General features: G+C 45.9%; 1 protein-coding gene across 2 annotated transcripts; it reads right to left on the bottom strand.

Annotated features, from left to right (window-relative positions):
- Positions 1–19,800: 19,800 nt before the first annotated feature.
- FGF16 (fibroblast growth factor 16) lies at positions 19,801–62,704 on the bottom strand. Of its 2 annotated transcripts, none has more exons than XM_069211049.1 (3): positions 62,128–62,704; positions 33,060–33,163; positions 19,801–20,794 (listed from the first exon to the last, which is right to left on the bottom strand). In XM_069211049.1, exons 1-3 carry the CDS (start codon positions 62,399–62,401, stop codon positions 20,552–20,554), a joined length of 621 nt encoding a protein of 206 aa, XP_069067150.1. In that variant the 5' UTR covers positions 62,402–62,704; the 3' UTR covers positions 19,801–20,551. The 2 variants fall into 2 exon arrangements, with proteins under 2 accessions (XP_069067150.1, XP_069067141.1); XM_069211040.1 differs by having other exon boundaries at positions 19,801–20,797; positions 62,128–62,703.
- Positions 62,705–72,089: the final 9,385 nt, after the last annotated feature.

The raw sequence follows: 72,089 nt of genomic DNA, 5'->3' as shown, positions 1-72,089 counted from the left end.
CCATCTTGGATTCCCCTAGGTCTCTAGTTTTCAAACATGCATAGGAATGGTAGGTTTCCCTAGGTGCCAGCTGAGCTAGAGGCCAAAATCTACAGGTAGGCACTTTGCAAAAAACACCTCTGTTTTCTTCAGAAAAATGTGATGTGTCCACGTTGTGTTTTGGGGCATTTCCTGTCGTGGGTGCTAGGCCTACCCACACAAGTGAGGTATCATTTTTATCGGGAGACTTGGGGGAACGCTGGGTGGAAGGAAATTTGTGGCTGCTCTCAGATTCCAGAACTTTCTGTCACCGAAATGTGAGGAAAATGTGTTTTTTAGCCAAATTTTGAAGTTTGCAAAGGATTCTGGGTAACAGAACCTAGTGAGAGCCCCACAAGTCACCCCATCTTGGATTCCCCTAGGTCTCTAGTTTTCAAACATGCATAGGAATGGTAGGTTTCCCTAGGTGCCAGCTGAGCTAGAGGCCAAAATCTACAGGTAGGCACTTTGCAAAAAACACCTCTGTTTTCTTCAGAAAAATGTGATGTGTCCACGTTGTGTTTTGGGGCATTTCCTGTCGTGGGTGCTAGGCCTACCCACACAAGTGAGGTATCATTTTTATCGGGAGACTTGGGGGAACGCTGGGTGGAAGGATATTTGTGGCTGCTCTCAGATTCCAGAACTTTCTGTCACCGAAATGTGAGGAAAACTAGTTTTTTTAGCCACATTTTGAGGTTTGCAAAGGATTCTGGGTAACAGAACCTAGTGAGAGCCCCACAGGTCACCCTATCTTGGATTCCCCTAGGTCTCTAGTTTTAAAAAATGCACAGATTTGGTAGGTTTTCCTAGGTGCAGGCTGAGCTAGAGGCCAAAATCTACAGGTAGGCACTTTGCAAAAAACACCTCTGTTTTCTGTAGAAAAATATGATGTGTCCATGTTGTGTTTTGGGGCATTTCCTGTTGCGGGCGCTAGGCCTACCCACACAAGTGAGGTATCATTTTTCTCGGAGACTTGGGGGTACGCTGGGTGGAAGGAAATTTGTGGCTGCTCTCAGATTCCAGAACTTTCTGTCACCGAAATGTGAGGAAAACGTGTTTTTTTTAGCCACATTTTGAGGTATGCAAAGGATTCTGGGTAACAGAACCTAGTGAGAGCCCCACAAGTCACCCCATATTGGATTCCCCTAGGTCTCTAGTTTTAAAAAATGCACAGGTTTGGTAGGTCTCCCTAGGTGCCGGCTGAGCTAGAGGCCAAAATCTACAGGTAGGCACTTTGCAAAAAACACCTCTGTTTTCTGTAGAAAAATGTGATGTGTCCACGTTGTGTTTTGGGGAATTTTCTGTCGCGGGCGCTAGGCCTACCCACAGAAGTGAGGTATCATTTTTACCGGGAGACTTGGGGGAACGCTTGGTGGAAGGAAATTTGTGGCTGCTATCAGATTCCAGAACTTTCTGTCACCGAAATATGAGGAAAATGTGTTTTTTAGCCAAATTTTGAGGTTTGCAAAGGATTCTGGGTAACAGAACCTAGTGAGAGCCCCACAAGTCACCCCATCTTGGATTCCCCTAGGTCTCTAGTTTTCAGAAATGCATAGGTTCGGTAGGTTTCCCTAGGTGCCGGCTGAGCTAGAAGCCAAAATCTACAGGGAGGCACTTTGCAAAAAACACCTCTGTTTTCTGTAGAAAAATGTGATGTGCCCACGTTGTGTTTTGGGGCATTTCCTGTTGTGGGTGCTAGGCCTACCCATGCAAGTGAGGTATTGTTTTTATCGGGAGACTTGGGGGAACGCTGGGTGGAAGACAATTTGTGGCTCCTCTCAGATTCCAGAACTTTCTGTCACCGAAATGTGAGGAAAACGTGTTTTTTAGCCAAAGTTTGAAGTTTGCAAAGGATTCTGGGTAACAGAACCTAGTGAGAGCCCCACAAGTCACTCCATCTTTGATTCCCCTAGGTCTCTAGTTTAAAAAAATGCACAGGTTTGGTAGGTGTCCCTAGGTGCCGGCTGAGCTAGAGGCCAAAATCTACAGGTAGGCACTTTGCAAAAAACACCTCTGTTTTCTTCAGAAAAATGTGATGTGTCCACGTTGTGTTTTGGGGCATTTCCTGTCGTGGGTGCTAGGCCTACCCACACAAGTGAGGTATCATTTTTATCGGGAGACTTGGGGGAACGCTGGGTGGAAGGATATTTGTGGCTGCTCTCAGATTCCAGAACTTTCTGTCACAGAAATGTGATGAAAATGTGTTTTATACCCAAATTTTGAGGTTTGCAAAGGATTCTGGGTAACAAAACCTAGTGAGAGCCCCACAAGTCACCCCATCTTGGATTCCCCTAGGTCTCTAGTTTTAAAAAATGCACAGGTTTGGTAGGTTTCCCTAGGTGCCGGCTCAGCTAGAAGCCAAAATCTACAGGTAGGCACTTTGCAAAAAACACCTCTGTTTTCTGTAGAAAAATGTGATGTGTCCACGTTGTGTTTTAGGGCATTTCCTGTCGTGGGTGCTAGGCCTACCCATTCAAGTGAGGTATTGTTTTTATCGGGAGACTTGGGGGTACGCTGGGTGGAAGGAAATTTGTGGCTGCTCTCAAATTCCAGAACTTTCTGTCACCGAAATGTGAGGAAAACTAGTTTTTTTAGCCACATTTTGAGGTTTGCAAAGGATTCTGGGTAACAGAACCTAGTGAGAGCCCCACAGGTCACCCTATCTTGGATTCCCCTAGGTCTCTAGTTTTAAAAAATGCACAGATTTGGTAGGTTTTCCTAGGTGCAGGCTGAGCTAGAGGCCAAAATCTACAGGTAGGCACTTTGCAAAAAACACCTCTGTTTTCTGTAGAAAAATATGATGTGTCCATGTTGTGTTTTGGGGCATTTCCTGTTGCGGGCGCTAGGCCTACCCACACAAGTGAGGTATCATTTTTCTCGGAGACTTGGGGGTACGCTGGGTGGAAGGAAATTTGTGGCTGCTCTCAAATTCCAGAACTTTCTGTCACCGAAATAGGAGGAAAACTTGTTTTTTTAGCCACATTTTGAGGTTTGCAAAGGATTCTGGGTAACAGAACCTAGTGAAAGCCCCACAAGTCACCCCATCTTGGATTCCCCTAAGTCTCTAGTTTTAAAAAATGCAGAGGTTTGGTAGGTTTCCCTAGGTGCCGACTGAGCCAGAGGCCAAAATCTGCAGGTAGGCACTTTGCAAAAAACACCTCTGTTTTCTGTAGAAAAATGTGATGTCTCCTTGTAGTGTTTTGGAGAATTTCCTGTTGCGGGCGCTAGGCCTACCCACACAAGTGAGGTATCATTTTTCTCGGGAGACTTGTGGGTACGCTGGGTGGAAGGAAATTTGTGGCTGCTCTCAGATTCCAGAACTTTCTGTCACCGAAATGTGAGGAAAACGTGTTTTTTTAGCCACATTTTGAGGTATGCAAAGGATTCTGGGTAACAGAACCTAGTGAGAGCCCCACAAGTCACCCCATATTGGATTCCCCTAGGTCTCTAGTTTTAAAAAATGCACAGGTTTGGTAGGTCTCCCTAGGTGCCGGCTGAGCTAGAGGCCAAAATCTACAGGTAGGCACTTTGCAAAAAACACCTCTGTTTTCTGTAGAAAAATGTGATGTGTCCACGTTGTGTTTTGGGGAATTTTCTGTCGCGGGCGCTAGGCCTACCCACAGAAGTGAGGTATCATTTTTACCGGGAGACTTGGGGGAACGCTTGGTGGAAGGAAATTTGTGGCTGCTATCAGATTCCAGAACTTTCTGTCACCGAAATATGAGGAAAATGTGTTTTTTAGCCAAATTTTGAGGTTTGCAAAGGATTCTGGGTAACAGAACCTAGTGAGAGCCCCACAAGTCACCCCATCTTGGATTCCCCTAGGTCTCTAGTTTTCAGAAATGCATAGGTTCGGTAGGTTTCCCTAGGTGCCAGCTGAGCTAGAAGCCAAAATCTACAGGGAGGCACTTTGCAAAAAACACCTCTGTTTTCTGTAGAAAAATGTGATGTGCCCACGTTGTGTTTTGGGGCATTTCCTGTTGTGGGTGCTAGGCCTACCCATGCAAGTGAGGTATTGTTTTTATCGGGAGACTTGGGGGAACGCTGGGTGGAAGACAATTTGTGGCTCCTCTCAGATTCCAGAACTTTCTGTCACCGAAATGTGAGGAAAACGTGTTTTTTAGCCAAAGTTTGAAGTTTGCAAAGGATTCTGGGTAACAGAACCTAGTGAGAGCCCCACAAGTCACTCCATCTTTGATTCCCCTAGGTCTCTAGTTTAAAAAAATGCACAGGTTTGGTAGGTGTCCCTAGGTGCCGGCTGAGCTAGAGGCCAAAATCTACAGGTAGGCACTTTGCAAAAAACACCTCTGTTTTCTTCAGAAAAATGTGATGTGTCCACGTTGTGTTTTGGGGCATTTCCTGTCGTGGGTGCTAGGCCTACCCACACAAGTGAGGTATCATTTTTATCGGGAGACTTGGGGGAACGCTGGGTGGAAGGATATTTGTGGCTGCTCTCAGATTCCAGAACTTTCTGTCACAGAAATGTGATGAAAATGTGTTTTATACCCAAATTTTGAGGTTTGCAAAGGATTCTGGGTAACAAAACCTAGTGAGAGCCCCACAAGTCACCCCATCTTGGATTCCCCTAGGTCTCTAGTTTTAAAAAATGCACAGGTTTGGTAGGTTTCCCTAGGTGCCGGCTGAGCTAGAAGCCAAAATCTACAGGTAGGCACTTTGCAAAAAACACCTCTGTTTTCTGTAGAAAAATGTGATGTGTCCACGTTGTGTTTTGGGGCATTTCCTGTCGTGGGTGCTAGGCCTACCCATTCAAGTGAGGTATTGTTTTTATCGGGAGACTTGGGGGTACGCTGGGTGGAAGGAAATTTGTGGCTGCTCTCAGATTCCAGAACTTTCTGTCACCGAAATGTGAGGAAAACTTGTTTTTTTAGCCACATTTTGAGGTTTGCAAAGGATTCTGGGTAACAGAACCTAGTGAGAGCCCCACAGGTCACCCTATCTTGGATTCCCCTAGGTCTCTAGTTTTAAAAAATGCACAGATTTGGTAGGTTTTCCTAGGTGCAGGCTGAGCCAGAGGCCAAAATCTACAGGTAGGCACTTTGCAAAAAACACCTCTGTTTTCTGTAGAAAAATATGATGTGTCCATGTTGTGTTTTGGGGCATTTCCTGTCGCGGGCGCTAGGCCTACCCACACAAGTGAGGTATCATTTTTCTCGGAGACTTGGGGGTACGCTGGGTGGAAGGAAATTTGTGGCTGCTCTCAAATTCCAGAACTTTCTGTCACCGAAATAGGAGGAAAACTTGTTTTTTTAGCCACATTTTGAGGTTTGCAAAGGATTCTGGGTAACAGAACGTAGTGAAAGCCCCACAAGTCACCCCATCTTGGATTCCCCTAAGTCTCTAGTTTTAAAAAATGCAGAGGTTTGGTAGGTTTCCCTAGGTGCCGACTGAGCCAGAGGCCAAAATCTGCAGGTAGGCACTTTGCAAAAAACACCTCTGTTTTCTGTAGAAAAATGTGATGTCTCCATGTAGTGTTTTGGGGTATTTCCTGTTGCGGGCGCTAGGCCTACCCACACAAGTGAGGTATCATTTTTCTCGGGAGACTTGTGGGTACGCTGGGTGGAAGGAAATTTGTGGCTGCTATCAGATTCCAGAACTTTCTGTCACCGAAATGTGAGGAAAATGTGTTTTTTAGCCAAATTTTGAGGTTTGCAAAGGATTCTGGGTAACAGAACCTAGTGAGAGCCCCACAAGTCACCCCATCTTGGATTCCCCTAGGTCTCTAGTTTTCAAAAATGCATAGGTTCGGTAGGTTTCCCTAGGTGCCGGCTGAGCTAGAAGCCAAAATCTACAGGGAGGCACTTTGCAAAAAACACCTCTGTTTTCTGTAGAAAAATGTGATGTGCCCACGTTGTGTTTTGGGGCATTTCCTGTTGTGGGTGCTAGGCCTACCCATGCAAGTGAGGTATTGTTTTTATCGGGAGACTTGGGGGAACGCTGGGTGGAAGACAATTTGTGGCTCCTCTCAGATTCCAGAACTTTCTGTCACCGAAATGTGAGGAAAACGTGTTTTTTAGCCAAAGTTTGAAGTTTGCAAAGGATTCTGGGTAACAGAACCTAGTGAGAGCCCCACAAGTCACTCCATCTTTGATTCCCCTAGGTCTCTAGTTTTAAAAAATGCACAGGTTTGGTAGGTGTCCCTAGGTGCCGGCTGAGCTAGAGGCCAAAATCTACAGGTAGGCCCTTTGCAAAAAACACCTCTGTTTTCTGTAGAAAAATGTGATGTGTCCACGTTGTGTTTTGGGGCATTTCCTGTCGTGGGTGCTAGGCCTACCCACGCAAGTGAGGTATCGTTTTTATCGGGAGACTTGGGGGAACGCTGGGTGGAAGGAAATTTGTGGCTGCTCTCAGATTCCAGAACTTTCTGTCACCGAAATGTGAGGAAAATGTGTTTTTTAGCCAAATTTTGAAGTTTGCAAAGGATTCTGGGTAACAGAACCTAGTGAGAGCCCCACAAGTCACCCCATCTTGGATTCCCCTAGGTCTCTAGTTTTCAAACATGCATAGGAATGGTAGGTTTCCCTAGGTGCCAGCTGAGCTAGAGGCCAAAATCTACAGGTAGGCACTTTGCAAAAAACACCTCTGTTTTCTTCAGAAAAATGTGATGTGTCCACGTTGTGTTTTGGGGCATTTCCTGTCGTGGGTGCTAGGCCTACCCACACAAGTGAGGTATCATTTTTATCGGGAGACTTGGGGGAACGCTGGGTGGAAGGATATTTGTGGCTGCTCTCAGATTCCAGAACTTTCTGTCACTGAAATGTGAGGAAAATGTGTTTTATAGCCAAATTTTGAGGTTTGCAAAGGATTCTGGGTAACAAAACCTAGTGAGAGCCCCACAAGTCACCCCATCTTGGATTCCCCTAGGTCTCTAGTTTTAAAAAATGCACAGGTTTGGTAGGTTTCCCTAGGTGCCGGCTGAGCTAGAAGCCAAAATCTACAGGTAGGCACTTTGCAAAAAACACCTCTGTTTTCTGTAGAAAAATATGATGTGTCCACGTTGTGTTTTGGGGCATTTCCTGTCGTGGGTGCTAGGCCTACCCATTCAAGTGAGGTATTGTTTTTATCGGGAGACTTGGGGGTACGCTGGGTGGAAGGAAATTTGTGGCTGCTCTCAGATTCCAGAACTTTCTGTCACCGAAATGTGAGGAAAACTTGTTTTTTTAGCCACATTTTGAGGTTTGCAAAGGATTCTGGGTAATAGAACCTAGTGAGAGCCCCACAGGTCACCCTACCTTGGATTCCCCTAGGTCTCTAGTTTTAAAAAATGCACAGATTTGGTAGGTTTCCCTAGGTGCAGGCTGAGCTAGAGGCCAAAATCTACAGGTAGGCACTTTGCAAAAAACACCTCTGTTTTCTGTAGAAAAATATGATGTGTCCATGTTGTGTTTTGGGGCATTTCCTGTCGCGGGCGCTAGGCCTACCCACATAAGTGAGGTATCATTTTTCTCGGAGACTTGGGGGTATGCTGCGTGGAAGGAAATTTGTGGCTGCTCTCAAATTCCAGAACTTTCTGTCACCGAAATAGGAGGAAAACTTGTTTTTTTAGCCACATTTTGAGGTTTGCAAAGGATTCTGGGTAACAGAACCTAGTGAAAGCCCCACAAGTCACCCCATCTTGGATTCCCCTAAGTCTCTAGTTTTAAAAAATGCAGAGGTTTGGTAGGTTTCCCTAGGTGCCGACTGAGCCAGAGGCCAAAATCTGCAGGTAGGCACTTTGCAAAAAACACCTCTGTTTTCTGTAGAAAAATGTGATGTCTCCACGTAGTGTTTTGGGGTATTTCCTGTCGCGGGCGCTAGGCCTACCCACACAAGTGAGGTATCATTTTTCTCGGGAGACTTGTGGGTACGCTGGGTGGAAGGAAATTTGTAGCTGCTCTCAGATTCCAGAACTTTCTGTCACCGAAATGTGAGGAAAACGTGTTTTTTTAGCCACATTTTGAGGTTTGCAAAGGATTCTGGGTAACAGAACCTAGTGAGAGCCCCACAAGTCACCCCATATTGGATTCCCCTAGGTCTCTAGTTTTAAAAAATGCACAGGTTTGGTAGGTCTCCCTAGGTGCCGGCTGAGCTAGAGGCCAAAATCTACAGGTAAGCACTTTGCAAAAAACACCTCTGTTTTCTGTAGAAAAATGTGATGTGTCCACGTTGTGTTTTGGGGAATTTTCTGTCGCGGGCGCTAGTCCTACCCACAGAAGTGAGGTATCATTTTTACCGGGAGACTTGGGGGAACGCTTGGTGGAAAGAAATTTGTGGCTGCTATCAGATTCCAGAACTTTCTGTCACCGAAATGTGAGGAAAATGTGTTTTTTAGCCACATTTTGAGGTTTGCAAAGGATTCTGGGTAACCGAACCTAGTGAGAGCCCCACAAGTCACCCCATCTTGGATTCCCCTAGGTCTCTAGTTTTCAAAAATGCATAGGTTTGGTAGGTTTCCCTAGGTGTCGGCTGAGCTAGAAGCCAAAATCTACAGGTAGGCACTTTGCAAAAAACACCTCTGTTTTCTGTAGAAAAATGTGATGTGCCCACGTTGTGTTTTGGGGCATTTCCTGTTGTGGGTGCTAGGCCTCCCCATGCAAGTGAGGTATTGTTTTTATCGGGAGACTTGGGGGAACGCTGGGTGGAAGACAATTTGTGGCTCCTCTCAGATTCCAGAACTTTCTGTCACCGAAATGTGAGGAAAACGTGTTTTTTAGCCAAAGTTTGAAGTTTGCAAAGGATTCTGGGTAACAGAACCTAGTGAGAGCCCCACAAGTCACTCCATCTATGATTCCCCTAGGTCTCTAGTTTTAAAAAATGCACAGGTTTGGTAGGTGTCCCTAGGTGCCGGCTGAGCTAGAGGCCAAAATCTACAGGTAGGCACTTTGCAAAAAACACCTCTGTTTTCTGTAGAAAAATGTGATGTGTCCACGTTGTGTTTTGGGGCATTTCCTGTCGTGGGTGCTAGGCCTACCCACGCAAGTGAGGTATCGTTTTTATCGGGAGACTTGGGGGAACGCTGGGTGGAAGGAAATTTGTGGCTGCTCTCAGATTCCAGAACTTTCTGTCACCGAAATGTGAGGAAAATGTGTTTTTTAGCCAAATTTTGAAGTTTGCAAAGGATTCTGGGTAACAGAACCTAGTGAGAGCCCCACAAGTCACCCCATCTTGGATTCCCCTAGGTCTCTAGTTTTCAAAAATGCATAGGTTTGGTAGGTTTCCCTAGGTGCCGGCTGAGCTAGAAGCCAAAATCTACAGGTAGGCACTTTGCAAAAAACACCTCTGTTTTCTGTAGAAAAATGTGATGTGCCCACGTTGTGTTTTGGGGCATTTCCTGTTGTGGGTGCTAGGCCTCCCCATGCAAGTGAGGTATTGTTTTTATCGGGAGACTTGGGGGAACGCTGGGTGGAAGACAATTTGTGGCTCCTCTCAGATTCCAGAACTTTCTGTCACCGAAATGTGAGGAAAACGTGTTTTTTAGCCAAAGTTTGAAGTTTGCAAAGGATTCTGGGTAACAGAACCTAGTGAGAGCCCCACAAGTCACTCCATCTATGATTCCCCTAGGTCTCTAGTTTTAAAAAATGCACAGGTTTGGTAGGTGTCCCTAGGTGCTGGCTGAGCTAGAGGCCAAAATCTACAGGTAGGCACTTTGCAAAAAACACCTCTGTTTTCTGTAGAAAAATGTGATGTGTCCACGTTGTGTTTTGGGGCATTTCCTGTCGTGGGTGCTAGGCCTACCCACGCAAGTGAGGTATCGTTTTTATCGGGAGACTTGTGGGAACGCTGGGTGGAAGGAAATTTGTGGCTGCTCTCAGATTCCAGAACTTTCTGTCACCGAAATGTGAGGAAAATGTGTTTTTTAGCCAAATTTTGAAGTTTGCAAAGGATTCTGGGTAACAGAACCTAGTGAGAGCCCCACAAGTCACCCCATCTTGGATTCCCCTAGGTCTCTAGTTTTCAAACATGCATAGGAATGGTAGGTTTCCCTAGGTGTCAGCTGAGCTAGAGGCCAAAATCTACAGGTAGGCACTTTGCAAAAAACACCTCTGTTTTCTTCAGAAAAATGTGATGTGTCCACGTTGTGTTTTGGGGCATTTCCTGTCGTGGGTGCTAGGCCTACCCACACAAGTGAGGTATCATTTTTATCGGGAGACTTGGGGGAACGCTGGGTGGAAGGATATTTGTGGCTGCTCTCAGATTCCAGAACTTTCTGTCACTGAAATGTGAGGAAAATGTGTTTTATAGCCACATTTTGAGGTTTGCAAAGGATTCTGGGTAACAAAACCTAATGAGAGCCCCACAAGTCACCCCATCTTGGATTCCCCTAGGTCTCTAGTTTTAAAAAATGCACAGGTTTGGTAGGTTTCCCTAGGTGCCGGCTGAGCTAGAAGCCAAAACCTACAGGTAGGCACTTTGCAAAAAACACCTCTGTTTTCTGTAGAAAAATGTGATGTGTCCACGTTGTGTTTTGGGGCATTTCCTGTCGTGGGTGCTAGGCCTACCCATGCAAGTGAGGTATTGTTTTTATCGGGAGACTTGGGGGTACGCTGGGTGGAAGGAAATTTGTGGCTGCTCTCAGATTCCAGAACATTCTGTCACCGAAATGTGAGGAAAACTTGTTTTTTTAGCCACATTTTGAGGTTTGCAAAGGATTCTGGGTAACAGAACCTAGTGAGAGCCCCACAGGTCACCCTATCTTGGATTCCCCTAGGTCTCTAGTTTTAAAAAATGCACAGATTTGGTAGGTTTCCCTAGGTGCAGGCTGAGCTAGAGGCCAAAATCTACAGGTAGGCACTTTGCAAAAAACACCTCTGTTTTCTGTAGAAAAATATGATGTGTCCATGTTGTGTTTTGGGGCATTTCCTGTCGCGGGCACTAGGCCTACCCACACAAGTGAGGTATCATTTTTCTCGGGAGACTTGGGGGTACGCTGGGTGGAAGGAAATTTGTGGCTGCTCTCAAATTCCAGAACTTTCTGTCACCGAAATAGGAGGAAAACGTGTTTTTTTAGCCACATTTTGAGGTTTGCAAAGGATTCTGGTTAACAGAACCTAGTGAGAGCCCCACAAGTCACCCCATCTTGGATTCCCCTAGGTCTCTAGTTTTAAAAAATGCAGAGGTTTGGTAGGTTTCCCTAGGTGCCGACTGAGCCAGAGGCCAAAATCTACAGGTAGGCCCTTTGCAAAAAACACCTCTGTTTTCTGTAGAAAAATGTGATGTCTCCACCTAGTGTTTTGGGGTATTTCCTGTCGCGGGCGCTAGGCCTACCCACACAAGTGAGGTATCATTTTTCTCGGGAGACTTGGGGGTACGCTGGGTGGAAGGAAATTTGTGGCTGCTCTCAGATTCCAGAACTTTCTGTCACCGAAATGTGAGGAAAACGTGTTTTTTTAGCCACATTTTGAGGTTTGCAAAGGATTCTGGGTAACCGAACCTAGTGAGAGCCCCACAAGTCACCCCATATTGGATTCCCCTAGGTCTCTAGTTTTAAAAAATGCAATGATTGTAATAAAGCTTTGAAATCTTTCACAGATTGGAATTTTGTTTCCATGGCCACATTTGTCATGGTGTTTAAATTTATTGTTGTATTGACTGAGAATGGAATGATTGTATAAGGCTAACCACGCTCCTCACTGGATCGAAAGATCCCATCGACCTTCGGGAAAGCATTTTTTAATCCTGACCGGGAGGAGAAAATGCGTTAGCAAGGTCTGTGTCGCACCTTACAAGATGATCATAGCTGCCAAATTGCCCATGTCCAGGTTTTTTCCTTTAAAATCTGGGACTTGTAGTTCTATTTTATAATGAAATGAACAAGACTACAAATCCCAGAATTAAAAGAGATACCTGGTCTGGAGCTGCACATCATGCATGGACCTGGGAAACCTGGCAGGGCTGGATGATTAATCTTGCAAGTTGTCCTCGAGGGAGGCACAGGTCACCGAGGTAGGCTGGCTCCAAAGATCAACTGCTGCTAATTACCATGAGTCTGAAATATCAAATGCACTAGCAGAGGTGCTTATGGACATGTGCACCACAGGGCTGGTGAGGCTTCCTTTTATGTTGTTGGGCAGGTCACCCATTAATTTCCCTCTTAAGATGCATTAATGTTGCACCTCAGTATCATTGCCAATAAGGTGTTGGTTAGTGTAGCTGTCTTGAACTGTTGGAATCTCACAATCAATAGGTACCACAATAAATACTGGTATATGGTCCACATCCCTCTCACTGGAGGGCCTTGCAGGTGAACTTGCTATACGAACTGTTGGAGTTACTTCATTCTCTTTTCATTAAACAGCTGCAGGGCTCCTTGCTAGATCAGGTCTCTCAGGCATGTTACTTGTTCTGATCCATTCGTGGCACTTCCTCTTCTCTGCACTTGTGCCCTAAGCTGCTTTTACATGTTGTATGCCTTGGGGGTGATTAAAACCTTGCTGGAGATCATAGTCAATACCTAACTCTATGAGACCTACAAACTGGACTTCACTTTAAACTCCTACTCTTCATTTGTTTGAACAAATATTGTTCAACATCTAGATCAGTGGTTGTCAACCTTTTGATTCCTGAGGACCCCCACTGAGTTATTACTGAAAGTCGGGAACCAGCAAGCAACTTGTACAATTTAAACTTCAAACATTAAAACAGTAATTTGCAAACAAAATACACAAACAAGTGCACACCAAACAAATGCTCTAATTACTAATGATATAATTATTTTATATTGGAAAAATATGCAATATTTAACCATTTTAATGGGAGGGTTGGCACTGCATCCCAGCGACTAACTTCTCAATATTTAGTTTTACTTAGGAAAGCTGAATCCTCAGTTCAGATTCAACATTTCCCAAGCGATTCCTGTTTTTATCTTTAGGTATATAGATCTGAGAAAGTTTTCTCACATAAATATGTGGTGGGGAAAGGAAGTACAATCATAAGGGCCTCCCATCTCTCCATAGCCTCTCTATCACATGCAATTAATTTGCTTTATTGCACCTCTCATACCAGTGTAGTGAGTCAGAGCACTTTACAGGGGAAAACAAGGTGTAGGATTCACGTCATCCACTTTACAGGGGAAAACAAAGTGTAGGATTCACGTCATCCACACTGGTAGGCATTTTCTAAGAGTGCTTAGTTTGGAGAAGCACAAACTCAGGATTCAGAACACAGCACAGTGGTTAGCATTGACGTTAATATTAAGAATGTATTTCTATGCAAGCAAACTTTATTTAGCAGCGCAAGGAAAATGAAAGTCTAGGGAAACAAATAACTTTCCAATTTGTGCCTTGCAGTTTGCATGCAGCTCCTTAATGACAGTTCATAGCTCACTGTGCTAGATTATGGTTGTGACTTATGTACTGCACAGTAAGAAAAGAAACAAAAGCAGTAACCCACTGTGCTATGCACATAAAATGCTGTTCTTTGCCTGATACAGGTTCTTTGCAGCAGGCATATTAACCATCTGTGCTACCTTTGAGTCAAAATTGCCACTAGACAAAACTCTGTCTCTCTCTCCATCAGGGACATTAATCACTAGAGTAATCTTGACGCTTTTGTTCGAAAGCTGGATGTACGAGGAAGTTTGCAGTGCTTTTAAAACTGTTCAAGGGAAGCAATAAATATTTAAAAAATGCAAGTGTTTGTCAGAGGAGAATTGCCTTACTCCCGACCCAGGTCTGCGGACCCCCTGGGAATGTGTCACGGACCCCGGGGGGTCCACGGACCACAGGTTGGGAACCACTGATCTAGATCACAGCTTGTTACAGCTTTAGAAAAGGAAAAAAGAAACAGGTTTGGTAGTCTGTGTTCAGGATTCTAGTATTTTCTCAGCTCACTGCTTACTTTACCACTTTGAAGAAAACTCCTGGGAAGGTAGGGGGTAAGAAAATTAGCCACTGTCTATAGAAAGACATTTGTTCTCACATTTGCTTTACATTTACAAGTATTTACATAAAAGCACTACAATCTGCTGCTTACCTGATGTATACTCTTCATATATATCTACACCCTCCAATGCTGCCAATGTCCTTCATCATTAGAGGACTTTCTAGCAGCAGGGATGGACGCCCCTCTGTAATCCAGCTTTCACTCCACCGTCCACACCTCAGCTGTACACAAGTCCTCTAGTATCTTCCCCTTGGGTGGTGCATCATATAAATCCTTTTTACCTATTTTGCCATCACATTTTGCTGCCCCCACTTCTTTTGCTTTATTGATAATTTTCCAATATTTCTTCACAGCATACAATGAGGTGTTATTGACACTTGGGCCCATATTTATACTTGTTTTGCGCCGCATTTGTGTCACTTTTTTACGCAAAGCGACGCAAACTTACAAAATACAATTATATTTTGTAAGTTTGTGCCGCTTTTGCATCAAAAAGTGACGCAAATGCGGCACAAAAAAAGTATAAATGCCTACTTTGGTCTATAAAGATTTCTTTAACCCATTGGGTGCCGAGGACGAGGTGGTTACGTCTTCTGCTGTGGCGCTCAGGTGCCAGGGACGTAACCACCTCGTCCTGGACCCGGCCCACACATCGCTTTCCATTCCACCCCAACCCCCTCCAGTGACGTCTGATGACGTCAGTGCACAATCGCTCGCTGACCTCATCAGAGGTCGCCTCCCATCACGCTGGAAGCATGCTTCCAGCGCGATCAGAGGAGGAACAGATTAGTTTCTCCTTGGTACGGGGGCAGGGGAGGCACAGAGGCATGAAAAAGGAAGGAAAGTCTTTTCCTTCCCTTTTCATGTCTCTCTGAACATTCCTGCAGCACGATTGCATAGCGATCGTGCTGCAGAAATACCCACTAGACACCAGGGATTTTGGTTACTTTGTGTAAACAAAGAAGGGGAGCAGTCCCTTGGGCAAGGGTTGCTCCGCAGGGGGCAATTTCATTATTAGGCCTTTTTTGCCCCCCTGGGGACAGATTGGCCTATATTAATTAGGCCGAGCTGCCCCCGGGGGAAGGCAGAAGCCACTAGACACCAGGGATTATTTTTTTAATGAAATTGGCATAAGGGGAGCAACCCCTTTGGCAAGGGTCACTCCCCAGGGGGCACTTTTTTAATTAGGCCTTTTCTGTCTCCCCCGGGCCCTATTTTAGTTAGGACGCTCTGCCCTCAAGGGGGGCAGAAACCTCTAGGCACCAGGGATTTCTTTTTTTTTTTCCACAGATGGGGAGCGACCCCTTAGGCAAGGGTCATTCCCCTGGGGGGGGGGGAATTTATTTTAGGCCATTTCTGCCCTCCCTGGGGGGCAGATCAGCCTATTTTAATTAGGCTGATCTTCCCCCAAGGGGGGAGAAACCACTATACACCAGGGATTTTTTTGTCCCAATTTCATGCAAGGGGAGCTACCCCTTAGGCAAGAAACCCCACCAGACACCAGGGAAGATTTTTTTTTTTTAAAAGAGGGTGGGGGGTATGGTCATACCCGACCCCATTTAGTTGTTCTAGAAAGCCTACTAGATGCCGGGGAATTTAAAAAAAAAATAGTGGGTTGGTGGCTACCAACCAGTATGCGCATGGTTATGCCCCACCCCAACTGAAAGGGGTAACAGTCTTTCAGCTGTCCCCCCCCCGCACACTAAAACATCTTATCCCACGGCAAGCAAGAGGACATTTGATTATTTTGGATTTTGGTTTTACATTTGGGCCATGAGAGCTTGTCTAACTCTCAAAATCGTCCGACTTGGAATGGTGAGGGCTGCACATTTTGGACTTTGTAACGCTGCCATGTAGAAAAATCCACAAGACACAGACACATCTGAAAACTAAACATCTGGGTTATTCCCGGGTGGTGTACTTCACATGCACCCGACACCATTTTTCTTACCCACAATGCCCTACAAACCTCCAACTTTACTGGAAATCACACATTTTCCTCACATTTTTGTTATGGAACGTTCCAGAATCTGTAGGAATCCACAGAATTTCTGCCACCCAGCATTGTCGCATCTATACCGATAAAAAGTCTGCCCCACTTGTCAGCCTAAAAATGTTTTTTTTCAAACTGCCGTTTTGGACCTGCTTTGGTTTCCCCCTCAGTTTCAACATGTTTCTGGCTCTTCCCTGTCACAGGCACTTGGCCCACCTACAGAAGTGATGTATCATTTTTACCGGGAGACTAAGGGGAATGTTGGTTGGTAGGAAATTTGTCCAGGTGCGGTGATCCCGCACAGAAATGTGGGAAAGATTTGATTTTTTTTGTGCTAAATTTGAGAAAACACTGGGGGATCCACGCAAGTCACATCTCCCTGGACTCCCTTGGGTGTCTAGTTTTCATGAATGTTTGGGTTTGGTAGGTTTCCCTATATGGGTGCTGAGCCCAGGACCAAAAATGCAGGTACCCCCCGCAAAAACAGATAGTTTTGTATTTGATAATTTTGATATCTCCACATAGTGTTTTGTGACATTTCCTGTTGCAGGCACTAGCCTACCCACACAAGTGAGGTACCATTTTTATCAGAAAACTTGGGGGAAGGCTGGGTGGGAGAAAATTTGTGGCTACTCTCTAATTTTCAGAACTTTCTGACACCGAAATGTTAGGAAAAAGTGTTTTTTTGGACAAATTCTGAATTCTGAGGTTTGCACAGGACTCGGGGTAACAGAACCTGGTGAGAGCCCCCCAAGTCATCCTATCCTGGATTCCCCTAGGTGTCTAGTTTTTAAAAATGCACAGGTTTGGTAAGTTTCCCTAGGTGCCAGCTGAGTTAGAGGCCAAAATCCACAGCTAGGCACTTTTCAATTTCAATGTAAAAATGTGATGTGTCCATGCTGCATTTCCTGTCGCAGGCACTAGGCCTACCCACACAAGTGAGGTACCATTTTTATCGGGAGACTTGGGGGAACAGAGAATAGCTGAACAAGTGTTATTGCCCCTTGTCTTTCTCAACATTGTTTCCTTACAAATGTAAGACTGTGTGTAAAAAGACGTCTATTTGAGAAATGTACTGGAATTCACATGCTAATATGGGGACCCCGGAGTTCAGATGCGTGCAAATAACCACTGTTTCTCAACACCTTATCTTATGCCCATTTTGGAAATACAAAGGTTTCCTTGATACCTATTTTTCACTCTTTATATTTAAGCAAATGAATTTCTGTATACCTGGTATAGAATGAAAACCCATTGCAAGGTACAGCTCATTTATTGGCTCTGGGTACCTAGGGTTCTTGATGGACCTACCAGCCCTATATATCCCCACAACCAGAAATGTCCAGAAGATATAATGGGATATTGTCTATAGGAAAACTTTGAGGGATCGACACAAATGACCCCTTGGTGAATTTAGAATTTTGTCTACTTTTCAGAAATTTTTAGCTTTCCGGGATCCAGCATTGGTTTCTTACCCATTTCTGTCACTAACTGGAAGGAGGCTAAAAGCACACACAAATAGTAAAAATGGGGTATGTTCCAGTAAAATGCCACAATTGTGTTGAAAAATGTGGTTTTCTGATTCAGGTCTGTCTGTTCCTGAAAGCTGGGAGGATGGCGATTTTAGCACCCCAAAACCTTTGTTGATGCCATTTTCAGGAGAAAAAAGCCACAAGCCTTCTTCTGCAGCCGTTCTTTCCCATTTTTCTAAAGAAATAACATTTTTGCTGTATTTTGGCTAATTTCTTAGTGTCCTCCAGGGGAACCCAGAAACTCTGGGTACCTCTAGAATCCCTAGGATGTTGGTTAAAAAAAAGGATGCAAATTTGACGTGGGTAGCTTATGTGAACAAAAAGTTATGAGGGCCTAAGTGCGAACTGCACCAAATAGCCATAAAAAGGCCTGGCACCTGAGGGGGAAAAGGCCTGGCAGCGAACAAAATTCTCTCAACGTCTTACTTTCTTACAATCAGAAAGCATAGGTGACCAAAAGGAAGGGGTACTACAAACATCTATTGAAAGATATATCAGAGTAGATTGAGATAGTTGAAATCATCTTACACCAAAAACAAAGAAAAGTGCAACAAATTAAAATTGGCACATTAAAAGTAAACGTAAAGCCTGTGTAGGTAATATAATAATATTCCTATTTTATACCTACTTTATAGTTTAAGATAGTTTAAGATACCAAACCCAAAAACTCATAAGTATATGAAAATACAGTTAATAAAAACACTTTGTAACAACACAAGTACAGCGTAAAATTAAAGTGAAGTTCAATAATGTAATATAGCAGCATTGCTTTTTATATCTATTTTATACTTGAAGAAGGTTTAAGAAAATGTACCCTACTGAAATAAAGATAAGCATGTGAAAGTAAAAAAAATAGTAATTGTGCCTTTATAGTAAAACCGTACATTTAAATATAGTAATCCAGCAATATATCAGTTACTCGTTCACATATGTTAGTGTGAAGTCCACAAACAAAATATGACAGTGACTGCACTGTCTCTCTGGTAGAGGTGTGTTGAATTCTGCACCCCTGAGGCTTGAAGAACTGAAGAGACTGATTGATGCATTTACAAATACTTTGAGTTAAAGATTAACTTTTTGATTCATGTATTTTTTTTTATACAAGTTGCATAATAATATATGTTATGTTTACTGTTGTTTTTTTGTTTTTTTTTGGGCTACTTTACAGTACTACGACCGTAGCTGAAAAATTGCCTGACATTGTTTCATCCGAAACACACCGCGGTAAATTGAGGGATAATTTCTAAGCTACATCACTATGTGAAAAGCATTAGCATTTCATACACACCATGATGCCTGCATTGTAAAATGATTGATTACAGTTGCAATCATTGCATGAATTTGTTTTCCAATAAAGTATCAGCCCACATATTGGTGACCACTGATGAACTGGAAGAGATTCCATCCGTGGCAGTGTACAGTGAGATATGGTGCTTGAATTCAGCTGCGCAGTCCCGGGGAGCTATAGTCCCCAACTCGAGGACAGTCGCTGCAGGGTGCAGAGAACTCTTTGAAATTCAAGAACATTCACTTCACATGTGAGTGATCTTCCAAAAGGGATGCCCCATTGAATGCTTTAATAACTTGTAACAAAACCAGCAAGTTACTTCATGCACAAGCACCCAGCTCCTTCATACATTTTATCTCGCTGGCTTGGTACCTCGAAATAAATGTGCAAATATGTATCCATAAGTAGAACTGAAACTGCAACAAATGTGAGTGCAAATGCTTAAATCCGCTAAATGTGAAAACTGAACATGAACACAAAAGCCTCTCATAAATAAAAAATATTTTAACTCTATGCCAAATGGCCAGAAGCAGACTTATCGTAAAACACCCACTTTTGTAAATGAAATGGGAGAAAACGCAAACATTAGAAAAGACCTGACAAACCCTAAATCCGAACCTAAAACTTTTCAGAGTGGTTGATCACAGTGATTCCAATTGGATGCTGCAGACATGGCCAATGAGTGTGAATTAAATCTGCTTGGAGCACTGATGGAGATTTATTAATCTCCTGTCACCTTCTTGCAGACCTTGAAAAAGCTGAAAACATCTTCTGGCTTCCCAGTGATTTTGTTGTGGGACAGTATGCAAACTTACCTGTGGATACATGCATAGTTGGAATAAGTAGGGACAAACAATTTTAGGGAGCCATTAATCATTATTGGGTGCCCTGGTTCAGTGAGATTTGGGTCACACAACTGAGGAAAAACATTAGTGTTTGTTAATTCCTGAGAAGTGTTAATTTCATAAGCTAAACTGTTGGAAGTTGAAAGTTCGGCAATCACGTCTTCTTCAGTCTATTCACTGCATGTGCAAGAATACACACTGATCGATCACGGTGAGCAAATGAACAACAAGAAATTTAAAAAGTAGTCCACAATATAAAGACAATTTTATTGCCAGCAAGCTTTTAAAGTCAAAATTATTATTTTGTCTCCTTTATCAGTAGGACCTTTTTTTCTCCCTGTCGAAAAAAAATCCGGTCATAACATCTCTCATTAAAAATAAAGTTATTTTGAAATAAATAAATATATAAAATAAATATACTATACATTTTTTTTTATATAAATAGGGTTTTGTCCTTATGCACAGTATCCATGCCTGTATCTTAATAACGTTCCCCACAGCAGGAACATCACACGTCGGGATCAATCCATGAGCCCACACAAAACCAAAAAACCTCTTCTTCAGCAGGGTACCATCCATAGTTTTTTTTCCTTAGCATATATCAGTTCCAAGCTTATCAGCAGCATCTGTGTCAGTCTGTGGTGCCTCGTTCCCTGTTGCATCCATTAGTTGGGGGGGGACTTGTTTGCTTATTTCTTTTCTCTTTTTGAGTGTGATATTCCACATTATTTCTTTGAATAGACGTATGGACCAGAAAGTGAAGACCAGAAGTTATATGCAGTGATCCCAGGCCTTCTGGCACCACCCTCCCCGACAGAAATAGCCCAGATATACATTTAAGATGGCAAGGAGCGGTAGTGTGTAGAAGTCAATGTAAGTGCTTTTCTACGTTACCTAAGTAGTTTATAGGAATGACTATGGAAAGAGAGCTTCAGCGAGAAGACGGGGACCCAGATCCTGTATGTACATCACACCGAGAGCCATCACCTAGAAAACGTCACCTATAGTGGAAGAGATCTCTGTACATGACAGGGATTTTGGCCGTTTCCACAGGCCGCGGCAGGAAGTGGGTGAATTTCTGGTGTCTTTTAGTCCTGTATCCCTCGCGTGGGGAGCCATCTTTGTTTAAGGCCACATAGTACTGTCTCTCAGAATCCGCGTGCTTGTAGAGCGTGGACGCGTAGGTGTTGTACCAGTTCTCTTCAAACTGCTCACGAAAAACGCATTCCCTTGTTAACTTCTTCTGTGAAACAAAAAAAGCACTGAATTAAGATATGCTTTGCTTGAAGAATTTAGCAAGCTTCTGCATTTCCAGCCCAAGTCAACATCATATTTGTGAAAAGGCAGCATAACTGATGTAGTTCCAAATTGACTGAGGTTTGGTCTTTCATTAAATGTAACTTCCCCATCAACAATATAATCATGCATGTTGTAAATTTTATGTGGGGCCCGGGACAATAAAATGAAGCTAGTTCCACAAAAGACAAAGATCCATTTCAAATCTACAAATGGCCCTGCGCTCAGCCCGGCTCTCTCTCGCAGAAGTACCCCGCATCCGGAAAACCAGAACAGGAGGACGCTCCTTCTCCTACCTCGCAGCCACCGCCTGAAACGCCCTACCCCTCCACATCAGACTAACCAACTCCCTCCTCAGCTTCCCGAAGGAACTGAAGACAAGGTTTTTTTAAACCACCTCTCCGGTATGCGCTACACTCCCCCCCCCCAGCACCTTGAGACCCTAGCAGGTGAGTAGCTGCGCTTTACAAGCGCTGATTGATTGATTGATTGATTGATCTATCCATCTCAACTTTCTCTTCTAGAATTTTTAACAGTTCTACGATTTATTGGAACACATCATAATTGGTGTGTGTGTGGCAGAGAACAACTTCTTTTTCAATAATGTTCTGTCTTTCAGAGCTAGTGGTGCTGTCCCTGGGTAAGCAAGGACTTCTACACAGAGGGCAGGGTTTGTTTTTGAAAGGTACAGAGAACTGACAGTACCAATGACAGCTGACAGGAAGGTCGAAATTATGCTCTCTTTCGCAGCCCTGTACATCTAGAGGACAGTTACATTTCAGAAACACAAAGGTATCCATTGCTGAATGATAACCATTAACTGTCTAATTTGCAGGTGGTGTATATATATCATGTAAGCGTATAGTGTATGTAGAAGTAATTCATTTAGGACGTGTCAATGACTTCTGGCTATTTTGGAATGTTTGGGCACATTACTTTTTTCCTAACATGTCTTGTTTTATTGAATTTTTATAAAGATGAATTTATTTATTACATATTGATAAACTTTTCATCTCACCAGCTGCCCTATTACCACAGCTTAGGCACCACAGAGTGGCCTGATAACGAAAAAATATGTCTCACATATTTCTCATATTCAGTGGGTGCAAATGGAATTATGGGCTGCAAAGTCTAGATTATTCACAGAGTTGACTCTTCTCACTTCATGTGTCCTGGAAATGTATGCTACAGGCTTTCTGTCAATGCAGGCTTCTCCAACATGTAGCTCATGAGCTACTGGTAGCTCTCCAACTACCTGCAAGTAGCTCTTTCATGTACAGCCCAGACTGCAAAATTAGAAGCTTTTGCTTAGTTGAATTAATCTACACGTATACCAAGATTGAAAGGTATGTATTAGAGTAAAAATAGTGTGTATTTTAAGAACTTAGAAGCTGTTTGGAGAGAAATGTATTTAAAGGTGATATTTGAGTGATAAATCATATGGCGTTCAGGGGACTTATTAGTACTATTACCCTGGTGCCAAGGGCACTGCATCTATGATTGTTATGTATTACCCATTTAGAGGCATTCCATTTTGACAAAGCCTTTTTACAGTACTACTCTGAACCCTGCCTGATGTGCTGAGATGATCACTGATAGTAATCCTGCATATGGTGGCCACCAATGTAATCTTGTCTGTTGTGGTCACTATTATAACACTAATAATATTAGTAGCTCTGTATGATTTTCACTGAAAGTAAGTAGGTTCTGTTACAGAAAAGGTTGGAGACCCCTATTTTAATGCTCTTAAGGCTCTGAGACAATTCAATATTGGTTCTACCTTTGCCAAGAATGCAAGCAATTGTTGCCATGCCGAGGTGTACCCTTGGTATATGCCATTTATTATGGTAGACGATTGTTATGAGTAGGTGACCCAACTCTAAACTTTACCACAATCTAAGTCTCCAGGTATTATTGGTTAGAACTTCTACTCCATTTTAACAAAAAGAGAACAGCCCCAGGCAGCATGCACCCTGTAGTATTCATGTAGCTGTGTTTTTGTTTCTATACCATAACTAACAAGGTGATTGTAGGCAGCTTCGACCCAGGTATGAAGTGCACAAAAATCCTGCTAAAGAATATGGATTATGGAATTTTCTCTGTTTCTATTTTTATTCTATTATTTTTAGTTTATTGTTTTTATTTCTAATTTTTACATATTTATTTCATTTTTCAAAATACCAAGACTAAAAAAACGAAGTACTTATGCTTTGATTAAAACTGCACAATGCTCAGGTAGGTGGGCGTGGTCCATGCTCTTAAATAAAAAAGACTGCAAAACGTAAGTACAAATGCATAGTGTTGAATAAGACATAACATGGATGGAATAAAAGAACACAGAGGTACACATAGGTACACACACAAGAACTGGAACACCCTCCCCATCCACCTCAGGCAGTCCCCCACCCTGTCGCAGTTCAGGAAGGACTTCAAGACCTGGCTCTTTGACTGATCCTCAGTACCCCCGCCCCCACCTATCCCAGCGCCTTGAGACCCTCACGGGTGAGTAGCCGCGCTTTACAAATCCCTGATTGATTGACACAATACTAAAAAAGCCACATCATTCTTTTTACGCCCATGGTATATGCAAATCTCCTCTCACCGACAGCATGTCCCCTAGAGGAAGTAGATGCCAAGCAGGATTTATAATGTGTGTATCAATGTTTAACATTTTGATCAGCAGTACTGTATAAATGTTGTGTCAGGAACAGTCCAGTTGACTTCTTCAGGGCTAATTTACAAAACCCAGGCTATAGGGTAGTTCGTATATACCGACATCGTGAAGGTGCTCAGATGACTTACATAAGTGGGTCTGACACACAAAACGTTTGCCACGACCAGGCATGGCTTACACATGTGAAAGGTTGTAACTTCCTCATGCAAAGCTCACTGGTCAGTCATAAATCTATCTTTCCTGTGCAAGTGCCATTTGCACATGAATATTTTCTACAGAGAACAGGGTTAGGCAACATTTCCTTTTTCATTCTGTGGTAAGGCGAAGTAGACCATAGGACAAATTTGCGAACTTTCTTTGATTTGTTTACCCCCTGCTTCAGATGAAAAAAAGGCGGAAAGCTGCCAACAAGTTGCCCAGGAACTGCAAATTGCCAGGTTTTGTGGACTGTACTGCTTGTTCATGGCAGATAGGTCTTGCTTTTGCCACATAGTGGCTTTGCCAATTATTTTTTTTAGCCATGCTGTACAGCATCACCAATGCTGTGTAGCACGGCTAAAGAAAACAAACAAAAAAGGTACTCTGACTTGGCGGCTGCTGCACCCACCATACATCATGTGCACACATACAAACTTATAGATTTTTTTAATTGAATTGAAGAGAAAAATAACTAAAAAGTACATGGGGCAAAAGTGTTTTTTTTAAGCTGGGTTGAGCAATACAGAGGATGGGGAGGGAAGAAGCATCACAAAGGATGCACGTGGGAGAAACAACACAGAGGGAGCGGGTGGGAGGAAGCAACATGGAAGGAGCGAGTGTGGATAGCAACACAGAGGGTGGCAGTGGGGGAGAGAAGCAATGAGCAAGAGAGAGCAATATGGAGCAAAAGGAGAGGAGCACACAGAGAAAGCAATGCGGGGCAAAGGTACATGAGGGCAAGCACAACGTGCAGGGGGTGGGGGAAGAAGCACACGTGCAACAGAGAGCAACACAGAGTGCGGCTTAGGGAGAGAAGCACACACAGGAGACAACCAAAAAATACATGCACTTTCATGTAGTGCTTAACCCAAAAGAAGAAAGTAGTTCTTGAAAAACAAGCAGTGGAAGAAAACTAGCAATGAGTCTATGCTTTTAGGGAGGGACAAACACCAGAAGAGGAATGAAAGCACACATAAGCTAACAAATGAAAGTGACAGTAAAGGAAACCAGTGGTATACAATGGGCAGACTATAAGCCCACTGTGAGGTGACAAAATCTTTTCTCCAACAGATAGCTTGCACTGTGTGATAGGAGAGACCTGAAAAGGGCAATGTGGTCCATTTCGCAATTCATGAATTTTACCCTGAGCCCAACTCATTACACTTTGTTATACAGAAGTAAGAATTTGCAGAATAGTTTCTGCAGAGCTGTAGGGAAAAAAAGCAATGGAAAGTAAGGTCAGCTCCCACAGTCATACCTTTTTGGGAAAATTCTCAAATATTCTCAAGTTGTATACTATTAACTACACAGACTTTCACTTTCAAACTTACATGTTATCTAGATATGAGTGCTGCCGAAAGTGTTGGAAAGTGCAACTACAGTCATCTTTTGACAGGAGTACTAGGAAGGCTAATCATTTTTATGCAAAAGAAACTTTAATAAAAAGAACATAAAAAACATTATTGTATATCTCTCTAACAGGCTACGGATGCCCCACACCTGGGGATCAGAACCAGGATTGTGTGTGCGCGCCAGACGTAAATTTAAAAACTCATCTGTAACACATCTTTTTTATATATGTGTTGGTGAACAAGGCTCATTATGTATAAATGTAGGCCAAAGACCCTCATGGTGTCATTCCAGATTTTCGTTAAAAATATCCTTATGCGTAATTGAAGAGTCTTATGCGGTTGCTCAAGGTTTGCATTGAAAATAATGGCAGAAAAAAGTAGGGCAAAAAAAGTTGTATCAAAAATGTTGTGTACTGAAAAAATTGAAAAAGTTGTGCTACAAGAAAAAAGCGAAGAATGTTGTGCCTTGTATGGCAAAGGAAAATGTACTGGGAGCAGGGTCCATGGGGCCATCCTCCTACTAAAGTAGAGAGGAACATTTACAGTGCGGTGGGGAAGAGGGTGGATTTGTAGGATTCAGGGAAGGGTAGCTTTAAGGGTTAGTAATTTGTTGGTAGCGTTCAGGGATTGGAAGCATTACGGTGTAATAAAGGGTTTTCAGCATTCATGGAAGGGTGTGGAAAAGGGTAGTGCAGGGTTTTAGGGTTTAGAGAAGGGTAGCGTTGAAGGGTAAAAAGCAGTTGGTAGGGTACACACATTGGTAGCATTTAGGGGTAGTTAGGTGCTTTTAGGGTTGAGGGTAGGGGAGAGCAATGGGTTTCTAGTGTTCAGGGAATGACAACATCAAGGGCTAGTTCAGGATTTTTAAGGCAGGTATGGCAGAGTTAGATAAATGAAAGAATGCATGTAATAAAAAAGACGTTTAAACCAAATCAACTTTAAAAGCCTACTTTATTACATGTAACTGCAATTATATTCATATCAGATGCATGATACTACAAATAGTTAATCAACTCAGAATAAATGAAAATGCTCCAAAATGGATTGCTCTTACCCCAGAGATAGACAAAGTATGGTATACCTTTCACATTAGCTCCTCACACCTCAGTCCCTTAGGGGTCCATCATATCTACTCTATTGTTCAACATCTGCCTATTCCCCTTACCAGACCTGATTACATCATTCAACATCACCTATTACAACTATGTGAAGGACGCTCACATCATTCTCTAAAAGGATGAAGACCTCTAGAACTAAAAAATTTACTACTGCCTTCGCACTATAAATGCATGGATGATGGGTAACCATGTACAGATCAACACCGCAATGACAGAGATCATCACCTGCCAACAGTGACAAAAATACCAGATTACCTCATGTGCCCAAGGAACTCAATCCCCCTCCAACAAATCAGAGGAGTCAGAAACCTAGGGGTAATTATGGATTCAAACGCATCCTTGATACCCAATGCCAGCAGGGTCACAAAGACACCATCCAACCTCACACTTGCTGCTCATGTAGGCAAGCGCTCCAGTGCACCACAGTAAGTAGTAAGTGCTCCATAAATGCTGCAATGCAATAAAAAAACAGTTCTGTAAGTGGCTGACAGTTCTGTAAGTGGCTATCTGAGATGCATTTGTTGCATTAACTTAAGCCGTGTTGCATCCACTGGAAATAATTAATCACCAACCAGTATAACTGAAAGTCAGTGATTGTTTGGCAAAAAAGAGGCAAGTGGACCTTTGCACTGAATTCTATTTACTGAAAATACACCATCGTGTTAGCAATGGGTTACATTGACAGCAACAAGGGACTATCCAATAGAGATCTGCATGTTTGTGCTTTGAGAGCTCTCTAATAGACCGTCCATCTTGGAGAAGTAACAGGTCTGCTGTCTGCTTTTTCCAGCTGCTGCTAAAAAGCCAGTTCAGGTCTTGCAGCCTCAGCTTGTGCCAGTGACGAGGCAAAGGACCTCTCGTGCTTTGAAAATAAATATCTATCAGGCCTGATTTACGGCTTCAACAAAAGGATCCGAGCTCAGCTATTAAGTGCCAACAGAAAGGCAGACACCTGCCCTGGCAAGGCTTTCAGCACCACATCAAAAGAGCGCCGCCTTTCATCCCAGGGAGGCAAGGCATCGCCTGCAAGATGGGAGCTGACTCGTCTCTCTCTAAATTACTAGCCAAGCCGTGGCTGTAATTATATCGCGTGTCACTCAAAAATGTGGCCTAGAGAAATTGGCCGTGAACTCACCATCACTGGTTGTCAAACACTGCTCCCCCACCTCGAGAATGCTGAGCACTCAACCACACACCTTTTCAATGTTTGTATCAAAAATGGATCACGCTAGCAAAGTTGTTGTGGGACATATCCTCCAATAATTGTGCACATGCATGTGAAGCACACCTGTCAAAAAATATCCACGAGTTTAATTTGAGGGATGGGAGAACAAAGGAAGAATACATCGCTAACGTGGTGAACCCACGCAAAGCCGAATATGTTGGACAATTCCCAGTCATTGGCAGTGTAAGTACTGTGTGAGTTTAGGGGAGTGCACCAGCCGCTTCCATTTTATGGGTGGTGCCAGGGAAGGGATTATTTCACATGGAAAAATCTTTGATGTGAAAAAGTGCCACAATCCATGCACCGTAATCCTAATTTTTCAGCCTGCTGACAATCGACAGCGGTGGGGCTAGAGCTGACAGGCGGATTAAGCCTTCCACGTTTGTGAAACACAAACAAAATCAGGAAAATGTTGACTTTACTCAGTATTGTGACCACGTTGATAACTCAGCACGCGTGAATACTCAAAGGCAAAGGACATTTGGGGAGTAGGAGCCCCTTGAATACATGGCACTGATGTGGTGGCTTTGGCTATTGAATGAACATAGGCCTAATTTCACCCTGGGAAGGGTTCGCTAAAGATAAACAATTGACCAATGAATGAATAGCGCCCTGCCGCAGCTTCTCGGCGCTAGACTTAGATCAGTGATATCTGTGACATCTTCATTAGAAGTCATGTATTCAGTTTTAGCCAAAGGCATCTCCCAAACACTCTAGAGCCCGGCAACAGAAGCACCAGGAGATCGGGGCACTTGCCTAAGATCAGAAGGTGCGCCGAAGGCACAGCTATGCTGGGAACAAGGGATGTAAATTGTGTTGCTGTCTCCGTGAATGATTTTTTATATATGCAAACTGAGTTCATAATCAAATTATAAAATGTGTACTTCTCACCACTACCCTTTTATTTCCTCACTGTGACTTGTGAAAAGGTGAGTCCAATACCAGGGCCCTGTAGATGACAGATTTTCGGATGACAGCATTACAGGCAGGCAGGCCTGCAAGGACATGAAAGGTGAGCAGCTGAGAGCAAAGGCGAGCATGAGAGAGGGAACGAAGCAGACAGAAAAGGAGACATACCGTCGAAGAGCAGGATGGTGAGGGACTTGGAGAGCAACAGGCAGAGAAACAGTGAGACAACCAGAAAGCTGGACTAAGCGGCAAAGGCAACCAGAGAAACACAGAGGAGAAGAGAAACTCATCCAGAGAGGCAGCTAACTAGAGGCAGCTAACTAGAGGCAGCTAACCAGAGGCAGCTAACCAGAGGCTGGTTATCAGAGGCAGAGAACCAGAGACAGATAACCAGAAAGCTAGATGACCAGGAAAATAGATACCGGGGGAGAACTAGAAAGGAAACTAGTAAGAGAGGCTGATAATTAGAGATGTAACTAGCCAGAAAGGCTGATTAGGATAGAGGAAGATGACCAGAGAAACATAACTGGAGAGAAGGGTGGCAAGGGAGGCAGCTGGTTAAAGAGGTCAATAGCTACAGAGGAAGGTGACCAGAGACAAGTAACTGGACAGAGGGGTAACCAGAGAGGCACCAAGCCATAAAGGCTCATAACTAGAGAGGCAGCTAGCCGGACAGGCTGATAACCAGACAACAGCTAGCCAGAGAGGCTGATAACCAGACAACAGCTAGCCGGACAGGCTGATACCCAGACAGCAGCTAGCCAGAGAGGCAGCTAGCCAGAGAGGCTGATAGCCAGACAGCGGATAGCCAGAGAGGCAGATACCCAGACAGCAGCTAGCCAGAGAGGCTGATAACCAGACAGCAGCTAGCCAGAGAGGCAGATACCCAGACAGCAGCTAGCCAGAGAGGCAGCTAGCCACAGAGGCTGATAACAAGACAGCAGCTAGCCAGAGAGGCAGCTAGCCAGAGAGACTGATACCCAGACAGCAGCTAGCCAGAGAGGCAGCTAGCAAGAGGGGCTGATAACCAGACAGCAGCTAGCCAGAGAGGCTGATAGCCAGACAGCAGCTAGCCAGAGAGGCTGATACCCAGACAGCAGCTAGCCAGAGAGGCAGCTAGCCAGAGAGGCTGATAACCAGACAGCAGCTAGCCAGAGAGGCTGATAGCCATAGAGGTCGTTAACAAAAAAGGAGGCTGAATCTAGCAGCAGCTACCTGGAGGGAGGGATAGCAGAAGGACAGCGTGCTGGAGACGCTGGTAGTTACAGAGGCAGCGAGCCAGAGAGGCTGACAAATAAAGTGGTCGACAAAAGCGAGGAAGATGACAAGAGACGCATAACTGGAGAAAAATGGGATGACCAGTGAGGCAGCTTGCCAGAGAGGGCGATTCCAACATAGGGAGAAGACTAGAGAGGAAGATAAGAGGAGAGGGGGATGCCAAGGCAGGCAGCTAGCAAGAGAAGCAGCTAGCCAGGGATGCAGCTAGCCAGAGAAGCAGAAGAATAGCAAGGACGATGACAAAATAAATATCTTGAAAGAAGGTTAACCAGAGAGTCAAATGAGCAGAGAAACATAACTCCAGCATTAACGTCATTTAGGGGTCACCAGAGGTTGCAGCTGCGATCCCTAGAGTGCCCCTTGCGACCCCTGTCATTGCCTTTACGACCCCTGCCCTCAGCCGTGGCAAAATAATTGCATGGAAGCGGGGGGGCTCCTCCTAATGGGCGCTGTTAGGGTTCCCCTTTCCTGGGTTCCTGACAATTTTTTATTACACATATAGTGAATACAACTATTCACTGTTAGTGTAATAAAATCGGAGTACAACTATCTGGAATCTGACCCTATCTGGCAGCTGAGGTAGGTAAAAATACTTTAAAATGTATGTTGTGTGCATGCTTGTGGGTGAGAGTGTATTTATGTGAGAGAGTGTGTGATGTGTGTATGTGTAAGAATGTGTGTGTATGTGAAAGTAAAGGTCAAACGGTGTGTGATGTCACTTCCGCTAACCCTGGAATTCTGGTGAATTGACGCCCATGAACTCAAGACAGGGCTAACCGAGAGGCAGCTAGCCAAGGAGGCTGATACTCAGAGAGGCAGCTAGCCAAGGAGGCTGATACTCAGAGAGACAGCTAGCCAAGGAGGCTGATACTCAGAGAGGCAGCTAGCCAAGGAGGCTGATACTCAGAGAGACAGCTAGCCAAGGAGGCTGATACTCAGAGAGACAGCTAGCCAAGGAGGCTGATACCCAGCAAGGCAGCTAGCCGGACAGGAGAGACAGCTAGCCAAGGAGGCTGATACCCAGCAAGGCAGCTAGCCAAGGAGGCTAATACTCAGAGAGACAGCTAGCCAAGGAGGCTGATACCCAGCAAGGCAGCTAGCCGGACAGGATGATACTCAGAGAGACAGCTAGCCAAGGAGGCTGATACCCAGCAAGGCAGCTAGCCAAGGAGGCTGATACTCAGAGAGACAGCTAGCCAAGGAGGCTGATACTCAGAGAGACAGCTAGCCAAGGAGGCTGATACCCAGCAAGGCAGCTAGCCGGACAGGATGATAACTAGAGAGGCAGCTAGCTGGAGAAACTGATAACCAGAGAGGCAACTAGCCAGAGAGGCTGACAGAGAGGCAGCTAGCCAGAGAGGCTGATAAACAGAAAGGCAGCTGGCCAGAGAGGTTGATAACAGAAAGGCAGCTGGCCAGAGAGGTTGATAACAGAAAGGCTGCTAGCCAGAGAGACTCATAACCAGAAAGGCAACTAGCCACAGAGACTGATAACCAGAGAGGCTGTTAACAGGAGAGGGAAATGGTAAAAGGTAACTCGAGAGAGGGCTAAACAGAGAGTCAGCTCGACAGATAGGCTGATAACCAGGGAAAGAGATAACATGCTGGCTAAATTACCACAGTTGCAAAAAGTCAGAGATATACATTATCGACAAATCAGATGAACAGAAAAAGAAACATGTAGCGAAAGGGTTTTATGCCTTAATACTGAATTTAGAAAATTGTGCTACGAGAATATCGAGACGGCAAGTACCTGTAAGCAAGTGTAGACTTATTTTACTTAACTCTACATCCATGGGCCAGATGTGCTAAAAGCTTTTCATAAAATACTTGTTGCAATTTCCGACTTGTATTTTTGGGACCAGTGCAATATTTTATGAACTGATCTAAGTGCTAATAGGTAGGTTTGAAAAATACCAAATTGTAGTGGGTTGCAGTTTGACTTAACTCATTAATATTAATGTGGTAGGTCAAACTTTTTTAAGAATTAAAAAAAATTTGTCAGCATTCACAAATGGTAAGGGATCCCTTGGGTACCCCTTACCATTTGTGTATGGGTTACCACTACTTGTGTGTAACCCACACAAAATATTAATGTTTTGTAATGAGATTTAGGGCCTGATATAGAGTTTGGCAGATGGAGTTACTTCGTCATAAACCTGGGAATCGTAATACCGCAGACGGGATATCTGCTATGTTTGTGATGGAGTAACCCACCTCCCATACTCTAAAGCAGGCCCTTAATTCGCAAAGCATTAATACATCCCATTCTGATTTGCTAGTTGGAAGGGATGCCCTAAAACACCCCTTCCAAATTCCAACTCAATATGTAGTCGCAAACCCAAACTTGGATTCAGTAATATGTTATAGTGTCACAATTTGTGTTTGGTATATACCACAAGGTCATTTTATGGTTACAAACAGTCCAGTTTTGTGAATCAGATTCTTTGCAGCTACAAAACGCCTTAGTACATCTGGCCCTATACAGCTTGATGATTTGTTGGTCAAAGGTACGTTGAGGTGAAGTTAAAAATAGTAAATCTATACTTACCTATTTGCATTGCTCTTCTCAATATTATGTTCCTCAATATTTTAGGCACAGCAGTTTGGTAGCATTATGTTTCTGTAGTCAACATTTTGGCATCCAGAAAATGAAAGGGGGATATATATATGTATATATATATATATAGCCAGAGGGCAGCTAGACCAAGAAGATGGTAACCAGAAAAGTAGCTAGTCAGGGAGGTTGATAACTAGAGAAGAAGAATGGAAGAAACAGACAGTTGGAGAGAGAGAGGAGATGAAAGAGCCAGGTAGCCAGGGATGCTCCTAAACAGAGCGGCTGAAAAGCAGATAACCAGAGCAGAAGATAATCTCAGATGCTAAGGATAACTGGAGAGAGATGACCTGAAAGGCAGCTAGTGAGAGGGGTTGTTAACAGGACAGGAAAATAACCATAGAAATTGATAACTCTAGAGAGGGTTAACCAGAGAGACATCTATAAAGAAAGTTAACCAGATAGACAGCCAAACTGGGTGCCAGAGACAGATGTAGTTAAACAGGGTGTTAGGTAGCTAGTGAGGCAGCTAACTAGAGAAGATCAATATCAGAGGGACAGGCAATCAGAAACATTGATCCCAGAGATGATGAAGCCATAGGGGCAGGGAAGTGGCGAGATAGATAACCAGAGAGACAGAGAACCCAATAAATTGAATATCAAATGATACATCTGGGATCATTTTCCAATGTCTCAGCAACTCAAATATACTTCCAAACGTATGGCTGTCCTATCTGAAATTGGCACAACATGCATTTTTGCATGATCGCGAAGTCTATACTTCACTAGGTCACATGACATGTTCTTCAAGCTGTTCAAATGTGACAGACATGAGGTCAGCTGCTGATCCCTCATCACATATTAACAGATGGGTGAACCACAAAAAACACAGACTTACCGATCCATACAGCTCTCCCCGCTCGTTCATCCCGAGGTAGAGTCCTGAATCCACCCCGCGAATGCTGACAAGCCCCACTGCCAGGCTAATAAACTCCAGAATTCCTAAAGAAAGAGAAAACATCCAGACTATGAAAAGGAAAAAAAACAAGTTGAGCTGAAAGTGGTTGAAAGAAATTAAAACGTGTATAGTCATTTAACTTGTAGGTTATTTGTAGGTTTTACTGTATTGCAAATGTGTAGAAGTTTGCAGTCTTTAGCACTTCAGGACATTTAATCCACCAAATTTTCAAGTCACTAATTTTGTAATGTGGGCACCTCTGTACTCCATTTCTTTTTCTCTAACCTCTGCCATTATCCCATTTATGAAATGGAAGCAGGCCAGCGAATGGCATCTACCTTCCTCCCCCTAAATCCCACATTTCTCTTCCCCTAATCTATCTGTTTTTGGTGACTTGGGAAATTTGGCGAATTTAATGTTTGCTATATTTTGTTTATTTAAAAAAAAATTTTTTTTTAATGAAATTAGGGCCATATTTATACTTTTTTAGCGCTGCATTTGCGTCATTTAAGTGTAAATATGGGCCTTAGTTTTTATTGTTTTGATCACACAAAAAATATTCTAGTAACGTTGTTTGACATTGCTTAGTTTGACCTCTCTCAGTCCCGTCCACCCTCACCATCTGACAGCCCTGGAATCAGGAGTGAGATACAGTTATTGAAGTCTCCTAAATCAATCTACCTCCCAGCCTTAGAACCAAACAGACAGTCCCTCTCCCTTCCACCCCGCGGCGGTTAGTGTCGGCTCCCCTTCCCACGTCCACGGTTCCAGGGCCGCTATCCCCTGTGACCTAGCTGGCTCCACAGGTTGCCATAGCTGCCGCTTTCAGTATCGCATCCCCCAACATTTTCCCAAATTTCCGCGGGCAGCCTCTATCCCTGTATACCTCTCTTTCCATCTGCATGCTTTTATCAATTCCGGTTTCCCAGTTCCTTATACTAGATGTTTGACCACAGCCCCAATTCTGAGCAATGTCTCTCTTTGCCACCATACACCCAATATTTACCAGGATCTTTTTTATTTTGTTAAATTTTGATGTGGTATTTAAAGGTATGGTTTATTTAAAAAAAAACAGAGCATACTATTATGAATCAGAAATTATACACAATCACGGGTCCAAAAATAACATAACATGAGTATTTGTAAAGCACATGTTCACCCAGAAGGGCATCTTGGCACTGAATAATAGATGTTTATTGTTAACCAACTCAATGGTACTCATTTTATCGACCTCAGAAGGATGAAAGATTGAGGGGACCTGCCGAGATTTGAACATGTGACCATAAGTTCAAACACAGGCCCCTACAGTAGACGCATTAGCCCACTAAGCCACCACAAAATCAAACTCTCATTTCAGTGGAAAAGCAAAACCCTGTAAGAAACACTTCTGCAGATATTGTTATACTGGGGTACTGTGAAATGACATTCTAAATGACAGGCCATCTAGTGGTTATATAGTGGCCACCTTTAATTCTGGCCTATTAGACCTTGACAATCTTCCAATAATATTAACAGTCTTATTAATAAGAAAAAGTGGAACTATTTTTTCTAATCAAACACATACAAACACCAGGAAACAACATATAGACATATGAAGAAAGTGCCAGTATGCCATAATAATGCTTTAAAGCACTATAGAAATGTCAATAACTTAACATATGGGACTGAATAGGAAGCCATGTAGCAGACACAAATGGCAGAGTTCTGGTTGGCTTACATGGGCTGCACGCACGGTTACCTTTCCCACCCCGGATTGCTCGCTTGAAACTGATATGTAGCCGCTTTTTGAAACCTCACTGCCCTTGTTTTATGGCCCCTTTTCTAGGTTTCCCACGCTCCCCCATTTTGGACGCTGCTGTAACATGAGCATGCTATGGGGTTTCCTTTGCCTGTGCACAGGCTCAAAAGATTTATATCCCCGAGTGGGGCAGGATTTATTCAGCTGTTGCAATGCTAAAGAAACCCTTGGAATTTCCATGATAGTCTGGCCGCTGGCAACAGGAGGGAGGGGGCCTAAAGGAGTCAGGCTGTGGTACACTGGGGCAGATTGGGACAGACTGGGACAGGCTGAGGCAGACTGGGGCAGATTGGGACAGACTAGGGCAGATTGGGACAGCCTGGGGCAGATTAGGTAACACTGGGGCAGATTGGGTCGGGACAGACTGGGACAGGCTGGGGCAGATTGGGCAGATTGGGACAGACTAGGGCAGATTGGGGCAGATTGGGACAGCCTTGGGCAGATTGGGTAACACTGAGGCAGATTGGGTCGGGACAGACTGGGACAGGCTGGGACAGACTGGGGCAGATTGGGACAGCCTAGGGCAGATTGGGGCAGATTGGGACAGCCTGGGGCAGATTGGGTAACACTGGGGCAGATTGGGTCGGGGCAGACTGGGATTGGGTCGGGGCAGACTGGGACAGGTTGGTGCAGACTGGGAGAGACTAGGGCAGATTGGGACAGACTAGGGCAGATTGGGACAGCCTGGGGCAGATTGGGTAACACTGGGGCAGATTCGGTCGGGGCAGACTGGGATTGGGTCGGGGCAGACTGGGACAGGTTGGTGCAGAGTGGGAGAGACTAGGGCAGATTGGGACAGACTGCGACAGGTTGGGGCAGACTGAGACAGGCTGGGGCAGACTGAGACAGGCTGGGGCAGACTGAGACAGGCTGGGGCAGACTGGGGCAGATTGGGACAGACTAGGGCAGATTGGGACAGCCTGGGGCAGATTAGGTAACACTGGGGCAGATTGGGTCGGGACAGACTGGGACAGGCTGGGGCAGACTGGGCAGATTGGGACAGACTAGGGCAGATTGGGGCAGATTGGGACAGCCTTGGGCAGATTGGGTAACACTGAGGCAGATTGGGTCGGGACAGACTGGGACAGGCTGGGACAGACTGGGGCAGATTGGGACAGCCTAGGGCAGATTGGGTAACACTGGGGCAGATTGGGTCGGGGCAGACTGGGATTGGGTCAGACTGGGATTGGGTCGGGGCAGACTGGGACAGGTTGGTGCAGACTGGGAGAGACTAGGGCAGATTGGGACAGACTAGGGCAGATTGGGGCAGATTGGGACAGCCTGGGGCAGATTGGGTAACACTGGGGCAGATTCGGTCGGGGCAGACTGGGATTGGGTCGGGGCAGACTGGGACAGGTTGGTGCAGAGTGGGAGAGACTAGGGCAGATTGGGACAGACTGAGACAGGCTGGGGCAGACTGGGGCCTCTTGGCCTGGAGAGGCATAGTATTCATGGGATAGACATGGGGAGATCGCGAGACTCAATCAGGAAAGTTGTTACAATAGGCAAAATGTAAATAACTTCCTGGTGAAGCACCCCCGAACCCCAGTCCCTACAGTTCGGAGCCCATTACCCTGCACGAAGACCAGTGCCTCTTCCCGGGGGTCTGGAGACGCGTCACACGCAAACACTGGAGAATCTCTTTGGCTGATCTCAATGGCTGGCTGGAGGTAGGGTCAAGTCACATCAGTCATTTAAGAAGTTTGGCTATGTTTGTGTTTTCTGCCTCAAATATGATGTAGTCAAGCTCCGCCCAGTTTTATCATCATCAGTTGTGCAGGCTTGAGTGACTGAGGAGACAGGCTATGAACCACTTTGGGTCCCATAAAGTGATATTTATGAGTTCAGTGATTATTTCAGTCTGTATAGCAATTGCAGCCTATCGCTCACTGTCTGTGGGCCTCTAGAGGCTATTATTCATTCACCTACCTATCCTTGCATTTGACGGGAAGCGCCTCGCATCAGCTTAAGCACATGGATAGCCAGTTGTTGCGGGGCCCAAGACCGGAAAAGGAAATAGGAGAGAAAGTTGGGACAAAGTTCAAAAGAGGGCTTGTAGTGTGTTTGTGAGGCCAGGGCTGGTGTCTTGACCCTCACAACACCCACTCCCTTCATTACACAGAGTACCCCTCACTTGCATGAGATTAAATCTGGACCAATAATTATTTAGAGATTAATCTCAGAGTAATTCATTCTGGGTCCCCATTTGTTTTATTATTGTTCCACTAACATCAGATTAATATTTTGGTTTTTACCCAGTGTTAATTTCGTTTTCTTCCAACTTTCAGGGGGCTGAGCCAACCATACCCGTTTTATCCTTTTATTTACAGGGGCAATCTCCATGAATCTCTTTTTATTTTTCATTCTATTTTCTTATTTTCTCGACAAAGGTACCTTTTCCTCATTGTAATGTACCTTTCCCTCCACAATGTTTTACTACGGATTTTACTTTTCTTCAAAATGTTTCTTCATTTTGCTTCCCCTGAAGTGTCATCAATGTGGTCTGGTGTTATGTTATAAAAAGTGAGGTCGTTACATCTGATGCTGAACTGAAATCTGGATTCTGAAGGAGAGATTGTGCTGCACAAGTAGCAAAGCTCACATGTGTGCCTCCATTGAATGTTGCCTTGACACAGCCTGCGCGAGGTCTTTGCCATCATTAATATTCACTTTCTTGACCTGATTTACTTAATAGCTTTCCAAATGCTGATCTAAGGCAAATGCCTTTGATGCACATGGCCCAGAAGACCTGGCTTTGGTGTTTCAGGACAGCCTATTTTGAGGTCCAACTGCCCTCACATGTCAGAGCTTTTTTTTTAAATTGATAGATCCGGTCAAGGGAGTAGCCAGAAAATTAAAATACCCCTCACTTTGAACCAAAGCTCTGATAGCACCAAGCAAGTGAAGCAAGTCATTGAGACCCTCCTCGGAAGAGCTCTTCTGTCTCTTCCATTCAAGCATCTATCCATTCATCTTTTCAGCCTTCGTGCCACCTGTTGATATCCCCAATATCACCTTTACATCTTTTCATCCATCGTTCAGTCTTTCACCATTCCATCCGCCCATCCATATCCAAACCTATCCATTAATTTACAACCCTACCAAATGTCTAAAAAAATGCATAGAGCTGAAGGTAGGAGCCAGCTACATAGTTAGCAGGTTAGAACCCCAGCAGGGACCAGTTTGCCTTTCACTGTTTTGGGGTTCATTAAATGAGCGCAAGAGACAGGTGTTAATTATTCCCATGAATGAAGCAACAAGACACAATTTTCTTCATGTTATTCCCCAAAAACTGGGAATAAATGCTTTTTATCACACCTGATAAATTCTCAGCTTCATGGGGTTGGACTTTATAAGGTATGATCACTAACATACTCTTCCAATAATCAGGGAATTTTATCTCACTGTTCACCGACAGCTGTAACAAAAGTTGGGAAGGTGCGGTCAGATACTGCTGGTAGGACATGTGGGAGGAAAGGGAATTGTCTGGGAAAAAGAAGCAAGGAGCCTATAGTTTTGTTATGCAGGTCTCTTGCATGACACTTAACAGGCTTGCTTGGATTATGCCCACTGCAAGGAGCTTCTTAAGACTTGGTTTTTCTAATTCTTGGACTCTGCTCTGTTACCTGATTGTTGCACTCCATCGCCTGGATACTTCTTCGGAGGTGATTCACTGCACTATATTAAGCATCTATAACATGACATGACATAACATAACATGGCCAGTAAGTTGCTGTAAACTACTACGTGGAATTTGAGCGCAAGAGAGGGAAGGAGACCACAGGGTGGTGGTGAATACCCTTGTATGTGAGGGCGTGTGTATGTGTGTGGGGAAAATGGCTTCACAGCTGCAAAAGTCTCAGCGTCTACGAGTTGCTTTAACCCAGTATTGTCTTGTAACAGGAATTTCTGTAATCTCTGATTTTAGTAGGTGTTCCAAAGTTGCCTCAAGTGCAGGATTTCAAAGGCAGGCACTGAGCCATATCCCCCATCAAATTTCAGCTCTCTTTTCATCTTGGTCTGCTTCAGTCAGGGAAGTGGCCTTTTCACAGGCCTTGTGGCGGTATCAATGACTTGGAATGTTGTCTGGAAAGCCGTGACTTTTGTGGGATTTAGTAAATTTACAATGACTTGTGAAGAAGGCGGTGAAGAACCAAACCATTGAGAAGGGGGTGCTATAATGGCTGCGTTGCTGACTGTGGGACCTGGAAACCTATGTGCCTTCATTACACTGCAGGAAAGTGGAGAGATGGGTGCGGTTATGGTCTTGGATGTGTAAAAGAAAAGCATTCTTCTTTTACCACCAATAATGAGTGATCCCTTCCTCTGCTAGACAAACTCAGGTGGAAAGATGGTCTGGTAAGAGTTGTGGAAGGAAGAGGTTGATGGTTAGAAGATTTAGCAGCAAGTAGAATGAATAGCGTACAGGAGACGTGATACATGGACCTATAGTAGGTGCTAGCCAAGGCCGGACTTGCTGTAGCAGGCATTGGGCATCTCCCCAGGAGACTGGAAGGGTGGGAGACTGCTTTTGTTACAAGAGAGGCCAGTTTTGTAGCAGTTCAGCAGTTTTAAAAGCACTTCAGAATTCCTTGTATATCCAATGGTTTCTGGCAACAATAAAAGTGCCAAGATAACTCTGTAGATTAATATAACTGCTGGAGAGAAATCAGAGCTTTGTCCAGTGGGAGTTTTGACTCTCTGGTAGGGCAGAAGGTTAATATGCCTACTGTAAAGAATGTGTACTTTGCAGATCACAGAACAGTATGTTATGTGCAATGCTCAGGGGGATGCTGGTTTTGTCACAGAGATCCATGTGTTACTGTGCAGTTCATAAGTCTCATTCATAATCTAGCACAGTGAGCTATGAACTGCCATCGAAGAGCTGCATGCAAACTGCATGGCACATGCTAGAAAGTTATGTTTTGTCCCAGTCTTTGATAAATTTTGTTGTAGAAATCAATTATTAGTTAAGGCAACCCTAACCACTGTGTTACGTTCTGAATCCTGTGTTTATGCTTCCCCAGACCAGACACTCTCAAAAATGCTTACCAGTATAGATGAAATGTGAATCCTACACCTTGTAGTCCCCTTTGTCTTATGTAACATTTTCTATACACCTGTTTACACACATATGATTCATTGTCCCTGTATGTGTGTGATGTAAAGTGCTCCAACACCCTATGCCACTACGAGAGGTGCTATAAAACAAATGAAATACATGTGAGAGAGGGGCTATGAAGAGAAGAGAGGCCCTGCTAGAGGGTGATAATGGAATCATTGATGAGCCCCAATAAAGACTGCCGTACCACGGTGCACAGTAAGGTGGTCATTTACTGTGCTTTAAAGACTAATACAATTGAATATATAGTAAAAATGTGTTATAGAATGTACCTTTTTTGCTATTTCTCCCCAAATGTTCTTGGACGAGAGAACCCCCCAAACCCTATTGTAGTGGTCAGGCTCTCTCGCTATCCACCCTATGGGGGCTGCTCTGACAAAATTTGCCAGGGCTGCTTTGGGTTCCCAGCCTGGCCCTGGTACTAGCTATAGTAGGTTTTCACTGAGCTGTTTCACTTATTAAGAAAGGCTCCCTAGGACTAAGGCATCCTCATGATCTCCCTGCATTTAACGCTATGAGTGATCGCTCTATGTGAGGCACAACAGGACATTTCTGGCTCCCAATTCCAATGTTGCATCCACAGTTATTAACCCCAGAGCAGGTTCCTGATGAGATATACCAAGATCATCCAACCAGAACAGTGAGACAAATACTCAAACCGCACCTCCCCTTGTCCCAAATATTACATTATGTGATGCTCCCAAACCAGGCAATCACTGCTCCCAGAGTGCAACCAATAATGGTCCAATATTTGAAAACTGCAATTGGAGGAGCACAGACAAAGTTCATAAAGGAAGTAATCATCCAAATGTGTTTCTCAAATGGGATCTTTTATTCTCTTCAATATTTCAGACAACAGCCAACGCGTTTCATTCACTACCTGTGAACTTCCTCAGGGCATCACTATTTTTGTGCAGAAGGTTGAAGTTTCGCATTACAGCGCCTGCAAGGTCTCAACGGCAGATATTCCCTTATATTATTCCATTGGTCAAAGTATATTAATATTAATCCCAGTTTGAATCAAATAACAGCCATAAGAAGCCACTCTGCTTCCATTTCCAAACACTTAGACAAACGCCATGATGAGGTACTGACGAATGATGGCTGTTAACTACCACCCTACCTTTATAGGCCTTCACCTGCAGCTCAAGCCAATAATTAAGAAACCAGGAAATTAAGGGCAGCTAATGCCTGGCACCACAAGCAATGGCACGCAATTTTGATGGCAATTATGTGTTTCTTTTAAGTGATTATGTTTTACCTGTCCCTTAAACTCTTTTATTCAATCGGAGCTTCTTCTGCTTTGTTTGGACTCTTGCTCACAAGCTAAAGGTGTTTGGAAGGGAAAGGGTTGGATGGAGACCACTGTGATAGTTGGCATAGCAGGCTGAGTGATGAAAAGATGCATGCTTTCATATTGTGTTTATTATCCCTTGAGACTTCTGTTAAAAAAAAGTCCCAACATAGTTGAATTATTTCCTGAGGGAGTTATTCCTTGGATAAAGTGAACTAGAGCTGTCCTGTATGCCCTCTTTTAAGTTAAAAAATCCTTCTCATTTTGGATTTCGGCCTGGAATCTAAGGTTAAAAGTCATAGGAACAGTCATCCAAACTAATAATGGCTTTCAAATGAAAATACTTTTGAGGTTCTTTACTGGAACCCTATAACTCAAAGTCAATAAATTCCTTTCACACCATTTTTCTCATGGAAACAGCAAATTAGGTGTTCCATTTATTTCTGGAATTTGAAGTGATACCAGCTTTACTGTCTTGAGAAGATCAAGAGCGGGAGGGGTTGTGAAGCAGATATTTTTTCACCGTGGAGATGATATAACATGGCCCTCTTTGGCCAATGTAGAGGACACTGATTTTTCGCCCATTTATTTGCTTGTGGTCTATAATAAGTTCATGTCAATGTGTAATAAGTATATCTACTCCGTGTTGTGAATCGATTTTCTGTAGTATCCCGCACAAAAGCAGGGGGTCGCGCTAGGGAGCTAACACTGTGTTTGAGCTGACCTCTTGCCTGTGGACTGATGAAAAGCCCCTATGGATTCTGGCATCAGAGTCAATGCTCTCATTCATATGATTATAAAGTAAGAGAAACAATTACTCTATGGGGCATATTTACAAGAAACTGGCTCATCAGCACTGATGCGCTAGTTTTCTTGCATCGCCCCAGCCCCACCTAACGACACCATGGGTGCGCTGTATATAGAATGTGGCACACCATGACGCACGTTATGCCAATAGTGTCAACATTTTTTACGCCATTGTGGCGCTTTGCTGCACTAGTGTCAACATTGTTGATGCTAGTGCAGCAAAGTGCAAGGAGGTCCATTGATTTCAATGGGTGTGTCTTTGTAACGCCTGCTCTGAGCAGGCATTACAAATGAGGCCAAGAATAGTGCAGTGAAATCTTGTAGATTTCAGTGCACCATTTTTTGGGCCTCCTTATTCCAGAACGCCCCCTTGCATACATGATGCAGGCATAATGTGGTGCAAGGGTTGCAAAGTGGCGCAAGCCATACATTGCACCACTATGTAAATATGGTGCAATGAAAATTGCCTCCTTGAGCCACATTAGCGTAAAAAACAATGACTCTAGTGTGGCGCACGGAGGCGCTAGGGCCTTGTAAATCAGCCCTATTTTACCAGTAGCAGCATCAAAAACTGTGGCAAATACTGTGCCAACACGAACACCAAAATCATTACTTCCTATAGTAAGACCATCACCAACATAACGAATCAGTCAACCAACATCTCCATGCTTATAGTAGGCCTTAATGCCCACTGTTCAAAGTGTTAGGAGTGAGGGGAGGGCAATTTTCAGCTTTTAATGCCTGACAAATAGGTTATTGGCAAATGTCACCCATTACAGGCAAACAGACCAAGTATCCCTCTCTGTTCTATGTCCCTACTTCACACTCTCACTGGCAGACAGCAGTAGTCAGTGTTCACGTTCTACGCATTATGATTGGTTGAAGCAATCGCGACATTACTTACAAGGCGCTAATCATTTTTTCATTCTCTTTGAATAAGATTTTAATGGCAGCGCTTGAGAACTCGCAGGTGTACACATTGATCATAAGCATCCCTCAGTTATCAAGCTAATGTTGAGGGTTTAGAGCTCTTGCTAACTCTTCCCAGTTTACACGTAGTAATGTATATTTCGCTCAGGTGGCTATATTACCTGTAATGTAAACACTGTTTGGCATTCCATAGATTGTGGGAGCTTCTACTCATCGCTTTGCTTCTTTTCTGCTGATGTTGTCACAGATGCAATGGCTGCTGGTGGTAGCTGGCGCTGGGCATGCAGGGGAATCTGCCCAGGCCCCCTCCTGCCCCTGGCCCCCTGCCCACATTGGCCTGTGCGTGCCATTGTTAATGGCGGTGGCATGCCCAGCTCCGCTTACCGCCCACCTGCTCCATGCACCAAGTGTGTTAAGCTGCGTAAGAGCTGAGAGAGATCAGATGTCCGGCCATGCACACAAGCAAGTCACCCAGCAATGCTGCGTGTGCAGCCGGGCCAAGGACTGCACCGTTCTGTGGAGCGTCAGCTACAAAGTGAAGCCACCTCCCACAAGAGTGCCAATGTCTGCCCCATCCTAGAACTTGTCTATGAAATGAAACCGCCTCCTACACGAGTTCCAATGCCTGTTGCATCCTGGGACCTTGTCTGAGCAGTGTAGCAGACTCACACAAGAGTGCCAATGTCTTCTGCATCTTGGGACCTTGTCTGAGCAGTGAAGCAATCTCACACAAGAGTTTCAATGCCTGCTGCATCCTGGATCCTTGTCTGAGCAGTGAATCAGGCTCACACAAGAGTTTCAATGTCTCCTGCATCCTGGGACCTTGTCTGAGCAGTGAAGCCGCCTCCCACAAGAGTGCCAATGACTGCCCCATCCTAGAACCTTGTTTATGAAATGAAGCCGCCTCCCCCAAGAGTGCCAATGTCTGCCCCATCCTGGAAATTGTCTATGAAATGAAGCCGCCTCCTACACGAGTTCCAATGCCTGTTGCATCCTGGGACCTTGTCTAAGCAGTGTAGCAGACTCACACAAGAGTGCCAATGTCTTCTGTATCTTGGTAGCTTGTCAGAGCAGTGAAGCAATCTCACACAAGAGTGTCAGTACCTGCTGCATCCTGGGACCTGGCCTGTGAAGTGAGCAAGGCTCACACAAGAGTGCCAATAATTGCTGCATCCTGGAACCTTGTCTGTGAAGTGAACAAGGCTCACACAAGAGTGTCAGTGCCTGCAGCATCCTTCTACCTGACCTGTGAAGTGAACAAGGCTCATACAAGAGTGCCAATAATTGCTGCATCCTGGAATGTTGTCTGCAAAATAAAGCAGGCTCCCACAAGAGTGCTGATGCCTGCTCATTCCTGGAAAGCCCTGACTGTGACGGGAATCAGGCTAACACAAGAGTGCCAATGCCTGCTGCATCCTGGGACCTTGTCCGTGAAGTGAAGCTCGCTCACACAAAAGTGCGAATGCCCGCTCCATCCTCCAGCCCCACTCCCTTAGCCTTCTCGCACAATCACTCCCTTTACAGCCATTCTCTCTCATCTTCTCTCTCGCCTCCCCAGCTGATCGATCTCTCTCACCTTCTCCCTCCCTCTCTTTCTTTCTCTTTCTCGAAGCCTCTCAGTACCTACTGCAAGTAATCCCAGGGTGCAGGAGAATGCCACAGAGGCAGGAGGAACATCCCTGATGTTTCAAACCCAGCCTCCGGGGGCGCAAGCCCACTGGGCAAATGCCTGGAGGAATATAAGGCCTGTCTGGCCCTGTAAGATCTAAGCAGGGGCGTAGCTTGGTCAGTAAGATTGAGGGGTGTGAGCTTCGGATTTCCCAACAATCACGCTGGCACGTAATGTTGAAATACATTATACGACAAGCAGGGCGCACAAGAGGGGCTTAGGGGCAGCAGAAAGGGAAAGGACTGCAGATTGGTAGAGGCACCAAGGCCCATATTTATATTGTTTTAGCAAGGAATTTGCGCCGCATTTTAATGCAAAAACAGCGTAAACTTACAAAATACAATTGTATTTTGTAAGTTTGTGCCGCTTTTGCGTCAAAAAATGGCACAAACGCGGAGCAAAAAAAGTTTAAATATGGGCCTAAGTGAGAGAAAGCACATTATTTTGTGAAATAACCAACATTTTTTAAGTATTCCCAGACAGAGGGAGAGTGTATGTTCATTTTTGTTTGTGTGTGTAAAAGTCCTGGTGAAAATCAAGACACCTCACTGTACCCGACTAAAAGCCCCTGTGCACAACTATTTATCACAAGATACATTTGTTAGGGGAGTGTAACACCCCACACACCCCCCTTGAAGCTAGACCCTGGATATAAGTCTGTCACTTAGTTAATAATTTATTTCGAACAGCAACATTTTAATCAATAATGCTCTAAATGGAAGCAACAATGGCACATAGACTAGTGAGGGTGGACTGGTTAGCATAGTTTAGAGAACTAGCAAGGTATGGAATACTCAGAAATGTTACCTATATGACATTGGTGAAGACAAGCTTTCGACGAACATTGAATATATACCGGTCCATGCTCGGCTCTGAAAGCAGCCCTCTAGCCCGCAGCCTACCGGGGAAATGCCAGCCTAGCCGAATGGCCAATCCGGCGGTGGATGGATGGATGGATTAGTTGAGGATGGATCCTGGAGGGGGAGAGCCAACAGGCAACATTTGCTTTCTCCAAGGCACTCTGGCACCCCTTACTTGAGAGTCTCCAGGCGGCTGCCAGGCCTTGCCCCAGCCCTGGTCATAGCAGACAGATTAAATCGTAAAGTGCTAAGAAACTTCACAGCTGCATATTTAGCTCTGCAACTAATTGTAAGCAATAATCACGGTTACACCAGGGCTCTCCGTGACTTAACGCCTCTCATGAGTATTTTTTCTGTTAGTGCCACAAAAGTCTTCATTTCACAGTTTTTTTTAACATATCAAAGTTTTCAAAGTGAAACAATATCAAAGGGACAAATGTTCTGGAAAGTCGATGACTTGCCAGCTCTGGGTCCCATGAAGGTTTCAGCTTTCAACATTCATTCCGAAAGCTTCAAACCAAGCAAGTGGCCTCATGTAATGCGTGACCCTTCACCCGCCGTCCCCTTTAAAATGCAAACCTGCCCACTCACACGGTACCGCGGCTGTGTCATGCCGTTTCAGCTCCCTTCACACGGTCACACGGTGGGGAACCAAAATCACAGGGTGGCGGGGAAAACAGGTTGAAACCCACTGCACAAGGTGCCTTCCCAGCTTCCAATATGTGATTGATTAAAAAGCCAAGAAATACACAATTAGTTGCAATTCCTAATTTAGAGCGAGAACCCTTCTTGTAGTCTGAAAACATCTCTAGGCACGTGCATCTGAGTGTCAATCACTCTGGGGCGGACAATGAATGGTGCCAGCAGCTCAGTGCGGGTACATGCAACCACTAATGTCACACTGGGTCACACTACCCTGTCCTCTGGAGAGCCCCCGGCCGGCAGCACAGGCAGCCTAGCCTCAGACGTCCCAAGCCTCTCGTAGTCCTAGGCAGCCGCCTAGGGCGCCATCATCAGGAGAGCAGCACATACAAGCATCACTGAGGACCCTCAGCCAGGCAGCAAGGCCGTAAAATGCCACCAGGGGGGCCACCGCTCATGCACCGCCCGTCTCCCCCTAACTCTGCAGCGGAATGAGTGCCAGACAGGTGTGGCAAGGCGTAGGCGGGAAAAATAGAGAAGCGTGAGTGCTGTACCGCCGACAATATTTCATCACTGTGGAGAAGCGTCACTGCTGGACTACAGACAATAGGACGTCACAGCGGAGAAGTGATAGTGCTGTATCACTGACAATATAATATCACAGTGGAGATGTGCTAGTGCTGTGCCACAGACAATATAACATCACAGTGGAGAAGTGATAGTGCTGTATCACTGACAATATGACATCACAGCGGAGATGTGCTAGTGTTGTACCACAGACAATATGATGTCACAGCAGAGAAGTGCTAGTGCTGTATCACTGACAATATGATATCACAGCGGAGATGTGCTAGTGCTGTATCACTGATAATATGACATCACAGCGGAGATGTCCTAGTGCTGTACCACAGACAATTTGACATCACAGCGGAGATGTGTTAGTGCTGTATCACTGACAATATGACATCACAGCGGGATGTGCAAGTGCTGTACCACAGACAATATGACATCACAGCGGAGATGTGCTAGGGCTAGATCACAGACAATATGACATCACAGCAAAGATGTGCCAGTGCTGTATCACAGACAATATGACATCACAGCAGAGATGTGCTAGTGCTGTATCACAGACAGTATACCATCACAGCAAAGATGTGCTAGTGCTGTATCACAGACAATATGACATCACAGCAAAGATGTGCTAGTGCTGTATCACAGACAGTATGACATCACAGCAGAGATGTGCTAGTGTTGTATCACTGACAGTATGACATCACAGTGGAGATGTGCCACAGTGGCATTGTTATTTTTACTATGAATATTTATAGAAGATTATTCAAAATCGTGATCAGCCATAATCAAAATAAAACATTAAGAAACAAAAACTGGTTACATTTGAGAACATACGTTTCTATGAATCTTCTTTGCTTTGCGCTTCTGGTTTGTGATTCACACAAAATTGTCAGCAAGCACAGCTGAAGATGCCTCATACTTCAAGACCAGGTCGTGACCACTCCTGGGCACAGGCAGAGACAGTGGGAGAGAGGTCCTTCTCTGTATCTGCACAGCCTGCAATATCCTGTCTGATTTGGAAAGGACACCCGCCTTTTTTTAAACTTAAATATTGGAATTAAACAAATTCTAAGTGTGAGAATTGCCTGACTGAGCGTGTGGGAGAATTCTATGAATGATCCGGCTTCCTCTTAAGCAGAAGGCAAGAACACAGTGGGTATGTCTTTCAAATCTTCAATGTCCAAAAGCCCAGACAACCAACCTCAAGCATCCCTCTTAAATGAACTGTATTAAAGCCTCTGGACCCAGAGGGAGCTTAGACCTGCATTCTGTGGGGCATCCTTCATTGCAGTTACCTAAGTGTGGCATCCACCAACACGCAAGAGTTGTTCCAACAGGTTGGTTGCCTCCCATATGAAGGCACATAGGGAATCCCAAGCCACTGTTCTCAATTGGTGGCATCGCTTGACAAGAGCAAACTCACAGACTAGGCATTGTTTAACTAAACCAAATTAAAATCTCTGTTGTGGATTTCTTGGTGACCAGAAAACGTTCCTATAAACCTGGCACTGCAATATATCCAAGAGTGTTTAAGGGTGACGCTGATATTTAATTTGGCCATGGTTTTGAGCTGGTAATAATTTGGCCCTTGACTTCTAATAGTGGATTCTCTGAAAAACTAGGCACCCGTCTAGGCAAGCACAGAAGGGCAAATGCTGGACCTTTCGTTTCACGTTATGGTGTAGCACAATGATGTTGTGGGTAACCTGGATCAGTCAGCCTAACCCCCACATAGTTGTACGTCGGGGGTCACTGAATTTGTTTGGCCCTAGTGTAACAACTACTGCTCTTCTTAGTGGCCCTGCCAAAAATCATGGCTTTAATTTTAGCTGCATTAACGAGGAGGTGATTTCAGATATTGTAATTATTTAACTTTGTTAATGACCTCACTAGACCCATCCTTGTTTAATCAAAAATCACCAAATCATCAACCCACTGCAGCAACTGTATATGAGTTTTGCCTAATTTTGGTGGGAGCGACCTGACTGTTGTCAGGGCCTCCCCTAGATTATCTGGAGAGAGGCTGAAAAATAGGGGTGTGAACAAGCATCCCTGCTTCAGTCACTTTATGAAGTCTATAAGTTCAAATAGATGCGCAGCCTGTCCTAGCTTGAGTTAGACCCAAGCTCTGTTACACGGAATCTGGATAGCCTTAAACAGAGTTTCTGGAAAATCCCACATTATCGACTTACAACATCAATTCCCTCTGCCTACCCCAACAAACACAGCACTAGAATCACCAGAACAGCCATAGAAATGTGTATCACTGCCATGAACAGCCTAGTTAGTTAATACGGACTGGGGAGCATGCATGCTGCATTGTCCGTAAGGCAATGAAGTCTGGCATATCTCGGCACCAGTCAATCAGGCTTAAGGCTCACGGTGGACCATACATGACACGCAACAGCAGAAACACCAGACTGGAAATCAGTAAATACAGGAAGGCGAACACCACCAGATACCAAAGGGCAGATTTACTAATACTTGGTGCAGGGCAGCAAGTCAACGTGCGGCTCTGCATCAATTGGAGAGGGCAGGAGTGTGCCATATCTATTAGGATAGGGCACATTTCTGCTCTTGCTCTGCGCTGGCGCGCTTGTGGCTGTCATGTGCTGATGCAGGCCCCCTTGCACTGCGGTGCAAGGGGGCCTTTGTTCCAGCCAGGATTGTTTGTGTACAGAAAGGGACATCTTCCTGCACAAATACTATCCTCGGAGGCTTTTTTGCACACGTAGAAAGCAGCACACATAGAAAACGGAAAAAACAGAAGAAATAAACATATTTCTCCTTGTTATGCCTTCCCTGGGAAGGTGTACCATTTTAACGCATTCCAATGTGTCCTAGTGCTAGTAAATCTGGGAATGTGGCAAAAAGCATGGGCGGATGCTGGGAACACACGCACTCTACCCATGGAATGCCTTCCCAGGGCAGAGTAACCCAAGGCGTAAGCTTCTGCCTTCCGTTGCTCCAGATTTGCAAACACAAAGTGGCTCTGCGTGGCATAGTAAATCTCACTTAATGGACTGTGAAGACCTTGTGTCACCTTAGGTGGTACAGGGGCAATGCAATTCCTTGATAAATCTGCCCCCAAATGTTCTCCTGGTGCTTTTAAGATTGTTAAGACCATCCAAGTTCACAACCAGCTTGTACAATTCCTTCTCCAGCTCTACCTGGAGCTACAAACCCTTCTCTACAAGCAAGACTCCTAAAATCCAGGTAATCGCGAGCGACAGAACTACTTCAGAGTGGCCACTTCCACCCATCCCCAACATATGGCCTCTCCCAAACACAGCTCTGCCCCCTGCTTGCCTCCCTGAGCAACCTTGTAAGCCTCAGCTCTGCACCCTTCCCCTCTGTGCTGTATGTCAGCCTTGATGCTGAGCCCCTCTCATCTTCTGAACAACCCATTGTGGAGCACATGTTGCAAACAGGGATTTGTTGCTCTATGGTTAGGTTGGAGCTAGATAAGTGTCAGATAGGTGTTGCTGTTGTTATTTTGCACTTACACTGTGCACAATGAGGTGTGGGTATGGGATTGCAGCACTTTCGTTGGGCAGGGATGAAGTACATTCGGGGGCGTGTGAAATTACTGCTGGGGCGTGCTAGTGCTGCGCTGCTAATAGAATGGCATTACTGCAGCAAGGTGGGAGCACCTCAGCACTTTAAGTGTAACGTAAGTGTAGAGAGGAGTAAGTGCTGTACCGCTGAAATGGGGCACTATCTGTATCACTGAAAGTGTGGCCTGTCTGTAGGGAAGTCCGCGTGCAGTGGCAGTGACAGTGTGGGATTACTGGAGAGATGTATGTGCCTTGCCACTTTAAGTATGATATAAGTGAAGAGGAAACCGAATGTTGTACCACTGAAAATAAAGCATTAGTGAGAAGCAATCCATGCACTGGCTCTTTGCAAAGACGCCATTGGTGGCCAAAGTGCCGTTGCTATGCGATGGAAGTGTGCCAGCGTTGCAACCACCCATGGCATTGCAGGTTTCAGGCCCGTGCACCACTACTGAATGCCACGAGGCTGCTGTTCTCTGGCATTGCTCATACAGAGTGACTATATCTACCAAATACTGCAAAGAATCCATCATGAGGGCTTCCAGCGAGTATCATAATGGCGTGGAAAGTGCTTGTGCTCTTCCAGTAGGGCATCACTGGATAGTGCCAGAGTTATTCAGAAAGTACCATTACAGGAGAAATGCAGTCCTGTTGAGAAATGCAACTGATGTCCTAATGAACCTTTAGCAGTACTGCTGAGACGTGTGGGGGCACTGCCCTGCCAGCGGTGTGGCAGAACTGAGAAGACGTGCTCATAGGGTCCTATTACAAGCATAGCAGCACTGCTACGAAGTCCTACTGAAACCATAGAAGTACTGCTGAGAAGTGTGGATACTGTCCTACTGAAACTATAGAAGTACTCCTGAGAAGTGTGGATACTGTCCTACTGAAACTATAGAAGTACTGCTGAGAAGTGTGGATACTGTGCTACTAATGGTGTAGCAGTGATAATAAGAAGTGTGGATAGTGTCCTATTAAAAGTATAGCAGCACTGCTGAGAAGTGTGAATACTGACATACTGTAAATATAGCAGCACTGCTGAGAAGTGTGAATACTGACATACTGTAAATATAGTAGTACTGCTGAGAAGTGTGGCTACCGTCCTACAGAAACTACAGTAGTACTGCTGAGAAGTCTGGACACTGTCCTACTGATGGTATGGCAGCAGTAACAAATAGTTTTAATAATGTCCTATTGAAAGTATTGGATACTGACTACTAAAAGTATAGCAGTACTGCTGACAAGAGTGGATACTGTCTTCCAAGAAGTAATGCCCATAAATGTGGATGGTGTCTTATTGAAGCATTCCAGTTCTGGCGAGAAGTGCTGATACTGTTGCATAGAGATTTCTTTTACTTATAGAAAAGTACTGTAGTACTGCTAAGTAACATTACTGTCCGACTGAAAGTACTGAGTCTTGTTGAAAATTGTTTTTACTATGTTATTGCTGAGAACTGCTGATTCTGTCTAAATGAAAGTGTTGCACTTCTGTTTAGAAGTGTGAATACCTTATTACTCTCCGAAGGTAAGGGTTGTCCTGCTGAGAGGTGCTATTACAGTTTTACTGAAAGTATTGTGATCCTATTTAGAAGTGCTGGTGTAGTGTTGCTTTAAGAACTGTAGTGCTGTTGATGTGCTTATGCACTGCTACTGTAAGTATTGTAGTCCTGTGAAGAATTTCTGCTGCAGTGTTATTGAAAGTATTTTGTTTTGTTGAGATCTTCTGATACAGTGTTACCCAAGATATTATAGTACTATTCAAAAATGAGCACACTTGTTACTGAAACTAATGTAGCCCTACTGCAGGTGTCATTATAGTGTTATTAAATGTATGCAATCCTGCTGAGAAGTGCTGATACAGAGTTACTGAAAATATTGCAGGCCTGTTGAGAAGTGCTGATACAGTGTTACCATAAGTATTACAGTCCTATTGTGAAGCACTGATACCGTGTTACTGAAAGTCCTGTAGTTCCTTTGAGAAGTGCTGCTATAAGATCTGATGTAGTGTTGCTGAAAGTGTAGCAGGCCAGCTGATATGTGCTATTAAAGTGTTATTACAGGTATTACAGTAGTATTTAGAAGCGCTGATACAGTGTTAATGGAAGTATTGTGGTCCTGCTGACAAGCAAGCATATCATGTTACTGTAATTAGAGTAGGCCTGCGAGATGTGATGATACAGTTGTATGAACAGTATTACAGCATTGTTGAGCAGCGCTGGTACAGTAGCTGATACAGTGTTGTGTGTTAAAAGTGCTGTAGTCAAGTGGAGAGGTGCTGATACAGTGGTATTAACAGTATTACAGCATTGTTGAGCAGCGCTGGTACAGTCGTATTAACAGTATTACGGCATCGTTGAGCAGTGCTGACACAGTGGTATTAACAGTATTACAGCATTGTTGAGCAGTGCTGGTACAGTCGTATTAACAGTATTACAGCATCGTTGAGCAGTGCTGACACAGTGGTATTAACAGTACTACAGCATTGTTGAGCAGTGCTGATACAGTAGCTGATACAGTGTTGTGTGTTAAAAGTGCTGTAGTCAAGTGGAGAGGTGCTGATACAATGGTATTAACAGTATTACAGCATTGTTGAGATGTGCTGATACAGTGCTATCGAAATTATTACTGTCCTGTTGAGAAGTGTTGATACAGTTAGTGAAAGTATTGCAGTACTGCTGAGAAGTACAGATACTGTGGCTGGTACTGTGTTGCTGAAAGTATTGCAGTCCTGCTGAGATGTGCTGGTACAGTGTCACCATAAATATTACAATACCCTTGAGATTCACTGTGCAGTATTCATGACAATATTACAGTTCTATGTTGACTTATACAAAATTAGGAAAATCACCTTCAACATGTGTTTTTTCCTCTTTGCAGTACATACTTAAAGCAGCAACTATAAGAAGAAATCACGAAAATACTTTCTAGAACTGCCTTAATAATCCATGGCGGATACTTAAAGTAAACAAAGACAGTAAACCCATGTTAAAATCAATACAGTCGATTTTAGATATTCAAGTATCATGTCCAAGTCTTTGAAAAATCTTTCAACAAATAGCTGGTTCTTTTCTGTGGGAAAGGAGGCAACTTTAACTATCATACATTATTTATACAGAGATTGTGCGTGCCCTTATGATGTGGCATAAAGAAAACCTCTTGCGCCTTGCAACATTAGTTCCTACATCCTCATTGGTCATCCTTTCTAATATACAAAAGTGAAAAATTACACATCAGAAATTATGTTTTACTGGCAACCCAATCACATGAAAAATGCACTCTCTGTTCAAGTTGGGAGTCTCAAAAAACTCATATGCCTTTAAGGACACAGAAACATGGTTATTAGCAATGGGACTCTCTCATGGTCATGGGGTACAGACACTTGGATATGGAAAAAGGCAAGGCCATCAATGCTGACACCCTGACACAGACATGAGCCTTCAGGACACAGGCATTGACCCTGGGATGGACATGGAACCTCAGAAACATACATTGACCATGATATGGACACAGGGACCCATGGAAACCACAATTGACTCTGACATGGACATGACCATGAGGACATGGACCACGGAAGACAGATATTGACCCTGAGATGGACACAGATACTCGGGCAAAGACTGTTGGAAATAGATACTATCAAATGGCCATGAACACTATGTCATGGACCTAGAGAAGCTCATACTAACTCTGACATTGATACAGAAACCCGAACCATCTAAGACTGATCTTGACCCAGACATGGACACAAACATTAGGACAGGTACCACTGAAGACAGACATTGTCTCTGAGATGGACATGGACACTTGGACCCTCATAAACTGATAGTGACTCTGAGATGGACATGGACACTAGAACACGGAAACTTGGAAACTAATACTAACTCTGATCTGACATTGATACGGCACTAGGACATAAACCATTGGAGATTGACCGAGACATGACCACAAACACGGGGACATGGACCATGGGAGGTAGATATTGTCCATGAGATGGACACGGACAATGGGACCCTTGGAAGTCAATACTGATTCTGTCATTGACACAGACACTCGGACATGGACCATTAAATACAGATACTTCCCACAGATACCGGGGGCCATATGTACGAATACATTTTCCCATTGACACAGAATGGGGAAAACCCTTTGCTACATCTGGCCCTAAGACTCGGACAAGGAAATTGATATTCTGGCATGAATACTATGACACAGACATCAGGACATGGACATTGGGCCAAAAACAGCAGCATCGACACAAGGGAATGAACATGTGCCCTGACACCAGGACATGGACAGGATCCTCGAAAAAGGAATATCGACCTTAAGATGGACAGTGGGACAAGGACATGGGCGCTAGCACAAGGACATAGACATGTGCCCTGACACCAGGACATACACATGTGCCCTGGCACCAGGACATAGCTCCTCTGGAAAGAGGCATTGTGCCTAAATTGACACTGGGACAAGGACATGGGAATCTGGATTCAAGAAGCCCCTCGGAAACACACAACACCCCTTGGACAGCCTTCTCACCAAGATGGAATGAAAATTACATATGTTGAGCTGTGTCAATACCACCCTACAATACCGAATACCATGTGTAATATACGCAACACTGTTATTTGCTCTCACAGTCAACACTCACGTACCATACGTGCATGGCTAACTATCTTTAGCAAGGAGAGATATCCATTTTGTTAAAAGAAAACCGAGCTAATCAAATGAAAGTAAGCTAAGATCATTTTGTTTGTGCCACTATGTTGCAACTGGAAGGGTAGTCAAGTGGCTAAATTGTAAATTGTGGATTTGGGAGTTTTACAATCTAATCCTGGCAATTCCCGTTGACCTCTCCCAGTAATCCTCTGCATCTATGCCCCTTCTAGTCTGCTTATTGGGAATTTGCTTTCCAGTGCTCTGCCTGTGCATTATAAATGACACTAACATTTGGTATATTTATTATTCTATAACATTTTTATAAAGCGAATCAATTTGCAATACAGATAACAGCGATATTGTTGATATCCAACTCATTAGTACTCATGTTATCCATCTCACAAAGACCAAAGGCTGACAGTATCTGTATTTTTCAACTTACATGCAAACCAGTCCTTGAAATGGAAAAATAGAAGTGCAGGCACTCTGTACCTAGAATACATGCTTGTTTCTGAGAAGTGCTGGTACTCTCCAATTAAAATTATTACATTTTTCTTGAGAAGTGCAGGTACTCTCCCTCTCAAAAAAAGGGCCTGTATTCAGTTCCGGACAGTACCAGCCCATTTAAAGCACTGATGCAAACCTCTGAGTTTGATGAATTTGGTATACTTTGGCTCTGCTAAAGAGGGAAGTGGAGTTTAATGTGTTGTAAACAAAAAAAAATTACCCTGGTCGAATGACTTGATTGAATATGAAGTAAAAACATAAAACCCACCCACTTTGCTTGGCATTGGATTAATGGGTTTGGGATGATCGCTGAGCTCCCCTCTTCGTGGAGCATGGTGGTACGTTCCGTGTGCGGCTCAGGCAGGCGCTGTGGAGCTTAGAAGCTGCGGCAGAGGGTAAGCAGAGAGCAATGGCGCCTTCCCAGCAGAGGAGAACCACTTGTTTGTGAGGGAGGGGGAGGAAAAGGACAAGGTGTGTGTGTGGGGGCTTATGTGCACAGGAAGTAGTGTCTTACTAGGAACCAGGAGGTCTAACAGCTCAAAAAGCACTGGAACCGGGTTCCATTGATCATCCAGACCAATTTTACCATTGCATTCTTCTCCTAAGGTCAAACGTACACCCATCTGATTGTAATTTATTTATTTCATGTTTTTATATAGTGCATATTAGACCCTAGAGCATCAGAGTGCTTTACATAACACAGCAACAAAAGAACACCAAGGGCCTTATTTACACCTTTAAGGAGCAGGGCAGCGCCACAAGGCTTCTTGCTGAACTGCCCTGCATTAAAAGGGCAGGAATGCGCCATATTAATGAAATCCGGCGCGTTCTTTTCTTTCTGCCTGTGCAGGAATTGGTGCCTAGTGCCAATGCAGGCACTCTTGCACCCTGGTGCAAGGGTATCTGTGTTGTTGGCACAATTGGAACACCTTCCTGCACAAAAAACAATCAATGGAGGCGTTTTCCTCTTTCTATGTGTGCTGCAGAATGGCGGTAGTTAGGACAATAGTGGCAAAAAAATGTACGCTATTGTGGCATTTGCTACACTATCATCAAAAACGTTGACGCTACGGTAGCAAAGTGCATGGAGGCCCATTGATTACAATGGGTGTGTCATGTTAACGCCTGCCCTTGAGCAGGAGTTAAAAATGACTCCAGCAATGGCGCAGTGAAATCTTGTAGATTCTGCTTCGTCCTTGCTTCCACCCATGCTTTTTACCTTCCATCCACCCATCAGTTCACCATTCCATCCATCCATTCTGATATTAATTACATTCATCCTTTCAACCATTCAGCAATGTATCCGCCCAAGTATACAACATTCCTTTCTTTCATTCACCTGTTCAACCATCCATCCTTTAACTATTTCATCTTTCCGTTCATTTACTCGCCCATCCTTTTACCCTTCCAGCTATCCCTCCGTGCGCTCTTCAGACCCTTCATTCATCCATTCATTCTTTCACTCATCCATTCATCTGTTCACTCATCCATCGCTGCATCCTTCTGCCAGTCTGTTCTTTCATGCATCCGCCCAGCCTTCCACCGTCCTGCCATTCCATTCATTCAACCATCCTTTCACCTTTCCCTGCGCCCATCGCTCCTGTCACCCATGCCTTGGTCCCTCCACCTTCCACCCAAACACCCGTGTGCCCTCCTTTCTTTTCACCTCTCTCCTTTCCGCCTTCAGTTCTTTTTACTCTTCATTTCACCAATAAATCCTTCATTTTACTCTCTTTCGCCTTGTCTTCCTTCTTTTCATAGTCACTTCCTTCTCTCCACCTCCCAGTTTCCTTTCCTCTCCTGCTTACTTGTTGTATTTCTTTTCCCAGAGTCTCCCATCTCTCTCTCCCTGTTCCCTCTCTCTCTGGTTTTCTTCCTCCTATTTTCCTCAGTCCTCTTTTCCTCCACCCTCGGCTCCACGCCCCTCGTCTGACATTATTCTCGCCTAAATTCTTATTTAGGAGCTATCTGCTGCGTTGCAGGCAGAAGAAACAGAAATAGTTAGATTTCTCGAAAGCCACCTTCCAGCTCACGGTGCCCAGTGGCAACCACACCCTCCCCTTTAGCTGATAAAGCGGGGTTCACGGAGCTACTGCTCGGCACCCCTAATTCCATTCTTTTGGACATCTCCAGTTCCGTGACCTTCAGCGCCTCTATTTCCAGCGTCAAAGCACCCCAATACTGTTGGTGCCAGCATTCAGTACCTTCTCTGCCCCTTCTTTGGGTTTGCTCAGCGCCCCAGTACCTCAGTACCTCTAGTGACAGTACACTCGTGCCCTTGTTCTTAATACCCCGGGCACCTGAGTGCTTGTACCCTTAGCACCCCTAGTCATCCCTCCCCTCACACCCTGCTCGTCTACTTCCTGAGCAACAGGCACCCCTAGTTTCGCTCCAGTGCTGGTCTTTAAGTGCCCCCCAATTCTAGTTCATAAACTGCTGTGCCCTGAATCCCCCATTTCCTGCACGCCCGTCACCCCTGATTCATGTACCCCCAGCTCCCCATTTCCTGCACCTCGGGCACCCATGGTCCCTATGCCGCTGGCTCCTGTACTCCGGGCACAACTGGTTCCTATGCCCCCGTACCCCTGGCTCCTGTACCCCGGGCACCCCAGGCTCCCGTATCCCTGGATCCTGTACCCCGGGCACCCCTGGTTTCTATGCCCCTGTACCCCTGGCTCCCGTATCCCTGGATCCTGTACCTCGGGCATCATTGGTTCCAATCCCCAGTATTCCTCGCTCCCGTACCCTGGGCACCCCTGGTTTCTATCCCTCAGTACCCATGGCTCCTGGACTCTGGGCGCCCTAGATCCTATACCCACGCCCACCCTGGCCCCGATGCGCACTGGGTAGAATGCCCCCTGCACACAGAAAATGTATTTGAAACTAGAAATCCCTGAATCCCTCCCTCATGCGGTAGGTCAGAGTACATTTGTGGGTGCGCACAAAACCCTTACACCCGCAGAAACTCATTGGCTGGGGATGCAAAGCCCAGCTGGGGTAGCTGACAAGCACGAGATGAGAGTGTGTGGACCTTGTTTATAGCGCCTTCGGGCAGTGTCATTACACGTTTTAACTCGTTAACAACGAGGGGCTACAGAAAGGCCAATGCTCACTCACACCGGCAGCACTTCCTGGTGCAAACAGCTGGCGCTCACCCAAGTTGGTATAAAGTTAATACCCATTTTCCCAAAGCGTTCCATCGCTGTTAGCTGTACATGCCTTTTTATGTTACGCGGCTATAACTTCACTAAACCATTTAAAGACATTGAATAAAGGCAATTGTTGACTGTCATCCATACACCAAAACCCCATCCATCCACCCACTCATCCATCCACCCAAACCCCACCCACCTATCCATCCAAACCCCTTCCATCTACCAACACTCAATCCATCTAATTATCCATGAAGAACGCGCATTTCCTAAGCTTGTCTCGCCCCCACGTGGGTAGTGTGACAGGAACAATGTGCCAGAGCTTCATTTGTAAATAAAAAGGTGCCGGTTCTAAAAGCTCTCCTCTGAAACAGGCGGTGCGAGCACATAATACTGAGGCAGTGCAATCCTGAAGCCACCTTGGGCCACCTCTTCAATCCTTTAACAGCCACTCCCTGCCCCCCCACCCCACCCCCAGCTCACTCTTGCAGCTTCCTGCTTTTCCCCTTTCTGACCCTTCTTCTTTTTTCTCTTCCTCCGTCTTTCCCACGTCTCTTTTGCTCACAATAAATGCTTGAGACACAAAAGTAAGCGCCGGCCCTCAGAAATAAGTGCCGGCGCTCAGCACCGGAAACAACAAGCACAAATTAAGCACTGCAATGTGCACTTATTAAAGCCTCTTACTTCCGGGACCCTGACAGCTCCAGACCCAGGACACTCTCGTAAGTAGTAGGTGGACCCTTCAACCTGTCTTCTCCCTCACCCCTTCTTCTCTCAGTTAATTTAGAGTGCCACCCCTGAAAGTGAGTCTGCATTAAAAGCACGCACTGGACAAGGCTTCTCCAACTAGTAGCTCGTGGGCAGCTGGTAGCTCTCCAGCCACCTGTAAGTAGCTCTCCTGTGTGTAGCCCAGCCTACTAACATATGTATGTCAACATTGTGTATTCGAGACAAAAAGATGTGTATTTTCAGAACTCCGAAGATGACCTTTGGAAGAATATTCCTGAATTTCCAAAATCTGTTTAAAGCTAAGCTTTGAGTGATCAATCATGTGGGGAAACACCACCGTAATATTATTACTAATATGCCAGGGATACTGCAGCTGTGACTAACTACCGAGATGCATTCCAAATTACCAAAGCTTTCTTATTACAGTACTGGTAGTAACCCTGCCTAATGCGCGGAGGTGCACACTGCTGATAATCCTGTGTATGGTGGCCTCTCATGCAGTCTTTACTGATGTGCTCCTTGTTACAGCACTAGTGATATCAGTAGCTCGCAATGATGTTCACTTAACATAAGGAGGCCTTATTACACAAAAGGTTGGAGACCCCTGCACTAGACTGCACTTCACCTGCCCCTAACCTGAGCTGGTGCTGAGTGATCCAGGCTCAGTCACTTGACTCTCTCAGCCCCGGGACCCCCAAAGAGTGCGGGGTACCCTTTGCAGGACCATACATCCGTTAGAGTGCCTCGTCCCCAGGACCCCGGGAGACTGCAGGGGTACACCCGGGTGCTGCCGAGTGAACAATAGGTACCCCCCCTCCCCCCACCACGCTTGGGTGCGCGTTTGTACCCTGAGACGGTGCTAGCTGAACAGATTGCATCCACTAAGTAATTTCATGAGTGTCCTGGGACAGAGAGATCACGTGACAGAGGAACACCGGCGGACCTCCTCGCGCTGAGGGCACTGTGGGTCCTGGACCCTGAGACAGTCTTTGGACGGACACATCACATCCTCTGTAGCCAAGAGGTCCCCCCGAAAACCCCTCGGTATGTAGGGGTCTGTGAGAGGAACTCCTATTGAGTTGCCTCACCCCGAGGTCCCTGGGGAGTCCTGGACACACAGATCTGCCTCACACTGAGGAACCCTGCTGGTCCGGGACCCTGGGGCACTGTAAGAGTATTGTTCCTCTTCGAATTCACTCCTTTGTGAGGTCCCTGAGAGTCCTGGACCCTAAGGTTGTAGGGAGTGGCCACTTCTACTGGCTCGCTGTCCCTGTTGTGCCCTGAGAGTCCTGGACCCGGATGCAGTGTGAGAGTGAGCACTTCCATGATCTGCCTCGCCCTGAGCCTCTGAGAGTTCCTGGCTCTCAGGTAGTATTTCAGTAGGGCACACCACTCAATTGCCTCGCCCTGGGATCCCCTGAGAGTCCTTGACCCCGGAGTAGTGAGGAAGGCTTCACTCACTGACTCGCCTTGCCCTGATGTCATGTGAGAGGACCCTGAGGTATTATGCGGGTAAAGCTCCCTGACTGAGAAGCCTCACCCTGAGAGTCCGGGCCCGGCGGTAGTGTGAGAATATGGTCCGCCCACTGGCTGGCATCGCCCTGAGGTTCCTTGGCAGTTTTGCACCCTGGGGTAGCATGTGAGTTGGATACAGGCACTGGATTGCTTTGCCCTCAGTGACCCTAAGAACCGTGTGACCCTAGGTAGTATGAGAGTGGCGACTTGCCCCTCCCTGAGACCCCCGAGAGACCTGGACCTTAAGGTGGTATGTGAGTGGGATGCATGCCTTGACTTGCCTCTCCCTGAGACCCCTAGAGCCCTAGACCCTGAGGTGGGATGCGAGTGGGACACATGCTCTGACCTCCTTCCCCTGAGACCTCTAGAGCAGTAGACCCTGAGGTGGGATGCGAGTGGGACACATTCTCAGTTGTCTCCTCAGAGACCCCTAGAGCCCTAGACCCTGAGGTGGGATGCGAGTGGGACACATGCTCTGACCTGCCTCCCCTGAGACCCCTAGAGCCGTAGACCCTGAGGTGGGATGCGAGTGGGACACTTGCTCTGACCTGCCTCCCCTGAGACCTCTAGAGCCGTAGACCCTGAGGTGGGATGCGAGTGGGACACATTCTCTGACTTGCCTCTCCCTGAGACCCCTAGAGCCCTAGACCCTGAGGTGGGATGCGAGTGGGACACATTCTCTGACTTGCCTCTCCCTGAGACCCCTAGAGCCCTAGACCCTGAGGTGGGATGCGAGTGGGACACATGCTCTGACCTCCTTCCCCTGAGACCCCTAGAGCCGTAGACCCTGAGGTGGGATGCGAGTGGGACACATGCTCTGACCTGCCTCCCCTGAGACCTCTAGAGCCGTAGACCCTGAGGTGGGATGCGAGTGGGACACATTCTCTGACTTGCCTCTCCCTGAGACCCCTAGAGCCCTAGACCCTGAGGTGGGATGCGAGTGGGACACATGCTCTGACCTCCTTCCCCTGAGACCTCTAGAGCAGTAGACCCTGAGGTGGGATGCGAGTGGGACACATGCTCTGACCTGCCTCCCCTGAGACCCCTAGAGCCCTAGACCCTGAGGTGGGATGCGAGTGGGACACTTGCTCTGACTTGCCTGTCCCTGAAGACCCCCGAGAGCCCTAGCACCTGAGCTGGGATGCGGGTGGTTCTAGCGCCCCGAGGCAGACATGCAGGAGCTCCGCCTGCGGCTCTTACCGAACCTGCTGTGGTCCTGGCGGGTGCCGTGCACCGTGCCGTTGGCGAAGATCTCCAGGTGGAAGCCGGTCCGGCAGTACAGCTGCCTCCGCCGCAGGATGCCCTTCAGGTGCGCGAAGTCGGTGGGCGACCCCCGCTGCAGCCTGCCCTCGATCTGCCCCAGGCGCTCGGCCAGGAAGCCCGGGGAGTCGGACAGGGCCATGCTCCCCAGGGAGGCGGCGAACCCGTGCAAATCCCAATCCAGAGCCCCCAGGAAGCCCCCGATGTCAGCCATGGCAGAAGGGCAGCAGCGCGGAGGCGAGCGTGGACAATCCCGGACTGTTCCCAAAAAGTACGTGTTCGGCGGCGCCTGGTCCCCTTAGAGTGGCCTCTGTGCCGGTGTCCCCGTGATCCGTGCGGGGCCGCGGGTCCCTGCGTCCGACGGGCTCCACAGGCTTGTCATGTCTGGACGTCTGTCTGCCCACCCCATGCGGACTGCACTTTATATAGGTACACACTCCCCTCGGCACCGACATATCGCAGATTTAAATACAGGCCACACCTCGCTGGCATCCCCCTGGCCCGGTGCCCCTCTCCAAGCCCATTCACTTGCTTCTGGAGAGAGGGGGTGGTGGTGCGTGTGGAGGAGGGAGGGGATTCCCTCCCCTTTATCATGAAAAAAAGTTACATATTGCTCTCCATACGCTGTGTTCACACACATACACAAACTCACAGACACTGGCACACAAGCCTGCACACACCCCTCCCCTCCTGCGGGTCGTGTCTTCCAGCTCTAGTGAACGCTATCATCGGATCCTGTACTACACAGGCCATTATTCTGTTAATGGCCTGCGAGGACTGTATAACACGACCCATGCCACAGACATTAAAAACACTATTTTTTTACATACACAGGTGCGCGAATTTGTGCGTCCACGTAGGTGAAATATTTGCCTGAAGCTTTTTACGCCATCTGTACTTTGCAGCACGAGTCCTGGTTAATGCACTATTTTACACTATATATTCACACACACACGTGCACACGTATTTTACCCCATCGGCCATTATGCTCAGTCAATGTCCTTCTAGAACTTCCGCAAAGTCCCTCTTGGATGCACTCTTTTACACTGTCTTTACACGCGCAAACACAGTTACACACAATTGTGGCGTGTGCACACAAGTCTGTGCGTGTGTATGCGCCCACCGCCTCCCATTGCCTCTGTCTTTCTAGCGCCTAGCTGAGGTGGCACCAGTGGGTGACGCCTTGCCCCCGCCGGTCACCGTGCTTCGTTAATGCTCCGCCAGGGTTTCCCGGCTCACTTTCCTGGACGCCTTTTCTGCCCCACGAAAGAACACTAGAGAGAGCGCAGGCTCTGGTCAGGAAAAAACGCTGCACGTGTACAAAGTGCAAGCAATCTTTTGTAAAACGAGACTCCGGTTTGATTGCCTTATTTTACAAGTTGTGGGAGGGGTGGGAGTGAAAAGGGGGTTTGAAGTCTGCGCCGGGCTGTTTTTCCACCTTTTCATGTTGGAAACAGGTGTTTCCCCGATCTTTTCTCTGCCCACTGACACCCTGGCTGCCGGAGCAGCTGCCGGGAAAGCTTGGGAAGGGAGCAGGGAACGGTGGGTGTGGGGCAGGGGCGCTCGGGAGGGAGCGAGGGAGGCAGCGGGTGTGGTGGTGGGGGGTGAGGGTGGGGGGCAGACGTGCTGCTAAGGGGCGGGCGGCGCGTGCAGAGTCTTAAGGAGATGCAACAGAAATTATTGATGCAGCGAGAGAGAGACAGATTCTAATGGGTGGGTGTGCAGGGGGTGGATGTATGAAAAGAAAAGGACGGCGCAGAGAGAGACCTGAACGACAAATTTAAACAGAAGAATAAGACACGGGCAAGTAAAAAAGAGAAACGCGGGGCAGAAGGAACAGGAGGTGCGAACTTAAAGTGGACAGAGAGAGAGAGAAAGACCGAGAGACGAGAAAGGAATGCAGAGGGAGGGAAAGGTAAGAAGGGACAAAAGGGACCTATGTCAATTAGAGGGAAGGAATAACACACGGGCTGATAAAATACAAACAGAACTTACGAAGGAAAAGAAAAGAACGGAGGGAGGTTGGGGAGAACCTGGCGAAGAGAGAGAACAGGATTATAAAAGACAGCGAGGTAAAAGACAAGAGAGGGAGAACGACAGAAAGAAAAGCCAGACACGACGTGAATATGAAAGATGAAATCAGAGAGCCCAAGAAAGAGACAACACACAGGAACCGCAGACAGGCAGCATAAGAGCCAGGAAGAGACATACAGCAGATAGAGAAAGGGGGGAGAAAGTATAAGAGTGAGACTGAGATGAACAAGAGACAGATATAGAGAAGAAAAACAACTCTGAAGCGCGGGAGACAGGAAATAAATGACAGGAGAAGTGAGAGACGTGTCGGAATGAATCATGAGAGAGAAAGAAGAGACAGAGAATGAGAGACTGAAAAGAACGAGCGTGACAGATAGGAGGAAGGAGAGAGAACACGAGCACTACGGACAAACATCTAAGCCAGGCCAGCAAACATCACTGAATTGAACCGAGAAAAGAGGGCGCGAGCGTGAGGCACGAGCAGCCAGACAGAGGTGTGGTCACGGAGCCTGCGCCGGACATGGGCAGCCTTTCATCTTTCTGCCCAAAGAGAAGATGACGTTATTGCCAGGACATGGTCGTGGGCAGAGGTCGCTCCCATAGTCTGCGATAAACATTCTCCCTGGCAGCCTCTAGATGGCAGCATTGGACACAGATTGGGCCGCTGCACGGTGCGTCTGATTCCACCTGTTGCAGCTCTTTCCCCCACCCCCACCACTGCTGCTCCAGGGATGCCCCACTCTCCTCTCTCATGGCTTTCAACAGCCGTGCATAGTTAGCTCAGTAACTGTAACTTGAGACTTTGTGGTTTTTTTTGTTTTTTAAATGTCAACTTTTATCTTTAACCTTTGTTTTTTCAGCCTGCCTGTCTATCTTCACTAATAAAAAACAAATATTAAAGTGATATTGTAGTTAGTTGAACATGTCACCTTCACAGCATTAGCAGAGCTAACTATAACTTGCACCCCCCCCAAGCACAACTTATGACCTCACATATTACATCACTCATGACATGTTCTATGACATCATTTATGACATCTCTCATGACATAATTCAAGCTTCTTTTGTGCACCTTCCTCTATAAACAGGTATGGCATAGAGCTATGAAAGTATATACAAAATATCTCAGAATAATATGAATTGTTAATGCTGTCATACTTACAATCCCCATAAGTGACGGAAACTTCATGTAAGTGCAACATTGACCTCATACCACACACTTCATGGATAGCTAAGTTTATATTGACCATCAAACAAAGAAGGGTAACCTCTAACTGCACACAGTGTTCAATCTGTGTACAGCTATTCAGGAAAAACCAAGTTCCTCCACATATTCAAGCCCTGTTATAAAACTAATGCCCTATTCTGGACACTTTGGCCCATATTTATACTTTTTGATACAAACCAGCGCCGGTGCTGGTTTGCGTAAAAAAATGTACTGCCGGCTAACGCCATTCCTACGCGCCATGCGGGCGCCTTATATAACGATGTTAGCCGTTGCTGCGGACTGGTCAGATTACAAAAAAATGACTCAAACCAGGCAGCGCCGGTGTAGGGGAAAATGGGGGTTGTGCGTCAAAAAATTGTGCAGGTCAGGTTTGAGTAAAAAATCATGTCTCAAACCGGACTTGCGCCATTTTGTGATGCACAACCCCCATTGAAATGACTCCTGTCTTAGCAAAGACAGGAGTCATGCCCCCTTGCCCAATGGCCATGCCCAGGGGACATGGCTATTGGGCACAATGGCATGTAGGAGGGCCCAAATTAGGCCCTCTATGTCACTTTAAAAAATAAAAAAATAATACTCACCTCAACTTACCTGTACTTACCTGGGATGGGTCCCCCCATCCATGGGTATCCTCCTGGGGTGGGCAAGGGTGGCAGGGGGTGTCCCTGGGGGCAGGGAAGGGCACCTCTGGACTGCTTCCATGGTCTGAGACCATAGAAGTGAGTCCACAGGTCCCTTAACGCCTGCCCTCACCCAGGTGTTAAAAAATGGCACACATCAGGCTGTGCGCCGTTTTTTAAGGCCCGCCCAGGCCTTAAAGTCATTTTTTGGACGGGAACGCCTACCTTGCATGTCATTAATGGAAGGCGGTTTCCCGCATCCAAAAAATGATGCACACAGAGGTTTTTTGACGTACGCGGGGTCGGGCGTCATAGTTTAAATATGGGGCAAGGTTTGCGCCGAATGTGCGTCAAAATGTTTGACGCACATTTGGCGCAAACAGAGTATAAATATGCCCCTTTAAGTGTATCAACCCCCTCACAGCCACTGAACCTACCTGGGACATGAAGTGGCTACGAGTAGAAAGGTGGGTACTGTAAACAGTGTTTACTGTTTGCAGACAGTGAAACTCTTATGAAGAATACACCACAGAGTATTAAAAAGTATCTACTAAGGACAGTGTACACTCTATGCAAAACTTCTCCAAAGAGACGCTATTCACAAAAAAATCCCAAGGTCTGAAGGTGCTAAATGTCATACTACCTTCGGCCTTCATACTGGGGGGAAAACGTTACAGATAGCCCATCTTTGGAAGCTAGTCAAGCACATGCACATGGTTTAGTACATGCAGCACACAGTCTTCTATCTTATGTACAAATTGCCATGCTGAGAAAATTGTGTCTAAATACTCAAGGCTGCTTACAATACCAAGCTTCTACTATATAGGATCTTTGCCGCATTGGAACCGTTTTCTGCAGAACTAAAACAGTTGTGTGGAACACCCTGGGCACAATTGTCAACTGTCACCTACACACAGAGTTACTCCAGAATGCACAGATTTATAACATGTTCTATACCTCTACAAACCTATGATGCATTAGGAGCACGTGTTTTGTAAACACAACCATTAGCTGGACACAACCTGTGCAAAATTTGATAGAGAAGTAATATGGTAGTTAGCTTTGCTAACAATAACTGACGAATTTCTGTGTTTATTTAGTTAAAAAAATTATGTTGGCATCAACATATTCACCTAACTATAACAACACTTGAACCTTTGTTATTTTCAGTGAATTTCTATTTTTTTTTAAACATAAAGTAATCTCTTCTTACCATATGTAAAAGAACCCCCGCTGCACATGGCCTTTGGTCACATACAGTGGGGGGTGGGCCTTTGGGCAGGCACTTCAGTCAACTCTCCTCAAAAGGCAGCCGACCCCAGGTCGCACAAGGCCTTTGGTCATGAGCAGTGTGAGGTTGGCTGCAGGGTCTGCATTCAACCCCCTGTAGGCAGTCAACCCTATGCTGCACATAGCCTTTGGCTGAGTGCTGCTGTGGGGTGGCCAACCAGCCTGCAGGCAGCAACTCCCCTGCAGGCAGGGGTGGCGCATGGCTGGCCTTCAGTCCCCCAAAAACCCCATTCCCAGGGGGATTTTTTTAAAGGGGAGTCCCTAGAGCCAAATACCTTAATTAAGGGGAGGGGGTCCTGTGCCCCTCTCCCGAGCCTTCTTGTGCCCCAGGGACCCCATTCCTGAGGCCAAATTCCAATAAGGCTGGGAGAGGGGAGCACATGCCACCCTCTCCCAGCCTTATTAGGCCCCAGGGAGCCCATCACCTGAGGTTGAATTAGGGAAAAAAGGAAGCGGCCATGCTGCCCCCTCCCAAATTCTCATTAGGCCCCAGGACCCTATCCCCCAGGGCCGAATTTCATAAAAGAGGAGGGGAGGTCATACAGAGCCCCTCACTGAACCCTATTAGGCATCAGGGATCCCATACCCCAGGGCTAAAGCACATAACTAAGGGGAGGATGTGTGTGACCCCTCTCCCCAACCCTCATTAGGCTCCTGTAGATCCCATCCCTCGGGTAGGTCGCTTCCCCGCCGCTGCAGCTCCACCTGCCCAGGCCCCTGCCACTTCTTTGTAGGTCTCAGGTTTCCTTTGCGCTTCGCCTCTGTGATTTTCCTCTTATTTTCATTCCTTTGTGCTTTGCTTCTGTGATTTTCCTCTTATTTTCATTCCTTTGCGCTTTGCTTCTGTGATTTTCCTCTTATTTTCATTCCTCTGCGCTTCGCCACTGTGATTTTCCTCTTATTTTCATTCCTTTGCGCACTGCTTCTGTGATTTTCCTCTTATTTTCATTCCTTTGCGCTTTGCTTCTGTGATTTTCCTCTTATTTTCATTCCTTTGCGCTTTCCCGCCTCCCGCTTCCCGCTTTCCCGCCGCTGCCACCCATTCGGCCCGCCCCCCCTGCTCCCATTCGTCGTCTTCCCTCCCGCCTCCCTGCTGACCCCACCTACCCCCACTTCCCTCTTATGGCAGCCGCGCAGCTGGCGCGCCAAAGGCGTGCCAAGGGCAAGCCCGTCTGCGCCCGTCCGCGCCCGTCCGCGCCTGGACCGCGCCCAGCACCAGAACCCCTGGCCCCCACCGCACCCAAAACACCCGACTAAGTTACGACGCCGCCTCCCTCAACGCCTTCAACCTTGGACGAACACACACCTGCTACCAAGCCAGCCCTAAACATACTCACGGACTCTTCACCTGTCAAGCCTGCAAGTACACATTCCACCAAGCCTGCAGACCTCCCGCCGGCACTCGCACCAACACACACCTCAAGTGCATCCTTCTCATCACGCGCTCCGTCCACAAGCACGCCATCAAACTATGGGACCTCCTGGACACAACAGCACCAGACGTCGCCTTCATCACAGAAACCTGGATGAACGCCTCCTCGGCACCTGACATCGCCATAGCCATCTCCGACGGCTACAAGACTGCCCGGAAGGACCGCATCAACCAAACCGGTGGAGGAATCGCCATCATCTACAGGAACACCCTCAACATCACGACCACCACCGAAGACAGCCCCCTCGCCTACGAACACTTACACTTCCAGATCCACACCAACCCCAGAACCACCCTCAGAGGAACTCTCGTCTACAGGCCCCCGGGCCCACGCACCCAATTCAGCGAAACCATCACCGATTTCATCAGCCCACACGCCCTAGCCTCACCAGACTACATCCTCCTCAGGGACCTGAACTTCCACCTGGAGAAAAACAACGACAACAACACCGCCACCCTGCTCGCCAACCTCGCCAACCTCGGACTCAAGCAACTGGTGAACACCCCCACCCACACCGCTGGCCACACGCTCGACCCCCATCTTCTCCGCCAGCAACCACATATCCTTCAGCCAGTCCTCTGAACTACACTGGACCGACCACAGATGCGTCCACTTCACCTTCAAACGGGAGACCCACCACCATCGCACACAACAAATCCCCCGCAGACACTGGAGCAAAATCTCCACAGAACAGCTCCTCTCAACACTGAACCAAAACCCACCAGCCATCACCACCGACGCCAACAACGCAGCCCTCAGCCTCACGCAGTGGATCACCAACTGTGCCGAAAACCTTGCTCCACTTAAAAGCCACCCAAGCGGCACCAGCATCAGGAAACCCCTGTGGTTCACAGACGCCCTCAAAGAATCCAAGAAATCCTGCCGTACCCTCGAAAAAACCTGGCGCAAAGAGCACACCGCAGAAAACATGTCAGCCCTCAAGATCGCCACCCGTGAACACCACCAGCTGATCCGTTCCACCAAAAGGACGTCATTCAAAGAGAGACTAGACAACAACACCCACAGCAGCAAAGAACTCTTCAACATCGTCAAAGAGCTCTCCAACCCCAGCGCCAGCTCCAACGTCATCACGCCCTCACAAGAACTCTGCAACTCGCTCGCTACCTTCTTCCATCGAAAGATCGCAGACCTACACGACAGCTTCGGACCCCAGACCCCGCCGCCCACCACCAAACCAACAGCCCCCACCACTACACTCAACGCCTGGACCCCCATCAGCTCTGAAGAGACCAGAATCACCATGAACACCATCCACTCCGGCTCCCCCTCGGACCCGTGCCCCCATCACATCTTCAACAAAGCCGACTCCATCATCGTCCCCTATCTCAGGAGCATCACCAACAGCTCGTTCTCATCTGCCACCTTCCCCGAGAGCTGGAAACACGCGGAAGTCAACGCCCTACTGAAAAAACCCACGGCTGACCCCAACGACCTAAAGAACTTCCGCCCCATCTCTCTTCTCCCCTTCCCGGCCAACGTCATTGAGAAGACCGTCAACAAGCAGCTGACCAAGTTTCTTGAAGCTAACAACTCGCTCGACCCTTCCCAATCAGGATTTCAGGCCAACCACAGCAAGGAAACCGCCCTCATCGCAGTCACCGACGACATCAGAACTCTGATGGACAACTGAGAAACAGCCGCCCTCATCCTCCTGGACCCCTCGGCTGCCTTCGACACCGTATGCCATCGCACCCTAACAACCCGCCTCCGCTCCACTGGAATCCTAGGACATGCCCTTGAATGGATCATCTCGTTCCTCTCTGACAGAACCCAAAGAGTCTACCTCCCGCCCTTCCGCTCAGAACCCACCGAGATCATCTGCGGCGTACCCCAAGGTTCATCGCTCAGCCCAACCCTCTTCAATATCTACATGAGCCCACTCGCCGACATCGCTCGCAAACACAACATCAACATCATCTCCTACGCCGACGACACCCAGCTGATACTCTCCCTCACCAAAGACCCAACCACCGCCAAAATCAACCTACATGAAGGAATGTGTTGTGGCCTCTTTCTATCTTATGCATTTTCCTTACTACCTTAATGTTCCCTGCTGATCAGCCAGTGAGTGAGGTCATTGTATGGTTGGAATGTTGACAGTGTTTGTGCTTGGATGAGTGGACAGTTGGAGTGAGAAGGGCTGAGCTGCAGGATGCTGCTCCTGGTGGGGCTTTATCTGTAACCTTCAACTAAGTTAATAAACCTACTTCTTTTATAATCTACGAGCATCCATCATTGATTACAACACTGGCGACGAGGATGGGATGAACCAACGCGTGAAAAAAATAAATAAACTGAACCTACAGAAAATCTAAGGAGGAACTAGATTACAGAGGAAAACCAAGAGAAGAGAGATTGAAAACCTAAGAGAAAAATGGAAAACAAAAGAGACTGAAGAAGAATGCCCTGGAAGCCCCACCAGTGTCTTTTCTACCAGACAGCCTGTACTCAACAGAAGTTAGAGGGCGAGTGACCTGTTTAACTTCAAGGCAAGCTGTTTAGTCTACTAGGTATGCAGCAAACAGGGAGTGCAGTGGCCTGAAGATTGAGAAGGTGGGCTGCTCAGCTGTGCATGGAGCCAGACCTGTCGTACCTGCTTGTATGGACTGGGCATATTGAGGAAATGGCTGCTGAACTGTGTGTGTACAGAGTAAAAAATGTATGGCACTAAACATTTGGTAACCTAGTAGAAAGTCAGATGGAGGAACAACTGGTGTCAGCATTTAAACACTATCTGGAGAGTGATCAGTGAACCTGCGCAGCAGCCGATTGAAGCACTGTCCTTAGGGCACACATTGTGAGTAACATTTACAGTCTACCTGTTGACTGGGTTGCTGAGTTTCCCCATCTCCTATTCTACAAGAGAGATCATTGGGTATTGATCTGTTTCCAGGAAGCTTTCTGAGAGGAAGACTACAGCGCCGACCTGGCACATGGGAACAGCTCATGTGCAGTGAAGAACATGTGTGCCAATTTTTCGTATGAGGATAAAGAACTGTGCGTTCATTTAAATGGGATAAACTGTACAGTGGCAATGTATTCGGGTGAGAAGTTGCTCACCAGCGTGGAGTATTTGAATATTTTCCTGGAATAATTTAACTTTAGATTTACTGTCATGTGCATTTTACTCAATACCATACATTGCTTGAGTGTATTTTTCAACACTGCTACCCTCTATTTTAAAGATGCATTGGGTTGAATTGAGTAATGTTATGTTTATGCTGACATTGTTTGCTGCTGAAATTAATTTTTATTGCTGTATTGAATTGAGAAATG

This window comes from Pleurodeles waltl, chromosome 2_1, assembly GCF_031143425.1.
Source record: "Pleurodeles waltl isolate 20211129_DDA chromosome 2_1, aPleWal1.hap1.20221129, whole genome shotgun sequence".
In the NCBI taxonomy this organism is placed as follows: domain Eukaryota; kingdom Metazoa; phylum Chordata; class Amphibia; order Caudata; family Salamandridae; genus Pleurodeles; species Pleurodeles waltl.
The sequence above is the reverse complement of the archived record's forward strand: the minus strand, read 5'-3'. Positions and strand labels throughout refer to the sequence as shown.

What these genes read in the sequence shown, in the direction of transcription:
- FGF16 (XM_069211040.1), bottom strand. Translation starts at nt 62,401, where the DNA reads ATGGCTGACATCGGGGGCTTCCTGGGGGCTCTGGATTGGGATTTGCAC. An exon ending in CCAGGACCACAGCAGGTTCG is followed by an intron (nt 33,164 to 62,127) that starts GTAAGAGCCGCA and finishes CTCTTTCTTTAG; the next exon opens with GAATTCTGGAGTTTATTAGC. An exon ending in GGGGAGAGCTGTATGGATCG is followed by an intron (nt 20,798 to 33,059) that starts GTAAGTCTGTGT and finishes TTTGTTTCACAG; the next exon opens with AAGAAGTTAACAAGGGAATG.